The 56,224-nt window shown below is 51.5% G+C and overlaps 3 protein-coding genes and 1 pseudogene across 11 annotated transcripts; 2 read left to right on the top strand and 2 right to left on the bottom strand.

The window, feature by feature from the left end:
• Positions 1–1,972: 1,972 nt before the first annotated feature.
• On the bottom strand, positions 1,973–2,593 carry LOC105493929 (heat shock protein beta-1-like; annotated as a pseudogene).
• An 822-nt stretch (positions 2,594–3,415) lies between these two features.
• LOC105493931 (coiled-coil domain containing 22) lies at positions 3,416–18,480 on the top strand. The gene is made up of 17 exons (XM_011761959.3): positions 3,416–3,788; positions 5,158–5,335; positions 10,066–10,198; positions 10,936–11,042; positions 11,168–11,234; positions 11,334–11,512; positions 14,691–14,885; positions 15,440–15,502; positions 15,593–15,712; positions 16,134–16,253; positions 16,350–16,466; positions 16,576–16,677; positions 16,760–16,867; positions 17,111–17,206; positions 17,453–17,512; positions 17,595–17,669; positions 18,102–18,480. Exons 1-17 carry the CDS (start codon positions 3,739–3,741, stop codon positions 18,213–18,215), a joined length of 1,884 nt encoding a protein of 627 aa, XP_011760261.1. The 5' UTR covers positions 3,416–3,738; the 3' UTR covers positions 18,216–18,480.
• Positions 18,481–19,162: 682 nt separating this feature from the next.
• LOC105493930 (forkhead box P3) lies at positions 19,163–37,243 on the bottom strand. Of its 7 annotated transcripts, XM_011761950.3 has the most exons (13): positions 37,068–37,220; positions 32,458–34,105; positions 26,068–26,299; positions 25,436–25,540; positions 25,199–25,337; positions 24,697–24,784; positions 24,523–24,627; positions 23,534–23,621; positions 23,248–23,328; positions 21,871–22,021; positions 21,080–21,156; positions 19,617–19,718; positions 19,163–19,436 (listed from the first exon to the last, which is right to left on the bottom strand). In XM_011761950.3, exons 2-13 carry the CDS (start codon positions 32,757–32,759, stop codon positions 19,287–19,289), a joined length of 1,620 nt encoding a protein of 539 aa, XP_011760252.1. In that variant the 5' UTR covers positions 32,760–34,105; positions 37,068–37,220; the 3' UTR covers positions 19,163–19,286. The 7 variants fall into 7 exon arrangements, 6 of the variants coding, with proteins under 6 accessions (XP_011760252.1, XP_070944748.1, XP_011760254.1 ...); XM_071088647.1 differs by lacking the exon at positions 24,523–24,627 and having other exon boundaries at positions 37,068–37,243; XM_011761952.3 differs by lacking the exon at positions 25,436–25,540 and having other exon boundaries at positions 37,068–37,214.
• Positions 37,244–37,578: 335 nt separating this feature from the next.
• On the top strand, positions 37,579–55,943 carry LOC105493932 (protein phosphatase 1 regulatory subunit 3F). Of its 3 annotated transcripts, none has more exons than XM_024796599.2 (4): positions 37,579–38,713; positions 49,249–49,304; positions 49,829–49,908; positions 53,665–55,943. In XM_024796599.2, exons 1-4 carry the CDS (start codon positions 37,713–37,715, stop codon positions 54,919–54,921), a joined length of 2,394 nt encoding a protein of 797 aa, XP_024652367.1. In that variant the 5' UTR covers positions 37,579–37,712; the 3' UTR covers positions 54,922–55,943. The 3 variants fall into 3 exon arrangements, with proteins under 3 accessions (XP_024652367.1, XP_011760262.1, XP_070944747.1); XM_011761960.3 differs by having other exon boundaries at positions 49,826–49,908; XM_071088646.1 differs by lacking the exon at positions 37,579–38,713 and adding an exon at positions 38,722–46,759.
• Positions 55,944–56,224: the final 281 nt, after the last annotated feature.

The raw sequence follows: 56,224 nt of genomic DNA, 5'->3' as shown, positions 1-56,224 counted from the left end.
GCTCTGGGGTGGTGTCTATATGGAGAAACTGTGTCAGGGAGGGACAGGGTATTGGGGCAATTGTGGCTGCTTCCTACCTGATCCTGTCCTTCTGTTTGAAGGAAGGAGAGAAGAGCATGGAAAATTAGGGAGAGCTGGGAGTAGCTGGGTTAAGGACTGGGAAGTAAGAGTGTTCGAATTAAGATTAAGGCTAGAGTGAGAGTTTATAGGGGGAGTGAAGGTGAGATTACATTTCCAAATGCAGTAGGGTTTGGTGTTTGAGTTGGGGGTAAAGTTTAAATTGCCATGCGGTGGGCAAATTTAAGGTTAAATTTGAGTAGTGGATTTTGGGTTAGGGTGGAGATGGGTTTAAATATAGGTAGGAGTGGAGCTTTGACTAAGGGTTAGGACTGGGTATTTGAATGAATTGGAATTAGAATTAGGATACAGGTTAGGGTCAAAGGTGAGTTTTGAGTGGGACTTGAAGTTTGCATTGGGGTTTTCAGCTAAGACCACTCCCAGTTCCCATGGTCTCGTTTCAGCCTCAGAGCGGCAGTAGATTGGCCTGGTTAAGATTCTCAGCTTTGGAGGAAACAGGCTGCCTGAGTTTAAATCCTGACTCTACCACTTGGTAGCTATGTGTTGCCTTGGGCAAATTATGTAATCTCTTTGAGCCTCAGTTTCCTTATCTGTATAAAAAGGATGATAATAAGACTACCTACAATATATTGGTGTTGTGAGGATTAAATGAGTTCAGAATCAAAAGAATGCCTGGCACATAGTGTTATTCCCATTTTGCGGATGAGAAAATTGAGAAGAAAAGGTTAAGCGACTTGCTGAAGTGCCTGAATGGGGAGTCACACCCAGTCTAACTCTAGAGCCCTCATGGCTTACTACCATCATCAAGTATGTGTTCTCTCTCTTTTTTGTTTTTGTTTTTTTAAAAGGGTCTGTGTACTTTCTGGAAAGTCAGAGACTGCACTCACTAACAGTATTGACATCCCGGGGTTGAGGTTGAGGTTAGGTGACTTTAGGTCTGTATCTGGGGTGGGGTTTGGACTCTAACAGGGGTTTGCCTTCTGGTTGGTAGACTTTGTGTTAGGTTTCAGGTGGGCGTTCGGATAGGGGTCAGAGCCAGGATTGAGGTTGGGTTTCCTTTGGCAACTAAGGCTGTGGATGAGGCTGAGAGGCCATGGGGGGCAGTGTCTGGGTCAGGCTGAGCATTAGGGCTCTGGTGGCAGAGAGGCTGTTTGGGGCTGGCTGGGATGGGGAACAGGGTGATGTGGTTCTGGTCACCTAGAGGCTCTCTGGGGGTGAGGTCTGGGTGGGCAATGGGTGGGTCAGAGGGGCTGAGGGTGGAGCTCCACCTTGCTCCAAGGGTCTGCAGGGATGGAAGGATTCTCTCACCTTTCCTGCCTTCAGATTCCGACATCTTCCTTTCGAGATTGAAGGGCCATCTGCACACAACCCCCCTCTCTTTCCCCAGCTTTGGAGGGATTAAGGCCACAGGGCGGGGCGATAACAATGTCGTATGGGAGGGTGGCGGTGGGGGTGCAAATGGGACGTTTGTGGGCCAGAGCCTGGCAACAGATGAAATGTTTACCAAATATACACCTGCAGCAAACAGTCAAACTAAAATAAGAAAAGGATGTCATTTTCCAATAGTATATGGAATTCGAAGTATGTAGGAAAAACCTAATATATGTGCAATATCTCTATGGAAAAAAGATCAAATATTATCAATTATTATTATTATTTTTAGAGACAGGGTCTTGCTCTGTCACCCAGGCAGGAGTGCAGTGGCTTGATCATAGCTCACAGTAGCGCTGAATTCCTGGGCGCAAGTGATCCTCAGGCCTCAGCCAGTTGTGCCTCACCATGCCCAACTAATTTTTTTTTTCTTTAAATTTTGGGTTGCTTCAAACTTTATTTGAGAAAAACAGAAGATAAACGTATCAAAAGAACACACAGGTGGGTGCGGGGGCATGGCTAGTGGTGGCAGCCAGGGTGGGCATCCGGGCTAAGGCTTTTACTTGACTGCAGACTGGTCGGATTTCGCAGCTTCTAGGCCCCCAAGCTGGGACCGCGACTCTAAGGGGATCTAGTTGGACTACGTGGCTAGCTTGGGCATGGGGGCCTCCACGGTCAGTGTGCCCTCAGGGGACAGGGAGGAGGAGACCTTGGTGGGGTCCACACCGTGGGGCAGCGTGTATTTCCGGATGAAGCAGCGGGAGATGTAGCCATGCTTGTCCTGCCGCCCTTGTGCTTGCCGGTGATCTCCACCACGCCACCCTTGGTCTTGACCGTCAGCTCGTCAGGGGCGAAGTGGTTGACGTCCAGGGATACTCGCCAGCGGTCCGCCGTGGGCCAGTTCTCCGAGACCCCGCTGCTGAGCTGCCGGCTGAGCGCGCGGCTGTAGGCGGGCGCGGCCACCGCGGGGCTCTCGACCGCGGTGGGGGGCAGGGGGCTCACGTAGCCTGGTCAGCTGCTGGTGCCAAACCACTGCGACCAGCCCGAAGGCCTGGTCGAAGAGGCGACTGTGCGGGTACCAGTTGCGGAAGGGGTCCCAGCTGGGGTCCGGCAGGAGCCATAAGAGGACGCGGCGCTCGGTCATGCTGCCAGGCTCTGCTTGGGACGTCTGCTTGGACAGGTGTCATTTTTTTTTTTTTTTTTAAGAGATGGTGTCTTGCTGTATTGCCCATGCCAGTCTCAAACTCCTGGCCTCAAGCCATCCTCCAGCCTTGGCCTCCAAAACTGATGGGATTGCAGGCGCGCCTCGGCTGTTCAAGAAATGGTTACATAGATTTCTTTTGCTTTATTTATTTATTTATTTATTTATTTAGAGACAGAGTCTCGCTCTGTTACCCAGGCTGGAGTGTAATGGCACAATCTCAGCTCACTGCCACCTTTGCCTCCCCAGTTCAAGTGATTCTTCTGCCTCAGCCTGCCGAGTAGCTGGGACTACAGGCATGCGCCGCCATGTCTGGCTAATTTTTCTCGTTTTAGTAGAGAGGGGGTTTCACCATGTTGGCCAGGCTGGTCTTGAACTCCTGACCTCAGGTGATCCACCCGACTCAGCCTCCCAAAGTGCTGGGATTACAGGCGTGAGCCACTGCACCTAGCCAGTTACATAGATATTTGCTGTGTAATTATTCTTTGGAGTGTACAAATGTGTATCATATTAAAGCATTTATTGAATGCATGAATACTAGTAACTATAACTTACATAGCGCTTTCTTATCTTATGTGTCAGGCACATAGTACAACATGCTTTATATAAATTAATTCTGTTTTAATCCTAAAAAGCAGGTACTGTCAATAGTCCCATTTTACAGATGAGGAGACTAAGACATAGGGAAGTAGTCGCTCTGTGTTAAAATTCTGCCCTTAATGTGTACACTTTCATAGCCTAGAAGATGAATGCCGCCTTAAACGAATGAGTTAAGAAGCCCCTTTCTGTCTGGCCCCTCCACTCCCCACCACACGGGTTGTTCCTTTTTCCCTTGGAAGAGCCCACTGGACTGCAGGTGGAAGAACTACAACTCCCAGCAGCTATTGCAAGCTCAACCTCCGTGCACACTCACCCCAGGCCTCACATCCGGCATGCGCCGTCCTCGCTCACAGAACTACACTTCCCAACTCTCCCCACACGGCCCGTGACATTCTGGACCGCGAGCACGGAGCAGGGTTTCTACAGCTGCTCCCCACTTTCTCGGACCCGGCCCTGGACCCAGCCCCCGACTCCGACACGGCTCCACCATGGAGGAGGCGGACCGAATCCTCATCCATTCCCTGCGCCAGGCCGGCACGTAAGGACAGCGCCCCCGCCCACCCTCGAAGCCCACATCCGGGACTCTAAAGCCCAGGACCCCATTTCCCGGGAACCTTAAAACCCGGGACCCTGACATTCAGGGCTCCAACTCAAGGATCCTAAGACCCTTACCCCCTTAACACACACACACACACCCCGCCCTCCCTGACACCGACATCAGGGGCCTCCCAAATCCTTTGACCATGATATTTAGTACACCCAAAGTTCTGGGACCCAGACACTTTGAGACGTTACAACCTTGAAACCTCAAGACCCGGGACCCTGTAATCTGGGGATCTTAACATCAACACCCTGAGACCCTGTTATGTGGAGACCCTAAGACCCCTGTGCCCTAAGAACCAGGGAGCATAAAACCCCAGGACCCTGGCACTCGGGGACTCCAAAAAAATCCCTGGACCAGATACTTGGGATCCTTCAAACTCCAGTTCCCCAAACACCTGGGGCTTAAAAAACACCCAGGATTCTTTTTTTTTTCTTTTCCGAGATGGAGTCTCGCTCTGTCTCCTAGGCTGTAGTGCAGTGGTGTGATCTCAGCTCACAGCAGCCTCCGCCTCCCGGGTTCAAGTGATTCTCCTGCCTCAGCCTCCCAAGTAGCTGGTATTACAGGCGTGTGCCACCATACCCGGCTAATTTTTGTATTTTTAGCAGAGACAGGGTTTCACCATGTTGGTCAGGCTGGTCTCCAACTCCTGACCTCAAGTGATCTGCCTGCCTCCACCTCCCAAAATGCTGGGATTACAGGTGTGTGAGCCACCGCGCCCAGCCAAAAAACCCCAGGATTCTAAAATCTGACATCAGCATTTGGTCACCCTGATGCACGAAGACTCCTCCGTTCAGGGACCCTAAAAACCCAGGATGCCAACATCTAGGGAGTCTGATTTTTGTATTGCTTGAAACTAGGTGGTCTTGATATTCAGGGATCTTTATACCCAGGGATCCTGACATTTGGAACTTCTGAAAACAGCAGCCTCCTAAAATCTAGTCTTCTCAAAACTCTAGCAGCTCAATATGTATGCAGAGAACATACTATCTGGGAACCGAGAAACCCAGAGATTGTGCCACCTGGACCCTTTAACCTTTCCAGACCCCCAAATTTTGATATTTTTCTAAACTTAGTTCTCTTCTATCCACCGTTCTCCTACTCCAAGATCTTAGGACCTGAGGATTTCCCTAGTTCCTGGTTTTCCAAATGGAAGTCACAGTCACCAACATCCAGGATCTATCTGAACTGTAGGCATCCTCCCTGCCTCTACCCTGGTACTAGTGTTTCCAAAAGGCTGCAGGGCTCAGCCTGATCCCTCTTGCCTAACTGTTCCCCTGATCAAGCCGGTCCCCTTCTTCTTCAGGGCAGTTCCTCCAGATGTGCAGACCTTGCGCGCCTTCACCACTGAGCTGGTTGTAGAGGCTGTGGTCCGCTGCCTGCGTGTGATCAACCCTGCTGTGGGCTCTGGCCTCAGCCCCCTGCTGCCTCTTGCCATGTCTGCCCGGTTCCGCCTGGCCATGAGCCTGGCTCAGGCCTGCATGGTGAGTGGCCCTCCTCCCAATGCACACATCCTCTTCCTTCCTCTTTTACAAAGTAACCAAGCTCTTCTGCAACACTTGCCTTTCCTCTGCAACACTTGCCTTTCCTCTGCAACACTTACCTTTCCTCTGTCACTTTTCCAGCGGCTTAGCTTTCATTAGTGGTTAAGGCTGCTGACTGTAGGGTCAAACTGCCTGAGTAGTTTAGATCCTAGTCCCACCACTTTGTAACTGTGTGACCGTAACCCTCTGGGCCCCAGTTTTCCTGTTTGTGAAATGGAGATGGTAAATATAGGGCTGTTATGAGGAGCAAATGAGTTTATCCAGTTTGCACCTGGGCTGCTCCTGGCTTCTATGTTTTAAATTTAGCTGCAAAACACCACCCCCACCCCATAGTATTCATTTCCTAGTTCCAGAAAACACCCTGTCTGGGTCATATACTCCTAAACTAATCACTCTCTCCTCTGGCCCAGTCTGGATGACATGGTCATTCCTTTTTTTCTTTTTTTTTTTTTTTGAGACGGAGTCTCACTTTGTCGCCCAAGCTGGAGTGCAGTGGTGTGATCTTGGCTCACTGCAACCTCCACCTCCCGGGTTCAAGTGATTCTCCCTGCCTCAGCCTCCTGAGTATCTGGGACTATAGGCATGCGCCACCACACCCAGCTAATTTTTGTGTTCTTAGTAGAGACGGGGTTTCACCATGTTGGCCAGGATGGTTTTAATCTCTCGACCTCATGATCCACCCGCCTTGGCCTCCCAAAGTGCTGGGATTACAGGAGTGAGCCACTGTGCCCAGCCTTTTTTTTTTTTTTTTTTTGATATGAGGTATCTCTCTGTCACCCAAGCTGGAGTGCAGTGACGTGATCTCCGCTCACTGCAACCTCCATCTCCTGGGTTCAAGCGATTCTCCTGCCTTAGCCTCCCGAGTAGCTGGGACTACAGGCATGCACCACCATGCCCAGCTAATTTTTGTATTTTTAGTAGAGACGGGGTTTCATTATGTTGGCTAGGCTGGTCTCGAACTCCTGACCTTGTGATCTGCCTGCCTTGGCCTCCCAAAGTGCTGGGATTACAGGTGTGAGCCACCGCGCCTGGCCGACACGGTCATTCCTGTAGGACACTGTGATTAGCCGCTCCTTCAGGATCCCATGGAGTTGGGATAAGGATGATTACCCAAAGGAAGTCATGCTGGTTACCTAAAAGAGTGTCTCTGCTACCTTACCTCTGTGGGAACCACACATCTGCCTCTGCTGACAGTAATTCCAAAAATGTCTCTGTGATAGAATAAATAAAGTACTTTTCTTTTTAAAAATATTTTAATTTTTTTAGAGGTAAGGGTCTTGCTATATTGCCCAGGCTGGTCTTGAACTCCTGGCCTCAAGAGATTCTCGTGCCTCTGCCTCACGAGTAGATAGGACTATAGGCACATGTCACCCTGCCCGATAATTTTTAAATTTTTCATAGAGATGGGGTCTTGCTTTTGCAGAGATGTTGCCCAGGCTGGTCTCAAGCTCCTGGCCTCAAGCAATCTTCCTGCCTTGGCCTCCTGAGTAGTTGGGACTACAGGCATGCACCACTGTGCCTGGTAAAGAGCCATTCTGATGAAGCACTCACGCATCCCCAGTATCTAGCTGAGTCCAGTGCCTGGATTCAAGAGCTCCAAGTAATGCTACCCTCCCGGCTCACTCACTCTGTGACTTTGGGCCAGTCTCAACTTTTTTTTTTGAGGCGGAGTCTCGCACTGTTGCCCGGCCTGGAGTGCGTGGCGCGATCTCAGCTCGCTGCAACCTCCTCCGCCTCCCGGGTTCAAGCGATTCTCCTGCCTCAGCCTCCCGAGTGGCTGGGATTACAGGCATCTGCCACCATGCCCGGCTAAGATTTTTGTATTTTTAGTAGAGATGGAGTTTCACCATCTTGGCCAGGCTGGTCTCGAACTCCTGACGTTGTGATCCACCCACCTCAGCCTCCCAAAGTGTTGGGATTACAGGTGTGAGCCACCGCACCTGGCTCTCTTAACCTTTTTGAGGCTAAGTTTCTACATGTGTAAAATGGGTATAAGAATTGTAGCTACCGTATAGCGTTGCTGTGAGGATTAAACATGAGTTAATGTGTGAAAAGCTGGTTATAATAAGCTTTGCATACATGGGATTACTATTATTGGACAGGTCTGATCTGGAACCTGTGGCTACATAGTGAATGGAAACACTTTGAACTGACCCGGGAAGTACATGGTGGTGGAGGGACGATAGAGTAACTACCGTGAAAACTTTCATTTAGATGTAGGGGACTGGGTGGCTAGAGCTGTTAAATTTGGGCCTTGCTCGTGCGGTCTCTGTCTCTTAGCAACAGGTCTCAGAGCTCCCTCCATCCCTTGGCTCTCAGGTTCACCCAGCTCTCAGGAGTTGTCACGTTCTTCTCTCTGGGGCTCTTGGTGGCCTTATGAGGCAGGCAGTCTGTCCCCTGGCCCAGGACTGTATGTATTCTTGAGGTTAGCACTTAATAGGGGGGAAGTTTTGTCTTCTGTTTGCAGAGGAGAGTACATAGGCTCAGGCTTCCCACAGTTCTCTGCTCTTCTCTCAGTGCTGTCTCTCTTGGATTTTGTTTACCTGCTTTTGCTTACACTGATATTAGTGGGGGTTAGTAACTATGGCTTTTCCAGTGGCCAGGAAGTACATATGGGCTGGGCATGGTGTCTCTTGCATGTAATCCCAGAATTTTGGGAGTCCGAGGTGGGAGGATCAGTTGAGCCCAGGAGCTCGAGATCAGCCTGGGCAACATAGTGAGACCCCCATCTCTACAAAAAATAAAATAAAAACATAGCGGGGCATGGTGGCACACGCCTGTGGTCCCAGCTATGTGGGAGGCTGAGGTAGGAGGATTGCTTGAGGCTGGGAGGTCCAGGCTGCAGTGGGCTGTGATTGTGCCACTGCACTCTAGCCTGGGAGACAGAGTGAAACCCCATCTCAAAAAAAAAAAAAAAAAAAAAAAAAAAAAAAGACTGAGGATGGTGGCTCATGCCTGTAATTCCAGCACTTTGGGAGGTGGAGGCGGGCAGATCACCAGAAGTCAGGAGTTTGAGACCAGCCTGGCCAACATGGCGAAACCTCATCTCTACTAAAAATACAAAAATTAGCCAGGTGTGCTGGCACGTGCCTGTAATCCCAGCTACTCAGGAGGCTGAGGCAGGAGAATCACCTGAACCCAGGAGGTGGAGTTTCCAGTGAGTCAAGATTGCACCACTGCACTCCAACCTGGGCGACAGAGCAAGACTCTTGTTTCCAAAAAAATAAAAAACAGGTATGTATGGTTGTCTGGCCCCCAGCAGCCTTGGTTTACCTGCAGCAGGCAAAAGGGGTTCTCTTAATCCAGCTGTGTGCTGTCCCTATAGCCCCCCTCTTCATCTCAGCACTGCCACGTTCTGGCATCTTCATTTTCATATGCCCTGCTCCTGGCAACAGTTTCTGCACCTTAGCCACGTCCATATTTTGGCACCTTTCCCACTCCTGGAATGAGTTTCTGTATCAGTCACAGCTCTTTGATTGCATATGTTAGAAAAAATCCAAAGTAAAATACCTTAAAAGCCAGTGGTTTTCATACTTATTTGACCTTGAGCCTCCAAAATAAATATATCTTGCATTGTGACCCACTATACTCCTAAGTATAGAATAATGATGGCTTCTAAGTGTACCCTGTGCCAGGCCCTGTGGTAAATAACATGGCGTTAACTCATTTAATTCTCAGGACAACCTTCTGCTGTATATACTGTTGGTATACCCTCTTTCAGATGAAGAAAGTGAAGCACAGAGGGGTTAAGTGATCTGCCTGAGGCCATATAGTTGGTAAGAGGCAAAGCTTGGGTTTGAATCCAGGAAGTCTGCTTTCAGAGGCTATGCAGTTCTAAAGCAGTGGCAACTCTGGAAGAAAAAGGCTTTCGTAGGCTGGGTGTGGTGATTCCTACCTGTAATCCCAGCACTGTGGGAGGCCGAGGTGGGCAGATTGCTTGAGCCCAGGAGTTTGAGACCAGCCTGGCCAATATGCAAAACCCTGTCTGTACTAAAAATACAAAAATTAGCCGGGTGTGGTAGTGTGCACCCGTAATTCCAGCTACTCGGGAGGCTGTATGGGAAGATCACTTGAGCCCAGGAGGCAGAGGTTCCAGTGAGCCAAAATCACGCTATTGCACTCCAGCCTGAGCAACAGAGCAAGACCCTGTCTCAAAAAAAAAAAAAAAAAAAAAAAAAGGGAAAAGGCTTTCTTTCTCTCCTGGCCTGCTTCCTCGGTCCCCATCCAGAACCCTCATGAGTCCTTTTGTTCTGAGCTATTGTGCATCTGGTCTTTTTGGCCTGTTTATTTTTAGGCACTCTTTCTATAATAGGTAGATTTGCTCTTTACCTATGATATGGGCTCCAAATATTTTTTTTTGACTTTGCTTATTATATTTTTCTTTAAATATTTTCTTTCTTTTCATGCATTCAAAAGTACCCATCTTTTCTTTTATGGCCTCTGGATTTTGAGTCATAGAAAGGCCAGAGCTTTAATCTTGTTTCTTGTTCTCTGTAGCGTTGACTGTCTTCACTCTGTGGCTCCCCACAGGGCCCAGAGGCCTTGGGGAGCCGGGGGAGATTGGGAGGGTGGTGGTTAGTGAGAGAGTGGGAGTGTTTTCAGCCCAGGCCCAAGTCTCCCAGGGCAGGAGGACCCTGCCTGCTTCCTGATGGCCCCCCACCAACCCTCAGGACCTGGGCTATCCCTTGGAGCTTGGCTATCAGAACTTCCTCTACCCCAGTGAACCTGACCTCCGAGACCTGCTTCTCTTCTTGGCTGAGCGTCTGCCCACTGATGCCTCTGAGGATGCAGACCAGCCTGCAGGTACTGGGTGTCTGGGGTGTGGGTTGGGGTGGTGAGGGGAGAGGAGGGCCTTCTGGGGGCTGTAGGGCTGAGAGAGGTAGAGGTAGTGAAAAGGTTGATGAGTAGGGATGGCGGTATGTGCCTTCAGGAGAGCTAGGCAGGAGGATTAGGCATCAGAGAGGGGCTACAGGGCAGGGGGCAGGGGGCTGAGGTTGAGCTGACCCCGGTGGTGCATTGGTGCTGGGAGGGGCCTCCCTGACTCAACCCCTGTGCCCTCCCTCTCTCTCACTCTGCTTTAACCACTTGGGCCTCCTGGGTCCTTCTCAAACACACCTCAGTACACTCCCGCCTCTGCACCTTTGTATCATGGGTTACCCTTCCCCTAGGTATCCTCATGGTTCACTCCCTTACCTCTTTGAGGTTAGCCTCCTCTCCAAAGCCCTCTCCTGATCCCCGCCTGGCTGCAGTCTGGATGGTACTCAGAATCCTATTCATGATCTCTTTCCTCTGCTAGCTTGCCGGCTCCCTGAAGGCAGGGACCTTTATCCAGTTTGTTCCACGAAGTAGCCCTAGTGTCTAGAACAGCGACCTGTACAGAGTAGGTGCTCAGTGTTTGTTGAATGACTGAACGTGAGAACGCAAGCTGGATAGATGTGTATCTCTGGATGGGGGTCAGGAGTGGAGGCTGGTCTCCTAGGGTATGCCCTTTTGGATTTGCAGCATTGTCACCTGATTCACTTCCTTCCCATCCCCCATAGGTGACTCAGCTATTCTCCTCCGGGCCATCGGGAGCCAAATTCGGGACCAGCTGGCACTGCCTTGGGTCCCGCCCCTCCTTCGCACTCCCAAGCTGCAGCACCTCCAGGTGGGACCCCCGATTCCCGTGGATCTTCTCTTGTCCCTGTCCGGGTGCCCAGGGTTTTGGCCCCCTACCCCTGGCGACCCTCATCCCACTTCATCCTGGAGGTTCTGAGCCTGCTCTCCCACCAGGGCTCAGCCCTCCAGAAGCCTTTCCGTGCCAGCAGGCTGGTCGTGCCCGAATTGAGTTCCAGAGGCGGTGAGCATGAGGCTGTGGGGAGGGGTGAGGAGGAAGGTGGGGGGGACCCTCATAGCGTTGCCATGCGGTAGGGCCAGCTGACTCTGTTCCTGCCTCCAGAGCCACGGGAGTTCCAGGCAAGTCCCCTGCTGCTTCCAGTCCCTACTCAGGTGCCTCAGCCTGTTGGAAGGGTGGCCTCACTCCTCGAACACCATGCCCTGCAGCTCTGCCAGCAGACGGGCCGGGACCGGCCAGGGGATGAGGACTGGGTCCCCCGGACATCCCGCCTCCCACCCCAGGTACAGCCGGATGCCTGGCTCCCTGCTGTCCGGGCTGCTGCTCACTGATGCTCCCGCTGGTCCTGTGCTCCTCTCCTTCCCTACTTTGTCCCTCCCTTCCGTTGTTTCCCCTCTGTGCGCACTTACCCAGCTCCCCACCTGAAAGAACACTGGAGTCAGAAAAAAGGAGAACCTGGAACAAGTCAGTATCCCTCCTCAGAGCCTTGGTTTCCTATGCTAAAAAATCGGATAGTAATAGTGCTTTCCTCTCAGGGTAGTAGTTAGACTGAATAATGTGCATGAGATTCCTGGCAACCAGAGCAATCCGGATGCCTGCCTTCATTCATTCATTCATTCATTCATTCATTCATTCATTCATTCATTCATTTGGAGTCTTGCTCTGTCACCCAGGCTGGAGTGCAGTGGCATGATCTTGGCTCACTGCAACCTCCATCTCCCGGGTTCAAGCGATTCTCCTGCTTCAGCCTCCCAAGTAGTTGGGATTACAGGTTTGCACCACCACACCTGGCTAATTTTTATATTTTTGGTAGAGGCAGGGTTTTGCCATGTTGGCCAGGCTGGTCTCGAACTCCTGACCTCAGGTGATCTGCCCACCTTGGCCTCCCAAAATGTTGGGATTACAGGCATGAGCCACCGTGCCTGGCCCTACTCTTTCTCTGTTTCTGCACTTGTCACTGATGTTCATTTTTCCGGTTTCTAGGTTTTTGCACTATTTCTGCCTGTCCCCATTATTCTAGTTCTGTGTTTTTGCTGCTTCTCTTTCTTACCTGTCTCCTCATTTCTGTACTGAATTTCTCTCTCGCTCTGTTTACCTATCTGTTTTCCCTTCTCTGTCCACTTTATCTGTTCCCTCTTCTTCTCTGGGCACCTTTGTATCTGTGTCCCCTTCTGCTCTGTCCACCTCTGTATCTGTCCCCTTCCTTGCTGTCCACCTATATATCTGTCACCCCTCTGCCTCTGTTTACTTCTTCATCTCTCTCCTCTTCCTCTCTGTCCATCTCTGTATCTGTTGCCCATTCCCTCTGTCCACTTCTTTATCTGTCCCTTCTTCCTCTCTGTCCACCTCTGTATTTGTCCCTCCTTCCCTTCTGTCCATCTCTTTATCTGTCCCCTCTTCTTCTGTCTTTTTTTTTGAGATGGGGTCTCGCTCTGTCACCCAGGCTGGACTATAGTGGCATGATCAGGGCTCAAGGCAGCCTCGAATTCCCAGGTTCAAGCAATCCTCCCACCTCAGGCATCTGAGTAGCTGGGACTACAGGTGCATGCGCCCAGCTAATTTTTGTATTTTTTTTAGAGATGGGGTTTTGCCATGTTGACCAGGCTGGTCTCAAACTCCTGACCTGAAGCGATCCGCCCACCTTGGCCTCCCAAAGTGCTGGGATTACAGGCATGAGCCACCGTGCCCGGCCGCCTCTTCTCTATCTACCTCTTTGTCCCCTCTTCTTCTCTATCCATCTCTGTATCTGTCCCCTCTTCCCCTCTGTCCACCTCTGTATCTGTCCCCTCCTTCTCTCTGTCCACCTCTCTGTCACCCCTCTCCCTCTGTCCATTTCTTTATCTGTCCCCTTTTCCTCCTGTCCACTTCTCTTTCTCCCTCCCTGCATTCTGCTCTATTTCTGTCCCCTCTTCCTCTTTGTTCACCTGGGTATCAGTACCCCTCCCCTTCTGTCCACCTTTATATCTGTCCCCTCTTCCTCTCTGTCCACCTCTGTATTTGACCCCCCTCTCCTTCTGTCTGCCTCTTTATCTGTCCCGTCTTCCTCTGTGTCTACATCTCTGTCTGTCCCTCTTTTTCTCCACCTCTGTGTCGGCCCCCTCCTGGTCTGTCCACTTTCTTATTTGTCCTTTCTTTCTCTGTCTTCACTTCTGTGTCTTTTTTATTTATTTATTTTTATTTTTATTTTTTTTTGAGATGGAGTCTCCCTCTGTCGCCCAGGCTGGAGTGCATTGGCGCGATCTTGGCCCACTGCAACCCCTGCCTCCCAGGTTCAAGTGATTCTCCTGCCTCAGCCTCCCAAGTAGCTAGGACTACAGGTGTGCACCACCATGCCCAGCTAATTTTTGTATTTTTAGTAGAGACGGGGTTTCACCACGTTGGCCAGGATGGTTTCGATCTCTTGACCTCGTGATCCATCTGCCTCAGCCTCCCCAAGTGTTGTGGTTACAGGTGTGAGCCACCGCACCCGGCCATCTGTCACTGTTTTTATAATCTATAGTAATTTTCAAACATAAATGTGGAGAGAATATTCTAGTGAATCCTATGTGCCATTTTGCCAACTTTTCTTCATCTGTTCTCTCCCAAATTTTTCTTTGTTGCTGTATTATTTTAAAGCAAATCCCAGACATCATGTCATTTCAACTCTAAATACTTAGGATTACATCTCTTAACTCATGAGGACATTCAGTTTTCAAGGTAACCACTGGACCATTTTCATGGCTAATGAAGTTAACAATGATATCTTGTGGGTTTTGTTCTTTTTTTTTTTTTGAGACGGAGTCTTACTCTGTTGCCCAGGCTGGAGTGCAATGGTGTGATCTCACTTCAGTGCAACCTCCACCTCCTGGAGGTGGAGTGCACTAAGTTTTGTATTTTTAGTAGAGTTGGGGTTTCACCATGTTGGCCAGGCTGGTCTTGAACTCCTGACCTCAGGTGATCTGCCTACCTTGGCCTTTCAAAGGGCTAGGATTACAGGCATGAGCCACTGCACCCAGCCAACAATGATATCTTAATACCATCCAACACTGAGTTCATAATCAGATTTTCCCAGTTATCTTGAAACTCTCTGTTCTTGTCCCTCTCTTGCCTCTCTCTCTCTGCCTCCTTCTGTACCTGGTACCTTTGATTCCCTGTCTCTGCTCTGTCCCCTGATAACCTGTCTATGATTCTCTTGGATTTGGGGGCTCTAGGCTCACCCCGCTCTCTTCCCACATTCTTCTCCAGCATGGGGATTTAGTGGGTGGAGAGAAGTATGTCTGTGAGCAAGAGAAGACCCCTTTCCTCAAGGAGATCCCGGGCTGGTGGAGCAGTAGAGCAGAGCAGGGCCTGCCTTAGTGGGAAGGCTGGAGGGTGGGGATGACTTGTTTGTATACTCTTGTCAGGGGGTCCTTGGAGGAGGCAGGGCCTTGGGTGCTAGGTGGGCCCCTACATCCTTCTGCGTCCCCTGCCTTTTCTCCCAAGGAGGACACACGGGCTCAGCGGCAGCGGCTGCAGAAGCAACTGACTGAGCATCTGCGCCAAAGCTGGGGCCTGCTTGGGGCCCCCATACAAGCCCGAGACCTGGGAGAGCTGCTGCAGGCCTGGGGTGCTGGGGCCAAGACTGGTGCTCCTAAGGGCTCCCGCTTCACGCACTCAGAGAAGTTCACCTTCCATCTGGTGGGTGCACCTGAGGACATGGGATGTGTGGCTGGATGTGGCAGGCTTGGAGGGTGGCTTTTTGTGTCAGCACCACACCTTTATCCACACACAGGTTCTTGTGTTCCCACTGGACAGGCCCTTGCCCACTGGGGGTGGGTACCCAGAGGTCCCCTAGCTTCTTAGGGACTTGACTGGAGAAAATGTGAATAGGTGGGAACCATGCAAGGGTGTGGGGGTGTTCTTGGGGCAACACCCCCTTTCCTCAGGCAGTTTCCTTTGAGCATATCTTCTGTCCTAAGATGTTCACTCTGAGGGCCCCCCCATCCTTCTCATGGGCATTCGAGGCTTGAGAGATGGGCAGGTGGGTAGGATCAGGGAGCTTTCTCCATGAGCAAGCACTCTGGCCTGAGGTTGCAGATGGTGCCTTTACCCACATAGTCACAGTCTAGCCGCCATCAGTGCTTGAGTGGGCACGCATGCTGCACTGGGGGCAGTTCTCAGGGGAGGCTGAGGCTGGGCCACGTGAGGAAGGGCCTTCCCCGACAACCAGGATGCCCCCGTCACTCCCCTAGGAGCCCCAGACCCAGGCCACTCAGGTGTCAGATGTGCCGGCCACCTCCCGGCGGCCTGAACAGGTGAGCAGAGTGGGTTGGAGGGGGGTGTCCCAGGCCCTTGCTTGTCTACTGGGCCTGACACCCCGACCCTGACTGGCCTGGGCCTCCCAGGACACATGGGCAGCTCAGGAACAGGAGCTCGAGTCCCTTCGGGAGCAGCTGGAAGGAGTGAACCGCAGCATTGAGGAGGTTGAGGCCGACATGAAAACCCTGGGCGTCAGCTTTGTGCAGGTGAGGGGAGGGGGAGGGGCTGCACGTTGGGCTAGGTCAGAAGGAGGGCCTCAGGGTGTGAGGGACTAGACGGGACAAGAGGTGCTCTGTAGAGGTCTGCACATGGCAGAAGGGTTCCTGAGAGCTGTTGGGGATCCGTGGGTCTCTTGAGGGTGGCTGTGAGAATCAGGCCGGGGTGAGGGTCTGTGGGCATCTATGGGGCACCGTGGGTCTGCATGGGCAGGGGATTGAGGGGTCCTCAGAGGGTCTGTGGGCATCTGTGGGGCACCACGGGTCTGCATGGACAGGGGATTAGGGGGTCCTCGGGGTCCTTGGCACCAGCGTGGAGCTGTCAGAGAGGCCTGTGGGGGCCACGGGGGTAAACAGTCATCTGTGGAGCTCCATGGGGGCTGTGGCATGTGACTGGGTGTCCGCGGGCCAGGCAGAGTCTGAGTGCCGGCAGAGCGAGCTCAGCACAGCGGAGCGTGAGCAGGCCCTGCGCCTGAAGAGCCGCACGGTGGAGCTGCTGCCTGACGGGGCTGCCAACCTTGCCAAGCTGCAGGTGGGGTTGGGGATGTGGCTGGGTGGGGAGAGGCAGGGCGTGGCTGGGCGGGGTTGGAGGGCCCAGCCTGTGTGACACATACCCACCCCCCACCAGCTTGTGGTGGAGAATAGTGCCCAGCGGGTCATCCACTTGGCGGGTCAGTGGGAGAAGCACCGGGTCCCACTCCTGGCTGAGTACCGCCACCTCCGAAAGCTGCAGGATTGCAGAGAGGTAAGCAGTGGGGCACTGGGCTGTGGGCAGGCCAGGGTAGACTCGTTCCCTCTCTAGGGGGCCATCCCTGTGCTCTGCTCACTGTCTTCTGCCTGTGGGCTCCTGGCAGCTGGAATCTTCTCGACGGCTGGCAGAGATCCAAGAACTGCACCAGAGTGTCCGGGCAGCTGCTGAAGAGGCCCGCAGGAAGGAGGAGGTCTATAAACAGCTGGTAAGGCCTGTGTGAGGGACCTGGGTAGCTTAGGAGGGTGGGGGGCAGGTCCTGGGGCAGTGCCTGCTATGTCCCTGCCTAGGTGTCAGAGCTGGAGACTCTGCCCAGAGATGTGTCCCGGCTGGCCTACACCCAGCGCATCCTGGAGATCGTGGGCAACATCCGGAAGCAGAAGGAAGAGATCACCAAGGTACGCCGCCAGGGCCACGGAGGGTGGGTCATGTGGGCTGTCAGGCATAGTGTGGCTGCACACAGGGACCTCACACCCTCAGGCGGAGCTGTCCAGTCGCACTCTAACACAGAATAGTCACACACAATCCATCCCAGTCACCCCTGACACAGTGACACAGTCCCTGTCTGGTGCACATGAGGACCCTCCACTGCAGCCAGCCTGCCCCAGGCAGGGGCTCATGGCCACCATGGTGTCTGCCAGATCTTGTCTGACACGAAGGAGCTTCAGAAGGAAATCAACTCCCTATCTGGGAAGCTGGACCGGACGTTTGCGGTGACTGATGAGCTTGTGTTCAAGGTGTGGGGCAGGTTGGGTGGGGGTGAGTGGGGTGAGGCTGGGCTGCTGCCTTGTGCATCTGCTAACGGGCTGGCTGGGGTCCAGACCCAGGCCCTGTGCGAGGCTGGAGGTGCACTGATGCCCAGGGCTGGCTTTGTTTCATGGAGGATGAAGCTAGTGGGGTGGTGGGAGAGGGTGGCCTTCTTAGGGCATGGAGATGGTCAAGGGCAGCCCACTGATACCTTTGAGGTCCCTGTGTCTGGTCAGGATGCCAAGAAGGACGATGCTGTTCGGAAGGCCTATAAGTATCTAGCTGCCCTGCACGAGGTGAGGGGAGACACGTGCCTGGGGTGGGGCTGCTGGGGGTGGGTGGGGCTGGATGCAAGCCTTCTGCTCCTGTTGTCCCCAGAACTGCAGCCAGCTCATCCAGACCATTGAGGACACAGGCACCATCATGCGGGAGGTTCGAGACCTCGAGGAGCAGGTAAGGCCTGGGGGCAGGATGGGGAGCCAAGGCAGGCGGGGGGACAGTTGCTCAGGTTATGCTGAGAGAGGCCGTGGAGCCAGACACAGCCTATGGCTGGACACCCAGCCCTGCCCCTTAGTGCCTGTGCCTGTGACCTGGGACAGGCAAGTGGCCTACTGTGAGCCCCAGCTTCCACCCCAAGGGCCCTCCTTCCTGCCTCCCAGGGCCATGGGCAAAGGCTTCAGTTTAAAGATGTAGGGGGAATCCTGCCACATGGCAAAGGATGCTTTGGGTAGAGGGAACACCACGTGAGTCCTGGCCATGGGACAGAGCAGGCTGTTGTTGAAGGTGGTGGGAGGGGCCCAGAGTAGCTGTGATGGGGGCTGGCGAGCAGGAGCTGGGAAAGGGGCTGTGTGTGCGCTGAGGGGGCATGTGTTCACGTTGCCTCAGATCGAGACAGAGCTGGGCAAGAAGACCCTCAGCAACCTGGAGAAGATCCGGGAGGACTACCGAGCCCTCCGCCAGGAGAACGCTGGCCTCCTGGGCCGGGTCCGGGAGGCCTGAGGAGCTGCCGGCAGAGGTCTCTCCCCAGCCTCAGGCAGGGATTTGGGGTGCTAGAGGCAGTGGCCAAGCACATGCCCTAGCTACTTCCTCCACTGCCCAGTTCCTTCTGCTGCAGCCTTGGACCCAGACCCCTGCCCACTGACCGCAGCCCTTATATGGGGTGATAGTCCAGCATGTGGGGAGCTCGGCTGCAGTTTATTGGGGATGGTACTGTGGGTTGGGGGCCTTGAATCCCAAATAAATGAGTAGTTCCTCTGCAGTCTAAGCTGAGGCATGGATCAGGGCTCAGAGAATGGGAGTGAGGTGAGTGGCAGGGGAGACAACGGGATATTTTTGGCAAGTCAGTGTGTGTGGCTGTGTGTGTCTGCATGGGACTCAAGAGACCCATTGTGGGGCTGTGCGTGTGCACATGCGTGAGGTAACGCAGGTGAATTCTAACAGGCCGTGTGTGTGAGTGAGCATGTGTTGGGACCTCAGATCCTGAGAGTACTGACGCTGCTTCTGTGTAGGCCTCTGGGCACACCCGTGTGACAGTGCCCCTATGGGTCCTGAGGCTGGCTGTGGGTGTGCGCCTTGGGGGATGTGGGTTGTCAGGGCTGTGCTTGTGTGTGATTGTGTGACGATGCAGCTTTGAGGTTGTTTGAGTGTACTGAGGCAGGCTCTCTGTGTTTTGGGGTTTATGTTGAGTGAGGGACAGGATTGTGACATTTTGTGTGTCTATGTGACTTTTCCAGCCCTGAAGTCATCTGTGCGAGCAGCTGAGGCAGGCTGTGTGTGGCTGGTTGTGAAGGCTCTTGTTTGGCTGCAGGGCTCGACTGGGGGGTGTGTCTGGGGCAGAGGTCGGGGCTGGGGCCAGGAATGGGGCCCCTCTGAGCAGCCTTGGGGCAAAGGATATGATGGGGGAGGGATGGCTGCCAATGGGGGAACAGGGGCCCTGGCAGGCAAGACAGGGGAAATCTCACTTCTTGTTCCCTGTGGGCACATCCAGGGCCTGTCATCTCTGACCCCACCACCTCTGCCTCCCACCAGTTTGGCCCCTGTTCGTCCGTCCTCCTTTCCTTGATCTTGAGGTCAGGGGCCAGGTGTAGGGTTGGAACACCTGCTTGGCCTCTGGCTCCGTTTCTTGCGGAACTCCAACTCATCCACGGTCCACACAGCCCCCTTCTCGCTCTCCACCCGCACAAAGCACTTGTGCAGGCTCAGGTTGTGGCGGATGGCGTTCTGTGGAAGGCCGGGGACGGGGAGCAGGTGGGCGTCAACCTCTGAGGCCAGCAGCCACCACCAGCAACCCACATCCCGTTCCTCCCCAATGTGCCTATGAGCCCAGCCCCAGGCCTGCCCACTTCGAGCTGCGGTGGCACTTGAGGCCATCCCAGCCACCGCCACCTCAGAGGAGCTCACCTTCCAGGTGGCAGGATGGTTTCTGAAGAAGGCAAACATGCGTGTGAACCAGTGGTAGATCTCATTGAGTGTCCGCTGCTTCTCTGGAGCCTCCAGGATGGCCTGGAAGTTGGGGGGTGGGATAAGGGGCACGTTCCCCAAAGTTGGGGTTTAGAGGGGCTGTGACCTACCCTGAGCCATCTGACATGGGGGTGGAATTGTGGGGGCAGATAATCAGGGACAGGACTAGATGTGGGGTGAAGCATGGGGTCAAAGATGGAGTTAGAAAAGGGGTGAAGTGTCGGGTCGGGCAGGGTTAGATGTGGGGTGTGGGTATGGTTGTTCTGGGATTAGGTAACGGATCAGGACTGAGGTTGGGAGTGGGGTCTTGTTCAGGGCTAGGGCTGAAGTGAGGTGAAAGGTCTGGGATGGAGTTGGAGTTGGGGTTCTCTGTGGAGGTGACATTTCAGGGTTGGGGAAGGTGAAGGGTCAGAAGTGGGGTCAAGGATTTGGAAGGGGTAAAGGGCGAGGCCAACTTAAGGGTCAGAGAAGGGGTGGGTTAAGAGTCAGGCTGGGGGTGAACTCAGGTGGGTCTAGGGGTGAGGGATGGGATGACGTGGCTTTAAGTCAGGAGCCAGAGATGGGTTGAATTATTGAGTATCTTACATGTCAGGGACGTGGTTAGGTGATTAGGCTCGGGGCAAGGATGAGGTTAGTTGTGGGGTTCGGTGTGGAGTGAGGCTGAGGGTCAGGGAATTTGATCAGTTTGAATTCAGGAATGGGATTACAGAGTCAGCGATGATGATTGCAGTGAGGTTATCAGTCAGGATGGGACTAGGTCAGGGCTTCAGTTCAGAGATAGTTGGGGAATGTCTGGTATCATGTAGGGGTGAGGTTCAGATTTGGGGTTAGGTGTGGGGCTAGGATGAAGGTTCTGAGAAGGCATTGGGGACGCTGAGATGAAGGAGTTGGGATGGGGTGATGAAGTTAAGGGTCAGATGAGTGTTACAAGGAAAGGCTGGGAATGGTGCCCAGCTGGGGGTGTATTGACATACTGGAGTACGTTGGGGCCAGGGAAGGAGATGGGGTTGGGTTGGCATAAAGGCTGGGGAAGGAGTTAGAGTAAGAGCTGGGGTATGTTTAGGGCAAGGTGCAGAGATGGGGTTAGCTTTGGGCTATTTTATAGGTCCAGGAGAGGGTTAGGTATGGGGCTGAGGTGGACATCTGGAAGGGGATAGGTTTAGGGTCAGAATTTGGCATGCTCTGGCCTGGATAGTGGTTTAGGTTTGGATTCGTGGACAGGTTTGGGGTGAAGCTAGCATGAGGGGTCACATGTGAGGCGTGGCTTGGGGCTCCTTGGGGCTGGGGCTTGGGAATGGAGGAACCCACTCTGAGGGCGCTCAGGGGGAGACAGGAGTTTGGGAGGCAGGTCCCCCACCCCATCTTTGTCTTCCTCCTCCTTGGGGCCGAGCTGCCCTGCTTACCCAGCGGATGAGCGTGGCATAGGTGAAAGGGGGTCGCATATTGTGGAACTTGAAGTAGTCCATGTTGTGAAGGAACTCTGTCAGAGGGTGGGGATGAATCAAGCCCCATGCAGGACCTCCTAGCTAGCTCCCTGTCCCCTCTCCCTACAAGGTGAGTCTACAGGCCTGAGATCTCACCGTCAACACCTGTGTCCACGGGCACAGGTACTGTTTGCTGAGCACCTGACATAAGTTGTATCATTTATTCTTAGCACCACTTCTGCCAAAATAGTTCTCCCCGAGGTTGCAAAGAAGCGGAGTAACTTGCATACCAAAGGATGCAAGAGGTTAAATGGCAGAGCCAGGATGACAGTCAAGGTCTCTGATCCCTGCTAAGCCTACAGGCCAGGCCTGGTGGACAGCAGTGGATAGGTGAGCTCGGGCGAATCCACCCCGATTTTCCTTGGTCAGGGGAGGAAAGGAGGTGCTCCTGGAATTACTTAGCAGGGTCCCTCCCTTCTGATGGCCGAATGTAGTAGCTGGAGTCCAGAGTGGGTGAGGCATGGCCCCAATCCCCAGGGGAGTCAGAGCTAGGGGCCAGATACTCGAGACCATATGGGGGACTTTCAGGCCACGAACATTCTGAAAGGAAGCTTTTGTGAGCGGATGCATTTTCCCAAAGGCTGAGTGGTGGCAGCTGCGGCGGTGGTGGTGGTGGGAAGGGGCAGCATGGAGCTCCTTTGCACCCTCCTCCCAGAGCCTGTCAGGATTAGGAGCTTGGGAGCACTGTGTAGTGCAAGGACCATTCTTACCTGGGAATGTGCTGTTTCCATGGCTACCCCACAGGTGCCTCCGCACAGCAAACAGGCTGTCAGGGGCCTCCCGGGGGCCAGACCAGGCTGGGACGGCACTGCCTTGGCTGCCAGCAGCTACAATGCAGCAGGAGCCCTTGTCAGATGATGCCTGGGGGAGGGGTAGAGGCTGGTGACCCAGAGGCTTAAACTTCCCACTTTTTACTTTTTATTTTTTTTGAGACTGAGTCTTGCTCTGTCGCCCAGGCTGGAGTGCAGTGGTGCGATCTCGGCTCACTGCTATCCCCCGACTTTCCGGGTTCAAGCAATTCTTCCTTTTTTTTTCTTTTTTTTTTTGAGTTGGAGTCTCACTCTGTCACCCAGGCTGGAGTGCAGTGGCGCGATCTCAGCTCACTGCAAGTTCCGCCTCCCGGGTTCATGACATTCTCCTGCCTCAGCCTCCCAGTAGCTGGGACTATAGGCACCCGCCACCACGCCCGGCTAATTTTTTAGGTTCAAGCAGCCTCAGCCTCCCGAATAGCTGGGACTACAGGTGCCCGCCACTATGCCCCGCTAATTTTTGTATTTTTGGTAGAGACGGGGTTTCACCATGTTGGCCAGGCTGGTCTCGAACTCCTGACCTCATGTGATCCACCTGCCTCGGCCTCCCAAAGTGCTAGGATTACAAGCGTGAGCCACACTGCACCCGGCCCCACTTTATTTTTAAATCAGTGTTTTCCAAAGCAAAGACACCCTCTTCTAAATTCCAGTCTGAAGTGGAATCCCACAAAACAGCATGAGCCATATTTATTAGAGCGCAGGTGTGGATGTCGTATGTGGCCACTGATGCTGAGACCATGAGCTGGGGTTGAATAGGGCTCTTTACCACTCAATCGTGACCTTGGGAAAGTCACCTAAACCTCCCTGGCCTCAATTTTCCTCATCTGTACATTGGCATCATGAGAAATAAACTACCACCAGCAAAGCACTCAAAAACAGTGCCTGGCCTCCAGGGCTGGGTTCATGGGTGTGTGACCTGTGCGGTTATGTGGCACCCTGTGCTTTGTTTAATGCTCTGTGGTCGCCATCTTGAAATCTGAACAAGGGGCCCTGCAGGTTACATAGCTGGTCCTGCTGGCGCACAGCCTGCGTCTGGAAAGTCTTTGGCTATTTGCATTTGCTTTGACAACTCAGGATCACAGTGTTTGGGGATCTTGGGGTCAGAGGGTTTGTAAGTGGAGGGGGACAGATTTCTAGGTCTGGGCATGTTTGGAGCTGGGGACAGGGGACCCTAGCTCTCAGGACCTGCATGTGAGGTTAGGTTCCCTGCACCCTGCAGACCTCCTCCCTGCCCCCCAGCGGTCTGAGTCTGCCACCACCAGTCCTGGGGTCGCTCACCACAGATGAAGCCTTGGTCAGTGCCATTTTCCCAGCCAGGTGGGCCTGCATAGCACTCAGCTTCTCCTTCTCCAGCACCAGCTGTGAAATGGCACAAACATGAGGCCTCAGCCTGGCCCTTCTCTGCCACATCTTTGCCCAGGCTACGGTATTCCCTGGGAGTGCCCACTCCTCTTCCTTCCTTTATATCAGCCCTCGTCCCAGGTGAACTTGGTTTCTGGCACATGGTGGACAGAAGGTTTTGTGTACTATCCCTGTCCCCTACCCCCCACTGCCCTGGCATTACCTGCTGCTCCAGAGACTGTACCATCTCTCTCTGGAGGAGACATTGTGCCCTGCCCTTCTCATCCAGAAGATGGTCTGCTTGGCAGTGCCTAAGTAGGGAGAAGATTCCATGCAGGTGACCAGGACAGGCCTGGCCTGGCTCAGTGCTCTGAATGGGGAGGGCCCAAACCCTCTGGGAGGTCTCTCGTTTGAGCCCCAGCTCCTCTCCCCTCTCTATCTCAGTCTCTGTCTCATACTCCTCATTCCCTTAACACATGCCACTCGGCACCTACTGCATGTCAGGCCTGAGCTCACCACTTGAGCCTGGCCAGGGTGCTGGAGATAATATTGGAAGTGTGGTGAGCTGAGAATGGGCCAGGGAGGTGAGAGTGGGCAAGGCATTCCGGGTGGAGGGGACGGCCTGTGCAAAGGCCTGGCTGCAAGGAAGACAGGACATGCGGGGTTGCTGCTAAGGGTTGTGTGCAGTGTGTGTGTGTGAGAGAGAGAGAGAGAGGAGAGAGAGAGAGAGAGAGGCATGGGGGGACTGAGGGGAGGCAGCAGCAGCCATCTAGAGGAGCTAGAACTTTGGGGACAGTAGAATAAGGCTGGCATGTTGGCATGAGGAGTAGCAGGGCAAAGCAGTTAGGAGTGCAGAATCTGGAGCCTGGCTGCATGGGTTCAAATCCCAGATCTGTCACTCAGGAACTGGGAGATTTTGATCAAGGCACTTAACCTCTTTGGCCTCAGTCTCCTTGTCTGTAAAATGGGGGTAAATAACAGAACAAATGTTTCTTATTATACATATGAGGAAACTGAGGTCCAGAGAAGCTAAGTAATTTGTCCAAGGTCACACAGCTAGTCAGGGATGGAGCTGGGATTTGAACCCACAGTCTCAGAGTTTAGCTCTTTCATCTTACTACTTATTGGGATTAAGCCTGGGCTGAGATCTGTACCCCAGACCTCTCCCCACAAGCCAGGGCCAGTGGACTGGCACAGGCCTGGGCCACTCACTTGAGGAAGTCCTCTGGCTCTTCGAAGACTTTCTCACATCCGGGCCACTTGCAGACACCATTTGCCAGCAGTGGGTAGGAGCTCTGGGGCATGGCCGAAAGGGTGCTGGGGGGATAGAGGGTGTCAGGGGAGGGGATAGGAGGGTGAGGATCCTTCCCAGCCCTGTCCACTGACCTGTCCTTCCTGGGTGCACCAGGATTTGGGAAGGTGCAGAGCAGTGCTGGCTCCCTGGACACCCATTCCAGGCTGGCCACGTTGATCCCTGTGGGTGGGGACAGGGCATCTCTGGAGGCTGTGGGCTGGGCTCTGGAGCTTGACCCACAAGGCCTCTCATTTTGAGCTTCCCACCCTCCTGAGCCTCAAAAACCCTGACTCCCAGGGGGTTCTGCTGTCCCCAAAGTCCCAGGCTTCTGGCAGAGAAGCTTAAAGACGGCCATTCGCAGGTGCTGACATTTTGACTAGCTTTGTAAAGCTCTGTGGTTTCGTGATTTTGACATTCTGCATCTTTAAGGTTCTGCACCTGACATTTTTTGGAGGTTGGAGTTTCCAAGCCTCTGAGACCTGACACCTTTGACCCTCAGAGGACTGCAATTCAGAATAGCCTACACTGCTCACGGCCAAGGATCTGGGGACCCAGGGGTTCTGTGAAGCCATGGGGTATGGGCTGAGGTGTTACCAGGTGGGAGGCCAGGCCGGGCCTTGAGGGAGAAGACCCCAGTGGCAGTGGTGGGTGGCGGGAGGCTGATCATGGCTGGGCTCTCCAGGGGGTGCACCTGCAGCACAGGGGTCCGGGCGTGGGCATCCACCGTTGAGAGCTGGGGGGCACATGTGGGCTGTGGTTCAGCCTGGCTTGGGGTCCCTCCCCACAGTTCTCCCACCTGCTCCCTCCTCCCTGCCCATTCACCGTCCATACCTGGTGCATGAAATGTGGCCTGTCCTGGAGGAGTGCCTGTAAGTGGGGCAAGGGGCCCAGCCGTGCCCCGGAGGGTGCCACCATGACTAGGGGCAGTGTGGGCAGCTGGGCAGAAAGGCAGGTGGGTGAGAGGCCATCCTGATCCTCAGTGTTCTGTGTCTAATTCATATACTCTGCACTGCAAGCCCACATGGTAGATGCTATGATCGTCCCCCTTTTATACGTGTGGAAACTGAGGCTTATGGAGATCGAGTAACTTTTTAAAGATCAAACAGCTAATAAGTCGCAGAGCTGGCCTCAACCCTATCACCTCACCTCCTTGGCCCCAGTCCTCTCCTCTTGTCACATGGGGATGGGGACACATAGCTATGCCCATGGGACTATAATATGGCCTCCTCTTCTCCTGAGACAGTGATTGGGAGGTTGGGGAGAGCCTCCAATCTCTGAGGCCTGGCAGGTGGGGACTTTCTTGGCCCCGCAACATCTGCATAAGTCACAGACTTGCCTGGGACCCAGAAACCACTTCCTGTGCCCCAGCCAGCCCCCCTCCCGCCCGGTGCCACAGTAAAGGTCGGCACCTGTAGGTCCAGGTACCCCACCCTGCCTGCCCCATCCTGGGCCCAGGGCCTCACCTGCAGCTGCGATGGTGGCATAGGGTTCAAGGAGGAAGAGGAGGCATGAGCCCCGCCTCGAAGATCTCGGCCCTGGAAGATTCCCCCAGGGCCCCGGGCCCCCAGCAGGTCTGAGGCTTTGGGCGCAGCCCTCCAGCTGGGCGAGGCTCCTGGGGATGGGCCAAGGGCCAAGGAAGGGGCCGAGGGCTTGCCTGGCCTGGGGTTGGGCATCGGGTCCTTGTCCAAGGGCAGGCTGTGTAGACAATAGGGGAAAGGAGTCACACATGTGCTAGGGCGGTATAAGATACTCAACCACCTGAACCACGTGGACACCCCTCTGGTCAGAGCAGGCATTGGCTGGGACATGTCCCGAGGGGTCCCACAGCTGCACCCCAGCTCTGGACACACACACATACACACACACACACACACACACCCCCAAGAACACAGGCACACATGCATACCCACACACGCCCCACGTGCAGAGGTCTAGCACCTGGCTTGCCTGCCCACACTAGCACAGCCCTGGTGTGGATGTGTCCTCTATGAGGGCAATGGTTGTTTCTCCCTCCACTTGAGAGCTGTTTCAAGCCTCAGGCCTCCGGCCCTCCCGCACCCTGCACAGGCTGTGTTTGCTCATGTTGCCGGAGCTGGTCTTGGACTTTCTCCTGGGAGTCCTATTTTGCCCCAGTGACTAGGCACGGACTCAAAAGATTCATCTGGCTGCTGTGAGTGGAGCTAGTGAGAAGGCTATTGCAATAGTCCTGGCAAATGATGATGCTGGCACAGAATGGGCTGGTGGCAGTGGAGAAGGTGAGAAGTGGGTAGATTCTGAGACTTAATCTGCAGCTGGATCAGGAGCAGTGCTGGCAGCTTGGATGTAGTGGGTAAGAGGGAGGGTCAAAGTAACATGGGTTTTAGCTTGAGCAGCTGGAAGGACCGAGCTGACATTACCTGAGATGGGGGACATGGCGGGGAGTTGGATTGGGGGCAAAAGTGCAGGTGTGGATAGACATGAAGAGTCTGGCATTAGATGTGTGAGTGGAGGAGCTGAGGGGGCAGCTGAATACGGGGGTCTGGATCTCAGGGCAAGGAGGCGAGTCCAGGAGTGTGATCATGCACGGATCCAGCATGGCAAGTGACAGAGAGGAAGAGAGACAGGGTCTCTTGAGCTGGGGCCTGTAGAAGCTTCTCAACCCAATCCCCATCAGAGTTCACTCCAATTTCTGGCCCTCGAGCCTGGCTCATCCTACTCACCCTGCCTCAAATGCCCACTCCTTCTCCTCTTCCCCTGTCCAAGCCACGCAAGGCCTGCTCTTCTATTGTCCTCACCTTGAAAGCCCTCCACAATGGCTCCAGGCCCCTCTATTGAGCCCCAGAATCTTCCACTCCCCGAGGGAAGCACTGGCTTTTCAGGATCCTGTAATCCTGGTCTGAGAGGAAGCCAGAGCTGGAAGGGACTGCCCAGCCAACCCCATTATTACAGAAGGGGATGCTCAGATGCCGAGTTCCATAGTCCCATAGTGACTTGAGAACTCCACTTCTTTCTTTAGGAAGTGTTTCTGTGTGCACATTTTATAAACTCTCTGGTGTGTGTATGTGTGTGTCTGTGTGTCTCCGTCTCTCCATTCCACCTCACGGCACTGAGTTGGGCACACAGCTGCTGAGAGCAGCCCGGGGGAGTATGGAAGGGTTCTGGGGGAGCAGTTGCTCCTTCCTTTCTTTGCTGTCACCTCCTGGGGGTTGACAGAGCCGTGGTGCTGAGGGAGATGAGTGTGAGAATCCAGGTATTAAGTTCTTAGTCTCCTGGGGGCTTAGAACATTACTTCGTGAGAAACAGGAGTGTGGGTCTGTGGAGGCTCCAAACAAGGGCCTGGGAGAGCACTGGTGAGATGAGAAGGTGAGTGAATGAATGAAGCCAGAGATGGGGTGATGTTCCTTCAAGCCGAGGAATAACAAAGATTGCCAGCAACCACCAGAAGCTAGGGGAGAGGCCTAGAACAGCTTCTCCCTCATGGCCCCCAGAAGAAACCAACCCTGGCAACACCTTGATCTTGGACTCTAGCCTCCAGAACTGTGAGATGATCAATTTCTGTTGCTGAAGCCACTCAGTTGTGGTACTTTGTTATAGCAGCCAGAACAAACTAATACCGATTTTGGTGCAAATGGATGTTTTCCACCATTCTGGCCTGGTCCATGCGGCTGGCCTGTGGTCACTTCTGAAGCTGCCTGGACACTTGGCCAGAGCTAAGAATTCTCCCCAAACACATGTGGGATGGCCTGACTCAGTGAAGCATAGATACATTTTCAGACAGGGATGTGGAGATGATCTGTCTGGGGGTAGGGGACCTAGAGGGCCGGGCTGGGCAGCCGGCTTCCTGCACTGTCTGTTGGGACATCCCTTTCTGACTGGGTTTCTCAGAAGCTGCATGGGGGATGTTTCTGGGACGCAGATTATGTTTTCATATCGGGGTCTGCATCTGGGCCCTGTTGTCACAGCCCCCGACTTGCCCAGATTTTTCCGCCATTGACGTCATGGCGGCCGGATGCACCGGGCTTCATCGACACCACGGAGGAAGAGAAGAGGGCAGATACCCCACCCCACAGGTTTCGTTCCAAGAATTGGCTGCCCTGTCCTGCAGCAGGCTTGGCCCAGGTGGGGTGACGTGGGTGCTAGTGGATGTGGTGTCCATCTGGCCACCGTGACAAGCCTCTAGCTCTGTAGACCTGGCCCTTCTTGGGTTGTGGAGAGGACCCAGGTTTGAAGCTCTGAGAGTGCCAGGCAGGCTCCACAGATACTGGGACCCCTGGGGTCTTCAAATAGTATAACACCAGGACTTCAGAATTACAGAGCAGCATTTCTTAGATTTAAAGGATCCTAGAATCTCAAAACCACAGACTGTGGGGTCTATGGTCCCAATGTCTCAGTATGTGTAGGGCCAGTGTCCCTGGTATCCAAACTCCCTGGAACCACCTGAAAGTCAGGCAGCTTGCTGCTTTATAGGGCCTCTTGCCTACCAGACCTGGGACCACAGCTAGCCTCCCCAGGGCCTCAGTCTCCCTGTCCACTCTGGAACAACATTCCCAAATACATGGCCACTCCGCCAGAGATGGCAACGGGGAGGAGGTGGTTGAGGCTGGTGTGTCTTTGGCCTGGGCCTCATCGGGGGAGCTGGAAAAGTCTCAGCCTTCACCAATACAGAGCCCATCACCAGACTCTCTGGAGGGGCCCCACAACCAAGGTTTTCAGGGACCAGCACCAGCTCTGGGGACACACAGCCTGACTGACTGACATTCCTCCATCATCACCACGCTCTGGCCAACTAGGCCTCCTGACTCATGGAGCCCAGGGCCTCACCTAGCCCAGCTCTTGTGAGGCTGGGCCCCACACTGTGATCGTGGATCGTCCAACCTGTGAGAAGCTGGGGTCCAATGTGTGAGAAGGCAGAAGGGGGAATGGTAGCCCAGGTCCCCCTTCCCCCTTCTGGGTGCTGAGGGATAAACTGAGGCCTGTAGTTGAGGAGAGAGCCAGAGCCAGGGTCCTACCTAGAGTCCTGAGATCTAGGCTTGGATTGCAACTCTGCCGCTGCATTTTGGCGAGACCCTGGGATCTCTGGTCCTCAATTTGCCCTTCTACACTGAGCAGGGAGAGGCGTGGAGTCGACGAGGGCCAGGGCCCTTCTACACTGTGTCTGGTTAAGTCATTAGGTGTCTGCAGGGCTTCAAGTTGACAAGTGCCCCTCTATCCAGGGGACTGGCTGAGAGATAGGGATACATAGAGACAAAGAGACACACACAAAGAGCGAGCAAGAGAGAACAAGAGATAGAGACACTGAGAGAAATGGAGACATACATGGAGAGCCAGAGTGCATACGCGCGAGAGGATTGCCTCAAATAAGAACATTTGCTGGTCTCTGGCTGGTTCAACTGATGCTGCCTGAAATAATCAAGAATAAAGAAGGACAAGGTGCCAGGGACGCCCATGGCTGGGTATTGAATTGTATTGCAAAGCAACAATCAGCAAAACAATGTGGTCCTGGTATAAGAACAGATACTGGGGAAGAGAACAGAACAGAAAGCTTGGACATGGACCCACGTATGGAGAGAACTGAGTTTGTGATGAATGTGGCATTTCAAACTGGAGGACCATGGAGGATGGATTGTTTAACAAATGTGTCTGAGATAATTACAGAGAAGATAAAGTTATTGAATGAATAATCAGTCCATTATCCCAACAACCCCTCCCTGCCCAGTTTGAAATGTCACCACCATCATATACCCTAAAATACCCAGATCCATTCAAGATATAAGCTTTAATACCTAATGCTGATCTTGGGTTTATTGTGTGTCAGGCCTTGTGCTAAGTATTTACTGTGGTTAAAAATTTTAATCTAAACAAAGACTCCTGAGGAAGGTACTATTATAATCATTACAGTACATATGAGGAAATGGAGGTACGGAGAGGTTAAGTGCCTGGCTAAAAATCACACATATGGCTTGGGGTGACGCTGGGTTTGTCCCAGACAGTCTGGCTCCAGTACCCACACTCTTAACCTCTATAGTAAATGGAAAAAATGAAGCCATAAAAGAGACTAGAAGCCAACATAGGTGAACATTTATCTCATTTTCAAGTGGGAAAGGACTTTCTAAGCACAAAACCAGAGACAGAAGCCACAGAAAAAAATACTAACCTATTTGACTATATAAAACCATCATAAGCATCACAAAAAAACACCATAAACAAATAGAAAAAAACAAATGATGAATTGGGGAAAATATTTGCTATATATGTATGGCTGATGAAAGGTTAATAACCAGTCCAAATAAACAGCTGTGGCAAATCAATAAGAGAAAAATAAGATGAACACCCTATTAGGAGTAAGGACGTAAGGACGTGACCAGACAACCAAAAAAGAAAAAAAAAAAAAAAAAGAAAAAAGCACAAATGGCCAACAAACAGTAAAAGTAATCAAAAGATGCAAATTTCAACAATGTGATAATGTGTTTTTCTTACCTGTAATGTTGGGAAATAATTAAAACATAATAATACTCACCCAGGGTTAGGTTAGGTAGAGGGAGCATAAAATAGGACAATCTTTTGGAAGGAGAATTTGCAGAGAGGGTCATAAACTTTAAAAATGCATGTTCCCTTTGCCCCAGCAACTCCCTTTTCAGGAATCCAAGGAAGCAGTCAGGGAAGTTTATAGAAAAAAACAAGAAACAACTGGAATGTCCAACAACTGGCACTTGGTCAAATCAATCAAAGTTCATGCTGATGTGAGGACAGTCTTGTCCCTCAGGAAAGATCATGTATTCAAACAATTTCTAGTAAGCTTCAAAAACACTACTATTAATTGAATAAAGCAGGAACAAAACCAATATATAGCATGATTCTAATTTGGTTACAGAGATACTAATAGCTAACACTTCGTGAGCACTTATTGTGTGCCAAACGCTATGCTAAGCCTGCAGAATCGAGCTCATCCCAGCCCTGAACAACCTGCTCGCTTCCTGAACATGGACTCTGGTCACACACATGCAGTCCTGGGGTAGGTCCACACAGCTAAACCATGGTTGACAATGGCGTGAAGTGCTCCCTGCCCCCACCCCCACCCCAAGGGTCTCCTCTAAAGTGATACACGCAAAGTTCAGTTAAGTGCTCAGCTTGCCCAGGCACCTTGCAATCCTGCTACCAGGGTGAACAGAACTGATGCTCACTCTCATAAAATGTAAAGGTCCTCAGTGACATTACTATTATTAAGCGCCAGCTGTGCACAAAGCTCTAGGCTGGATGCTGGCTGGGATGGCGGGAGGGTGGGGGGAAGGCAAGAAAAGAGAGTGGGAGAGATGGAGGAAAGGAGATCGATGGAGTGTAGTCAAGATGGAGGAGACAGAGACAGGGGAGATGGTCAGAGGCCAGGAGAGATGCGGGGAAAGAGAGTCTGAGTGTAGCAACAGACAGATGGGAGAAAGAGAGGCAGAGAAACACGTAAAAGAGCGAGACAGGGTGAGCAGAGAGACAGAGAAGGATGAGAGGCATCAAGAGCTAAGAGACAAAGAGATGAGAGAGATGCAGTTGAAATTTTCAGTTGCACCTGGACAGCATTTCAAGTTGTTCAAAGCTCTGAAATCCATAAAGACTGGCAGCTGACATATTTTTAAAATCCTATCCATCTACGTATCAATTGATGAATTCATTTATCTTTGCCCCTGCCCACGCATTAAGTACTTCACCTTTAAGTCTTCTGCCATTTATTCTATTATTATTTTTTTAAAGACCTTACCTGGCTGGAATCACGGTAGCTGGGTACATCCCAATGTACCAGAGGGCCCCTGACCCCCCGGTGCCTACCTCCCTGCCATCTCCTCCAATGCGGCCCACACCTGGTAGGGGAGAGCGGGGACACTCACCTTGGTGAAGTGGACTGACAGAAAAGGATCAGCCTGGCTTGTGGGAAACTGTCACGTATCAAAAACAACTTTGCTTTTATACCGAGAAGAAAAACCACGCTGTACGGTGTGGAAGCCGCAGACCTCTCTCTTCTAATAATCCAAATTTTTTTTCGATGAGTGTGTACGCTGATAATCACGGGGTGGGGGGGGTTCTCATAGTTTTCTCTCTCTCTCTCTCTGTGTTTCTCCTTTTCTTGATTATGAGACTTAAACGGAAATTTTGAAATTTTGGGTTTTTTTCTTTGCCCTTTACGAGTCATCTGAAAATATGATTTCTTCCCCTCACCACAGAGGTGAGAGGTATCAATGAGATAATAGGGCTCATGAGAAACCACAGTTTTTAAAACAAGAGTGTGTAGAGTGTGAAAAAAAAAAAAAAAAAAAACAAGGGAAAAGAACTAAAATAAATCACAGGGCCAACCCGAGGCAGGCAGAGATACCATTCTGTGAGTGAGAAGATATTTGAGGGTCTCTGGGGAAAGAAAGAAAGAATCTGAAGCTCTATGTGTGGATGGGAAATGCCAGTGAAAGAGACAGAATAGGGCTGGGTTCCCAGAGGCCTTGCCGTGCTCCAGGCCTCAGTTTCCCCATAGATGAAATTGATATGGTCCCCACTGCTCAAACTACCCAGCGAGGGGAGTTCTGGACCCCCTGCAACACCCCTCCCACAGAGGGTGAGGGGCATGTAAGTTACTTCATGGAGAAGAAAGTGGAGAGTCCACCGTCATCCCCTACAATTCAGGGAATCGAAGAGTCGGAGAATCCCTGGCTCCCAGAATCTACTGATAGTTACTGAATGAAGAAAGAGAGAAAAGTCTTGCCTCATCACGTTTTAGGGCTTGAGTGCCCTGACCCAGCCACTGTCCCACTGCGAAGGTCCCTAGCAGGTCCCCAGTATTAATGCATCCATCCTCACGAAGAAGCCCAGAGGCCCACTGGGACCCTGACCCTCTTGTTTCAGGAACATCATGGCCTGATCCTTCTGAGGCCCTCAGCCTTTGGGATCTTTTGCTTTGAAAAGCCCCAGATTCCAAGGATTTAGGATTCCAAATATCCGCCATCATCTCAGTAGCTGATGTTTATCTTGAATTTTCCATGGGTCAGATACAGTGCTGAACATGTCTCACAAGTGATCATGTTCAAACCTCACCATGGCCCCTTGAGCTCCATCTCATTATTATTGTATTGCTGTTATACAGATGAGGAAAATGGAGGTATAAGTAGTCAAGCAACTTGCCCAAGATCACAGAGCTGGCGAGTGTGGGTCCCGCTTTCTTTGGTGCTGGGCTTTGAAATCCCCAAGTTTTCCTGAACTCGATGGTCTCAGGTTTTAAATTCTAGGATGTGATGACAGGGAGATCCTGGGATTTGGAGAGTCCTTGGAGACTTGAAGCTTGTGAGGTTTTTAGGTTGTCCGGGAATTGGCGGCTGCATTTCTTGACCTCAGCAGGCACTCTATCCAACCACTGGTCAGCATGGTAGACCAGCCCCCAGGGGCTTCTCCTGACAGGCCATGGTGGAGACTTCCAGCTGCCAGCACCCTGCAAAGCCCAGGGTTCTAGTTGTCCAACGTCCACTCCAGCCCTCTACAAGACTGGCTTCAGACCTGGGGAAGAGAAATTGGAAAGGGCTTTTTATTTACATGATACAAATCTGGTGGCCAAGACCCACCCCTTCACCCTTTTGCCCCCTTTCCTCCCCCAACCTTCTAAGCCCTCATAAAAAGGAGGGCCTCTTTCCTCAACTCAGACTCACCCTTCTGGAAAAGCCCAGAGTGGGCCTGATGGCCTGGCTTTGTGAAGACAAGAAAAAAAAAAAAAAGAAGAAGAAGAAAAAAAAAAGACCTTAAAAAAATCAGCCAACAACAATTAAAAAAAAAAAAAAAAAAAAAAAAAAGTACCCAACCCTCCCTACCATTAGTTCAAAACAAAACTTTCACTGGTTGAGACTTCTGAGTTGGTGGGACACATCTGAGACCCAAAAATGGCTTGGGTGTGTTGGACAGCCAGGGGAGGCACCAAGGTGGGAGGAGGTCCCCTGCTTGGAGGCCTGCAGGGACCCCGTGTACAGCAGTTGTTTAACAGATGTCACAGCATGTGGGAGGGAGCAAGGGAGGAGGTGAGGAACATGCATGTCAGGAAGAAGTCCTGGGGAGCTGATTCTAGTGATGGTCCCAAGGTTAATGACCCCTTGCAGTGATGGTCCCAAGGTTAATGATCCCTTGCAGTGATGTTCCCATGGTTAATGACCCCTTGCTCCCTGCAGACTTGGGTCGGAATGTTCCCTACGCCTCCTGTGTAATTATAAACCAGGCCAGTTCTATCAGTGGAGGCCTTGTTCCCCGCCCCAGCACCTGTCCCCTCCTGGAAATGGGGGCTAGTTTTCTCTCTCAAGATCAGAGGTGTGGGCTGCATTCTCCTTACACCTTCTCCAGACCATCTGTCCCTTACTGTCACTCACTCCATGAAAGAGAGTGGCCAGAGAGATAGGAGGCAAACAGAGTGAAGGTGGTGGCCGAGAATGTCAGCTGGCCCCTTGGGCAGGGCCCAGGGTGTGAGAGGGAAATGCTACGGCTGCTGAAAGCCAAGATCCTTGCAGAATGGGGGCTGGGGTCAGAAGGGCAGAGAGGGGTAGAGGTCGCTACCTCCCCTCTATACTGGACTATATCCTCTCTCATGGAGGGCTTCTCGGGAAGGAGACTGCGAGGGTTGGGAGTTGGGGGTGACTGGGCAAGATTAAACGGGTCAGGAAAAGTCCCCAGAGACAGGGGCCTCTGACAAAGACTTGAAGGAGATGAGGGAGGGAGCCAGCTAGATATCTGAGGAACTCCAAAGGAAACAGCCAGGGCAAAGGTCCTGAGGTGGGAGTATACCTGATTTGTTCAAGGTCTACAAAGAGGCTGGTGTGGTTAGTGTGGAGAGAGCAAGAAGAAGAGAAGTTGGAGGTGAGGTCAGAAAGGGGACTTGGAGGTTAGACCACACAGGACCTTGTAGGCCATGGTAAAGACTTTGGCTTCAACGCTGAGTGAGGACGAAGGCATGACAGGGTTGTGAGCAGAGGAAAAACATAAACTGTGTTAGGATTTAACAGGAAACCCCTGAATGCTGAGTGTACAATGGAGTCTAGGGACTGAATGTGAAAGCAGGGGACCAGCAAGGAGCTGGTTACTGCAGTAGTCTAGGTGACTGGTGATACTGCTGCTAGTGGAGGTGGTGAGAAGAGGGTGGATTTGGTAAATATTTTTAATAGACAGCCAAAAGGATTTGTTGAAGACTGAGGGTCTTGGAGCCAGATCAGGACAGACAATGCCCAAACCAGGTGGGCAGGAAGGAGTCCCTGGACTATTTGCCAGCTTGAACTTTTAGGTGAGAAAAAAATAAAGTTCTATCTTGCTTAAGCCCCCATTATTTTATGATTTTTCTGTTACTTGCAACTGAACATGTTTCTTTCTAACTCATGGACATCCTGGACATGGAGACCTGGGGAGAGGGGCTGCTGGAAGGATCACCTCCCTCCTAGGATGCTGTGAGGTTCTAATGAGGTAACAGCATGCTCAGAACCTGGCACTCAGTAGGTGTTCAGTAAATCTTCCCAGGATGGAGATGGAATGTATGAATGGATGTATTCAGCAGACAAAAGCTGCAGTTGAGTTCCCACAGAAGGTGAGACTGCAAAAGGAGAGTGAAAGGAGTTCACTAGATGGAAGCAGCAGAAGGAACAGCACTCTTGCGAGAGGGAACAGTAGCAGCAGAGATGGGCGGACAGAAAGAAGCGAGGTGAGGCCCCTGTGGGGTGTGGAGTATCAGGTTGGGCAAGAAGGACAGGGCTTTGATTGTGATTCCATTGGTCAGAAGCTACTCATATGCCCAATCGACTTCTGGTAGCGGACAGTCAGCCTCAGTGTTTGCTAAGCTGAAATTTTAAAAAGTGAATCCTTCAGAAAGTTAAATATCCTATTCGGCCATTCATTCAACAATACTACCAAGTCCTGGAGGGTGCTTGCGGTTGACAATCAGGGGCATTCTTGGCTTGTGGCACTGCTCAAGCAAAGGTTGGAGTTGGGCAGGGAGGACCCAGTAACTAACTGCAACAGGAGAGTCCTTTTCTCTTTCCTAGGTCACGCACCAGGGTGTGGTCTAGGCCTTCAGAGGCTCTGGGTATTCCTGGGACCATGGGGAGTCACGGAGGATTAGGGAGAGGGTAACTCCATCCCTGAGAGGCACATATTTCCTAATGGCTGCCTGCGTTCTTTGGTCCTGCTGTCCGGCCACCCAATAGCTCAGACTATGCCTACACAGCGTCCTCCCCTCCGGCCTCCTCATTGGCTACTCATGCCTCCCTTCACACCACCTACACCGCCCCCGTCGGCTCTGCTGTTTTCGCGTCTTGCCTCCAAGCCCTCCCTCCGTCCCCGAGGCACTTTCTAGCCACGGCATTGGTTCATCCCATACTGCTCTTTATGGTCTCGCCGCCTTCACCCTGGCTCCCTCATTGGCTATCCGCCATCTCTCGTCCTCGCTCCCGCCTTCAGCCTCCACCTCCATTGGCTCGACCCCCTATGGTCCCACCTCCGTGGCCGCTGACACACCCGCCTCTTGGTCTCCTTTTAGCCTTCCTATTGGCTAGCTCCGCCTTGGCACCGCCCTCAAAGCCGTAGTGCACGCTCACAAGCCTTCCCATTGGCTTGCTGCAGCTATATCGTCATCCCGCGCGCGGCTCTCCATTGGCTGATCTCTGTCTCTAGCTTCTGTTCCACCGCCTACGCAACCCGCGGGATCTCCCACTTTGTGGGCCTCTGCGTTCGTTCCCGGCTGCCCTCATCGCTTGTAGCCATTCCACTTTTCCCACCGCCCACATGTCGCTCTCGCTCAGACTTCCGCATTAGCTGTCTCCTTCTGCTTTCTTCATCCTGGATTCCGCACCACCCCCATTCCGGCCTCTCCATTGATTCCTCGATCATCCCGCCCCCCTACACCGCCCACTCCCGGGCATTCCCATTGGCTGTGTGCTTCTCCGGCTCTCAATTCGCTGCTACGTCATCCGCGTATGGCTGCCCATTGGCCCTCTGCTATACCTGTCTTCATCTCACCGCCTACGCCTCCGTGAGCCGTACCCCTCCGCGCTGGCCTTCCCATTGGCTGCCCGCCCCTTCAGGCCCTGCCCCCGCCGGTCCCGCCGCCGGTGCCGTCGGTGCCGCCGCCGCCGCCGCCGATATGGCGCGTACGGCCCCTGTGGAGCCCCCGCTGCGGCATTCCGCGCCCCCCTCGCCGGCCGCGGGTGAGCCCCGCACCTCGGTCGAGGCGGCGGTGGCCCCGCGAAGGGTGCTGTTCGCCGACGAGGCCCTGGGGCTGCCGCTGGCGCAGCTGCGCCGCTACCGGCCGTGGGGCGGGCCCGGGGCGGGCAAGATGGCGGCGGCGGCCGGGCAAGATGGCGGCGGCGGCGGGGCCGACGAGGACGACGATGGCGAGGATGGGGATGAAGGGGAGGAGGAAGAGGAGGCTGGCCCCGAGCCCTCGCCGCTGTGCCCTGTCCCCGCTGACGGGGGGTTTTACCTGGTCCCCACATTTTCGCTGCCGCCCGCGCCGGGCCGTCTGGAGCGCTTGGGGCGCGTCATGGTGGAGCTGGAGGCGCTGCTGCCGCCTCCCGGAGCGGTTCCCGGGGGTGCCGGGGTGTGGGTGCCGGGGGGCCGCCCGCCGGTGCTGCGCGGGTTGGTACGCGTGCTGAACCGCTCCTTCGAGAAGGCGGTGCACGTGCGGGCCTCACACGACGGCTGGGCTTCCTTCTGCGACCACCCAGCGCGCTACGTCCCGCGCAGCCCGCCGTGGGCAGGAGCGGGAGGAACAGGAGCAGGAGATCCCATCCTGGATCCGGGGCTCGGCCTGGGCCCCGGCCAGGTGTCCGCCTCCTCGCCCGACGACGGCGGCCGCACTGACCGCTTTGCCTTCCAGCTGCCCTTTGCTGAGGGCGCGGGCGATGGGGCGCGCCTCGACTTCGTGGTGCGCTATGAGACCCCCGAGGGCACTTTCTGGGCCAACAACCACGGCCGCAACTACACAGTCCTGCTCCGGATCGCACCTGCTCCCTCACCCGCTGATGCGGAAGGGCTGCCCCAGCAGCAGCAGCTGCAGCAGCTGGAGCCACAGCCCGAGTGCCAGGGTCCCGTGGAGGCTGAGGCCAGGCAGCTGAAGAGCTGCATGAAGCCGGTGAGGCGCAGGTAATGTCAGCCAGCGCCACCTCCGCCAACGCAGGGCTGTGTCTGGGATGGAGGACAAACATTCCGGCCCAGGAACCCCTCAGGCCTGCTCTCCAGAACAGGGAGGAGGGTGCATTGAGTCAGCTAGTCCAAGAGTGATGGAGGTCAAACATGTGCTAGGCACTGTTTTAACTGGGGTTTTATTCATTCATTTATTGAGTTCCACTGTAAAGCCCTGAACAAGACAGACATCTACCCTGCCCTCAAGGATTCATACAGGCTCCTATGGGAGACAGTTTGAAAAAACAAGGGAGGAAGCAGATAGGATAAATAGGGACAAAGCTGCTGAAGGGAGTAAGGGGATAGATTGGGAGGGAATGACTGTATTAGACATGCTGTTAAAGGGAGGGCCTGTGAGGAGGTGAGTCCCGAATGATGATAAAGAAGAGTTATGCAGATACGGTGGGGAGGTAGGGTAGAGTTTGTAGAAGAAGGAACAGGGAGGATTTTTCTGAGGACGTTTCATTTAAACTATCATTTAAACTAAGTCCTGAATGATGAAGAACAGTTATGTGCATATATGGAACAAGGGTGTTTTAGGTAGAGGAAACAGCAAGTGCAAAGGTCCTGGGGTGGAAATGAGGTTGGTGTGAACGATCAGCAGTGTGCTGGGAGTGGAGAGAACTGCAGTGACATAGTAGTGTGGACTGAGGGCTTTGCCAGTGGGGGATAGAGCAGATTCTCTTTCTGACAGAGCAGGAAACCAGGATTCCAGAGGTGGAGAAACTGGTTGAGGCAGTGGTGTCAACCTGGCTCTTCCAGTTCACCCATGTCTGACCTTGAAGCCTGTGCACTCTACTCTTATGCTGTAATCTACTTTGAGTCCTCCTGTGGAGGCGAGGAGCTGAGCCCGTGCTCTCACAAGAAAGCAGTGGCTTTGGCAGAGAGACAGAACCAGATGGGTACTGGACTTGAAGTTTTTGTCCCTTGTTTTTTTGCCACACTACCTGTGATCATTCAGGGACAGGGAGAAATGATCAGTTATACCCCAGGGGGCCCCGGTAGAAGATTTCCCTAGGTTTCTTCTATCAAGCTATGAGTTCTTTAAGGGCAGCAGCTGGGCCTGATTCTTTTTGCGGTCACCCTAAGTCTGGCCCAGGATCACTAGATTCTCCCTAAAATCCATACATTTCCCTGTTCCTGGGAGGACTGGAAATGGAAATGGGAAAATGCTTTTTAGACCTTGTATGTATATGCTCGGTCAGAAGCCCCTGGCTGCAGTGAGACATTTGTGGGTTCTGCTGGTTCTGGTAAGGCCTTAGGCTGTGAGTAGTTCAGAAAGGTCTAACTCCGGGCTGGTGGGCAGATGTTCCTGGGTAACTGAGCAGGCAGGCAAGCACCCACTCGCCCACCTGTGAGCCCCACCATAATCTGAGACTTAATTTAAAGGGGACAGGCAGCATGGTTTTTCTTACAGCATTAAGAATGTGGATTCTGGCATAGATTTCCTGGGTTCAAATCCTGGCGCTGCCACTTACTGGCCTTGTGACCTTGGCCAACACATTTAACTACACCGTTCCTCAGGAACCTTATCTGTAAAGCAGAATTATAGCACCTACTTTACGGGATATGAGTAAAGATGCTCAGAACTGAGTCTGGCTTAAAGTAGTATCATACAGATGTTAGCTGGTGTCAGTATTTAGGGAGCCACACCTACAGTTTCCTGGATTCCTCTCCTAAATTCGACTCCGCCCATCAGCTGTGTGGCCTTGCCTCAGTTTCCTCCTCTGCTAAGGGGAATGACAGTCACTTTGCATGGTTGGATTGGATGCAGCAAACAGGCAAGGTAACTGAAGCATGGTGGTAGCTGCAAAAGATAACTGGCCAGCATTTACTGATTTCTGTGCTATGAACATCAGATCCATTCTCTCCATGAGGCCTGCTGTGCATGCTGTGTTGTGTAGGTGCTATGATTATCCCCATTTAGTAGAGGGGAGACAGGTAGCTCAGAGAGGTGAGCCAGCTTGCTCAAAGCCTCTCATTTAGTGAGTGACAGGGCCAGGGAAGAAATGCTAGGGATGTATATTTACTTTTTTCTATCTTTTTTTTTTTTTTTTTTTTAAACTGATCCTCTAGAAAGCCTGGCATGATTCAGGGCAAATTCTGGATTTCACTCTTGGTGTTCCCAGCATGTCATGTTTTCCTTTTACCTTTTTTTGCTTTATTGAGGTATACCTACGTAAAGTATACTGATATTCCGTTGTATAGCCCAGCGGATTTGTACATATGTATGCACTTGTGTAACCACCACCCAGATGAAGATACTGAGCAGGTCCAGTGCCCCAGAGCCACCTTCATTTCTATCACTTTCCCAAGCTGTCATCCCCGCCGGCTGTCATGGGAACCCTGTCTGTAAGATGCGACAGTTTGGGTAAAGGAGTTTGGTCATTTTAAAGAGTGTGAAAGACAGAGAACAGAGAAATCAAAACCTTGCAGGGCCAAGGTGGGTGGAGAGGGTGTTTTTCTTTTAACATACATGGGTGGTTTTAAGGAGAAATTGAAGCAGCCTGTTCAGACAATTGTTTTGGTATCTGGCCCCAGGTCTGTGGTTCCTAACATGACTTGTGATATTATTTTAAGTGGGCAGATGGCTTTTTGATAGCTTCTTTATCTTTCGATCTCAGCTCTTGCAAAGGGGAGGTTGGTGCTCATTGCAAGATCAGCGATAAGGGTTTTTTTGTAGGTCGGTGGCTTTCTTGGCGAGTACATTTCAACATATTATTGTTTTAGAACCTGTGTGCTGCCAGTGACTTGCAGCGCTGCTGAAGACTAGCCACCCTTTGCGACCTAGCCCTCTTGGGAAATGGTGGAGGATCTCAGGGTATATCCCTTACCTGTGGGAGCCCTATCATAGAGGGCTTCCTGTTTAGGAAATGTTGGCTGCAGGCCCACTGTGCACTGAGCACAGCCACATCAGGTGAGGGCATGGGAGAAGTCCGTGGTAGCCATCAGGATATAGTTCAGAAACCCAAATGGCTGCTTTCTGTTTTCCCTGGGTTGCTGGACCAGGCATTTGATAACTCTAAAGCTTAGAGATGATTAATCAAGCATTTATTGAGGGCCTACTGTGTACTGGGCACAGTGCTAGGTTCCAGCAGGGAAAGAGATGCAGAGTGGTCCTAAGATGTCACAGGGCTTGTGGGATGCGGTACAGAGGATTTGTTGTATGAGACCTGGCTGAGCCCCTGCTCTTGGCCAGGCACTTCACTGAGTACTGTATTTTCATGCAAGGTCTGGTTTAATTCCGACAACATTCCCTGTGAAGTAGCGGTTTTAAATTTCTCTTTCCTGGATGAGCAAACTGAGGCTCCCAAAGTCCAAAGTCCTAGGGCCGGTGTGGGGAAAAGCCCTCCTGATCTTCCTTGGCACTTGACACTACCCTTTGGAAGTGTCCTATTCCTCTTAAAAGTAAAGAGCAAGAAAGTCTCACCATGGTCTTCAAGCACCCTCCCGTCCCATCCCCCAATCTGGCCTCCACTGGCTTCTAGTCTTACACCAGTGCTCTTTCTGAGCTCCTGTCACCGTGGTCTTTCTGTTACTCCAAAGGGCCTCGCTCCTTTCTGCTGCAGGGCCTTTGCCCCTGCTGTTTCCTTCACCAGGAACTTTTATTCCGTACCCCTTGCATTCTCCTCCAGTGTTGATCCCTCAGTTCTAAGAGGACTTCCCCAGGGGAGCTGTCTACCCCAGCATCCTTAGGCCCCCAGCTTTTTCGTAGCACTCATCAGCCCAGCAGGTGCTAAGCTTGGTTAGAGAATGTCCCGTGGCAGAGCAGATGAGCATCGCCACCAATAGAGGGTCATCGGCCACCCTGCCTAGCAGTTCTATATTTTTCTGATCCACTCTTGTTTCTCCTCTCAAGTGACTCTTTCAAATGTTCTTTGCCTTCAGACTTTCTCTCCTGCTTCAAAAAACAAAGCAGAAGCCATAAGAATGGAACTCCCTATAACTTGCGGCCCCCAAGTCTGCACGCTGATTTCACTCCCCTGTGTTACAGATGAGGAGGAGTCCCTTCTTGCTCAGGCCACTTCTCCCTCCTGTGCTCTGGGTCCCAGTTTCTGCCACTTGCTCTAGAATCTGACATCATCAGTCACCTTTTCTCTCCTGGCAGGTTTTCTGCTGCCCTCGCTTGATCCTCTATTGACTTTTACCGGTGCCAGCATCCCTTGTGTCTCCGCTGACCCCTCCTTCTCTCCCTCCTGCTTCTGGCCAACACCTCATCACCCTCCCCTTCACTGCCGACCCCTGCAAAGAGTTGCCTGTACTTGCCTTCTGCACTTGCTCACCCCATGTAAGGGTTAGCCCCCAGCATCTGCCAGATTCTGCAGGTGGTTTTTTGGTTTTCCTCTTGAAGTGGTTGACCACTCCTACTTGAAACACTTTGTCTTCCCTTGCCTTGAGACCACACTCTGCTGGTTTTCCTCTTAACTCTCTGGCCCTTCTCTTTCTCCTGGCTTTTCCCTTAGCTTCATGTATCCAAACTTGGCGTCTCCACTTGACTGATGGCCCAAATAATTCCTCAAACTCACCTTGTCGGGGACTGCATTCGTCACCTCTCCCACAGGGTTCCCAAGCAGTCTCTCACTCCCCTACCTCCCCACTTGCTCATTTTGCTTTTCAGCATCCTTAAGCCCTGCCTGACCCTGCAGTTTGGGCCAGGGACCCTTATTCTAGGGCATTCTTTCCTTTTCTAAAGGCACTGACCGCAGTTTGTAGTTAGACCTTTATTAGGGGGTTGCTGGATGACTCTCTCTGCCCTGCTAGACTGTAAGCTCCGTGAGGGGTAGGGACATGGTCTGCTTTCATTCAACACTGTATTCCTGCAGGCCTGCCACAGTGCCTGGCACTTAGCAGGTGCTCAATAAATATTTGTTGAAAGAATGAGTTTGAGTATTTTTTTTAATGCCTTCCTCCATACTGAATTGTAAGCTTCCTAGTTGGGTTTGCTCACCATGGTGTCTCCAGGGTCCGTCACCAGGGCTGACGCACAGGAAGGCCCACTGTCTTTCAGTGCACCTATAACTGAAGGGATGGGGATCCAACCTGGTATCCAAGTTGGCTGCCTCAGGGAAACCAGAATAACCGGAGTTGAACGGGACAAGTCAGGGGGCATCTTAGTTGTCTGTAGAGTGAGGAATTAATGTGAACGTGATCCTCTTTTATGCTACAGAAAACTTGGTAGGGCATTATGGTTAAGGACATAGGCCTGAGGCCACGTGCTAAGAAAGTGGCAGAGCTGTGATCCAAGCCTGTGTGGTCCTGCTCTAGTGCTCCAGCTCTTAGCTACTGTACCAGGTTGGGCGATGCATTTTACCAGCACGGCAACACTGGGCGAGTTGCTTTCCTTTCAGAGCTTCAGTTTCCCTCAATGGAAATTTGGAGGGGGTTACTGTTAAGCGCTTTATAGGTACTTTTCAAATATTTCTTTGATCTGCTGAACAACTTACTGATGTAGGTATTATCCCCTCCTTAGAGATGAGGTAACTGAGGCACAGAGAGGTTAAGTATCTTGCCCCGGGTCACACAACTGATAGGTGGCAGAGCTGGGATTGTTCAAAATTGCAGATCCTAACCCTTAGAGTTGTGAAGTCAATTTACTGGGTTTCAACAAGCATTAAAAAGAAGGAAATAGCATAAGAAATGCCAGTGTTTCATCACATGCAGTAAAGGTAAGTATTGTTTCACTCAAAGAACAACTGTTTTTCAGTTATTTATATGTCTCTTTACACATGTGTGGATGTGCTGGGTTATGATGTAGAATGGATTTCTTACTATGGGTCATGGCCGAAGTCATGGCTGTTGAAGAAGCTCATGGCACGAAAAACTGCTCTCCTCCCTCTACCCCACTGGATCGCCTGCAAGTCCCAGAGTTGAGGCTGACACACTTGTTGGGGAAGGCAAAGCAGTGCCCCACATAACTTGGTGGCTTTCACAGCCACCTTCAAGCCCTGTTCTTTTCAGAAAGCAGATGGCTCAGGGTAACTGCAATTCTGAGTATCGTGCGGCAGGTTTCTGAAGCCACTTGTCCCCCCGGAAAGTCAGCGTTATCTTCAGGTTGACTACATGGGAGCCGGGGTCTGCTGACTTTCCCTTTGGGTTTCAGCACCTGACCCACTTTGGGCTGGCAAAATTCTTTGAAAACATGAATGCTGGGGTTGCTCCAGAGGACTTGGGTGGTGGTGGCAATGGCAGTCTGTGACTGCTCTGAAAGTCTGCTTTGCTTTTCTCCACAGGGCTTGTCAGCCCTCACCTGCTTGCTCACTCTGTGACTGGCGATTCACCTTTCTGTTCTTTCTTGGCTGGCCTAGGCTGGGGCCAACACCATCTCTTTCCAAATGCTCACCCTCTGGTCTCCTTGGGGACTATCAGCTTGGCAGCCATTGTGTTTCCTGATGGCTGGAGGAATTCGTACGCCCAGGAGACTGGTGTGCAGGCCTGAAATGGCCCCTTTTAGGCGACACCAGCTTGACTAGTGCTCACTAGCACCCAAATGATGCATGTCCAGGATTTCCCAGATCTGTGTGCCCTGGCCCTTATGGCTCACTGCCCTTGAGGGGATGCCACGTGGTACTTGTGGGGCTGGTGCCAAAAGAACAGGTTTCCTTCTTGAAAACGAGCAGGCATACTGCAGGTACAGTTTTGTTCTTAATCTTCTCCCTCCCCATTTTTCTAAGAACCCCTCTTCTCTGTTACCAATCAGTGAGTCAGTATACATTTGTACTTGATTTCTCTTACTATCCTCATGTTGATTGAAGTCATAGCTGCCCTTGAGTTTTTACTGTGAAAGACGGTTCAAAGATACTTGTTTCTTTTTAAGCCCACAATATCAAACTCTCTTCAAAGTGGAGCCCTCCTGGGATGTTTGTTACCAGCGTGGTTATGTAGTCAGTGAGTGTAGAGGTGCAGTTCCTTGAGTTTTAGTTTTTGCATTTGTAAAAAGGAAGGGTATTGTTTTGAAGGATGGATGTGAAGGTTTTCAAATGCCTTGGTATGTCAGTGAGAGGGGCCCATGGTGGAGGAGGTGAACAATGCATGCTTGTGCTTTCTGCTTTCATATCTGACTTTGGAGAATGACTTGTTTGCTTCTGCCGATGTTGCGGATCTTGGGATTGGCTCAATGGCATGACCTGCTTTTTGGATGTTCTCGCCCTCAGCCATGGAATGGGTGCTCTGGGGGCTGAGGGATTGATTGTGTATTTGTTTTTCTTTCTCTTCTCCTTCCTCCAACTGAATTGTGGAGTCCTTTTCCTGCTGGCTGGCTGCTTCCTGAGTGTTCTCCTTTTTCTCTCTCACATCTATGACTCTGTAGTGGCTTTTAGAAGCCTGTTTGTAATATATGTCCAGACTAGGCCAGATGGAGGAGAAGGCTTGCTTGCTACTGCGCACAGGTGGGAGGGCTGGCTTTCTGTCTGTCTGTGGGCCTTCTTGAAGAGGCTTGGTTTAGAAGATCCTAAGGGGAGGATGTTTTCTGTCGTGAGGGACTATGGCAGCAAAAAGAAGTAAGTCAGTGCAGCCTGGCAGAAATCATGTTGAGACATAAGTCCAAAGACTTGGATTTTAGGACCACGGAGGGGATTGGTGTGGGACCAAGCTGGTTTGCTCTGAATCTCTCTTTCTCATATGTGATGTGTGGGGGGTGGCACCTGGGCTCCCAGAGTCACCCACCCTAGACCCTGTAGTATTCTGCTGATTCAAGTACCTCTGGTGGGATTTGTGAGTTCTAGACTCTAGATCCATATATATGGTTAAAGCGTCCTCCCTGAGGGTATTTATAGAAAGCAGTTCTTGCAGCCACTCTGTGTCTAGTGGCCTCCTAGCCACACACGTCCCAGGCCCATGGAGGTAGGGAAACGGGGAATGTGGGCAAAGGCAGGTCTGAAGAAAAGCCTGCATGAAGGAGGAGGGAGGGATCTTGTCTGGTATTGATGCCTCCCTCTGTCTACTTCTAGAAAGGATGGAGATGGGTTGGGTAAGACCCTCTCCCTCATCCAAGAAGCAGCATCTGACTGGGTAAGAGCCAGAAGGCTTGGGTTGTGATGTGAAGTGTATGACCTTGAGCCATTTACTCAGCCTCTGTTTTATCCTCTGTAAAATGGAGACAATAGTGCTGCCTGCTTCAGAGGATTACAAGTACCTGTCTCATAGGGTGGTTGTGAGGATTGAATTAACACATGTTGCCCAGGCGCCGTGGCTCATGCCTGTAGTCCTAGGACTTTGGGAGGCTGAGATGGGAGGATCGCTTGAGTTCAGGAGTTCAGGACCAGCCTGGTCAACATAGCAAGACCCCATCTCTATGAAAAAACAGAAAAACAAAAACAAAAACCAAGAAACCCCAAAAACTTATTTAAAAAAATGTGAAACACTTAAAACAGTGTGTAATGCCATAGTAGGTACTATGTAGGGGTCAGATGGTGATACTCTGTTTCTGTGAAGGTAATTGGTTATGGGTTTTCAAAAAGTTTCAACCAGGCCAGGCAGGGTGGCTCATGCCTGTAATCCCGGCACATTGGGAGGCCGAGGAGGGTGGATCACCTGAGGTCAGGAGTTTAAGACCAGCCTGGCCAACATGGTGAAACCCCGTCTCTATTAAAAATATAAAAATTAGCTGGCTGTGATGGTGGGTACCTGTAATCCCAGCTACTTGAGAGGCTGAGGTAGGAGAATCACTTGAACCTGGGAGGCGGAGGTTGCAGTGAGGTGAGATCACGCCATTGCACTCCAGCCTGGCGACAGAACGAGACTCCATCTCAAAAAAAAAAAAAAAAGTTTCATCCATTGCCAGAAGTATCAAGAACGTCACATTGCCTCTTAGGAAGAAAAAGGTGTAGGCAGTCGCCCCAGCTCCTCTCAGGTCTCTGAACATGTTTTAGTCAATGCTTCCCTCATTTGCCTTAATCTGTAGACACTTGATACTCATTTTCAGAATAAGAACAGTGACTTCTCCATGATGAGATCCCACCCCTGGGAGGACCCACCTGAAATTTACTTGGCTTATGCCACTCAGGGATCTGACTGGCCTGGCGAAGGAGGAAGAAGACCCATAAATATCTACAGTTGATTCAATCCCTGCTGTGTGTCAGGCCCTGATTTCTACCTGTCCGTCCTCATTCCTCTTGACTGCCTTGTGCTTAGTGCACATCCTGACTCCCCGCGGCTCTGTTTTATGTTTTATGAGTGAGGAGGTGAAGTGACCTGCCAGGCTGATATGGGGATGGGAGGGCTAGCATAGGGACCCAGGCCTCTGTGACCTCCCTCGCAGTCTCCATTTGCATTCCTCTGCCTCACAATCTTGTCCGCCTGCCCTTAGAAAAGGTTTTTATTTATTTATTTTTTATTTATTTATTTTTGTGAGATGATCTCTCACTCTGTTGTCCAGGCTGGAGTGCAGTGGTGCGATCTCAGTTCACTGCACTCTCCACCTCTCAGGTTCAAGCGATTCTCCTGCCTCAGCCTCCCAAGTAGTTGGAATTACAGGTGCCCACCACCACGCCCAGCTAATTTTTATATTTTTAGTAGAGACGGAGTTTCACCATGTTGGTCAGGCTGGTCTTGAACTCCTGACCTCAGGTGGTCCACCTGCCTCGGCCTCTCAAAGTGCTGGGATTACAGATGTGAGCCACTGCGCCTGGCCTTTTTTGTTTGTTTGATTTTTGAGACTGAGTTTCACTCTTGTCCCCCAGGCTGGAGTGCAATGGCGCGATCTTGGCTCGCTGAAACCTCTGCCTCCCAGGTTCAAACGATTCTCCTGCCTTGGCCTCCCAAGTAGTTGGGACTATGGGTGTGCACCGCCATGCGTGGCTAATTTTTTGTATTTTTGGTAGAGACAGGGTTTCATCATGTTGGCCAGGCTGGTCTTGAACTCCTTGAACTCCTAACCTCAAGTGATCTGCCTGCCTTGGCCTCCCAAAGTGCTGGAATTACAGGTGTAAGCCACCACGCCCAGCCAAAAAGATGGGTTCTTCTATCTTTTCTCTTTCCACAGCCAGGAATATATCCTAAAGAAATGATACAAGTGTCGATAAAACTATGCCCAATGCTGTTTGCTGGTTTGCTTTGCGACCTCTAAATGAAAGAACCTAGCTGCTCAGTAGGAAGGGGATGGTATGATATGAGTATTAAGCAGCCATTTGAAATGTTTGCAAAAGTATATAATGATGTTTCTTACTGTTAAATGGACAAAGCTAGCTGTGAAATTATATCTGTAGAATCTAAATGATTTCATAGAATATCTGGAAGGAAATTTTCCAGAGTGGTAACAGTAGTTGTCTCTGGCTGATGTGTGATTGTTTTTCTTGCTTCTTTAGACTTTTCTGTATTTTGTGAATTTTCTATAAGGAGGCTGTAGGACTTTTAGGATGAGGGGATAACCAAAGGCAGCAGAAGAGAAAACAGCAGCTATCAGGTGAAGGTGGGCTAGCACAGAGGCTCAGAAGGTGCCAGTGGGTGGCAGAAGTGACCTCTCAGGGTATTAGATCCATGTACTCTCTTCTGCCCCGCAGGCCTGCTGAGGAGGAACTGAAGACGAAGAACATGGATGATAACACCCCTGCCGTGGGTAAGCAATTGGCCAGCTTCGGAAGTTTTAGCTTGTATTTACCATGTCTTTCTTCCTACTGTTTTTCTTTCTATAAAAATGAAAAAGGCTGGGCTCAGTGGCTCATGCCTGTAATCTCAGCACTTTGGGAGGCTGAGGCAGGAGGATTGCTTGAGGCCAGGAGTTCAAGAGGAGCCTGGGCAACATAGTGAGACCTCATCTCTTAAAAAAAAAGAAAAAACAAGACGGGCATGCTGGAATGCACCCGTAGTCCCTGCTACTGGGGAGGCTGAGGTGGGAGGATCATTTGAGCCCAGGAGGTTGACGCTGCAGTGAGTCATGATTGTGCCACTGCACCCCAGCCTTGGTGACACAGCGAGACCCTATCTCAAAAAAAAATGAAGGGGCACCCTCTGCTTTAGATTGTCACAGAAAGCTTCAGAGGCAAAACTGCCAGTTGGCTAGGATGGCAGATTTTCTTAACAAAACCATACCTACTTATACGCCTGTCTTGCCCAATGCTGCCTTTCTCTTCCCTCTAGCAGAACATCCTGATGTCCAGGAGTCAGTGGGTCCACTGGTGGCCCCCACCCCTCTCCGTCCGTGGCCCCAGATGACACTTCAGGTAAGTGGGTCCTTGCAGCCTTGGAGTGGACAGCCCAATAGGAGGCTCACAGTGTAACTATTGCTGGGCTGGGTGGTGGGGCCCACTAGTTCTGGGTCCTCTCTGGGTTAGAGGGAGGGCACAAAACTCAGAACCCGATGGGGGAGGGGGAGAATGCAGTTACTCACCTGGGCTTGTAGAAATGTCATTTGTTAATTTAGCAAAAATTTATGGAGTGCTTGCTCTGTGCCAAGCACTGTTACAGACGTGAAAAATGCTCTTCGAGGGGGCTTATGTGTTAGTAGGGTGAGACATGATAAAATAATAGAATGTATGGTACTTTAGGTGATGATGAGTGATAAGGAAAAATATAAAGGAATAGGGAGTGGGTGAGAGACTGTGTGTGTGTGTTGTTGGGTCGGGGGGTTGCAACTTTAGATTGGGTGGCCTGGGAAGGCTTTAGTGATTAGTGAGATCTGAGCGAAGATCTGAGGAAGGTGAGAGAGTGAGCCACGTGGATAACTAAGGGAAGAACATCCCAGGCGAGTGTGAAGTTCCTGAGGTGAGGCCATGACTAACGTGTGTGAGGGACAGTGTAGAAGCCAGTGCAGCGGGGGCAGAACGAGGGAGGGGGAGAGTGGTGCGGGGTGAGGGCAGAGAGGTGGCTGAGGACAGATTGGGTGGCACCTCACAGGCCATGGTGAGGACTTTGGCTTTTACTCCGAGTGAGGGGGAGCTGCAAGAGCATTGTGGACGGAGGAGGGACGTGATCTGATTTAGGATTTAACAGCCTCCCTCTGGCTGCTGCTTGGAAAATAGACTGTCAGAGCGAGGGTGGAAACTGGCGACCTGTGAAGGGGAGGCCACTGCAGTGGTCCAGGCGAGTATGATGGTAGGTAGGGGAGGTAGAGACATTTTGGAGGGGTGTGTATGTGTGTGTGTGTGTGTGTGTGTGTGTGTGAACTTTTTAATTACAAAAAGTTTCAAACATATATAAAAGTAAAATAGTATAACGAACCTACATACACCATCCCTCAGCTTCAGTAAATATCAACACATGTCCATTCTTATTTTATCTATACCCCGTCTCCTCCCTCCCATTCCCTCTGGAATTATTTTGGAAAACATCCAGACATCATCCCATCCATAAATACTTCTTTTTGTATCTCAGAAAATTAAGAACTCTTTTTCTTTCTTTCTTTTTTTTGAGACAGAGTCTCACTCTGTCACCTAGGCTGGAGTGCAGTGGCGTGATCTCGGCTTACTGCAACCTCTGCCTTCTGGGTTCAAGCGAGCACATCCGGCTAATTTTTGTATTTTTAGTAGAGACAGGATCCATTGCCTTGACCTCCCAAAGTGCTGGGATTACAGGTGTGAGCCATCATGCCTGGCCAGAAAATTAAGAATTCTTAACCCCATAATACTATCATCACACCTCAGAAAATAGACGGTAATTCCTTAGTATCATCAAGTATTTGGTCAGTGTTCAAGTTTCCTTCTCTCATAAGTGTTTTAGGATCCAAACAAGGTTGACATGTTGCATTTGATTGATGTGTCTCTTTAGATTTTAAAAATCTCCCCCACTTTGTTTCTTTGCAATTTGTTGGTTGAAGAAACTTTGCTTGTCCTGTAGAATTTTCCAGTCTGGGTCTGGCTGATTACATCCAGGTGGAAATACGTTTCTTACTCCATTTTTATTAATTTATTAATTCTATTAATGTAATCTTATTAAATTTAATTTATCAAATTAATTGTATTAAATGAATGTATTTAATCTTTTATTATTAAATTAACTAGAATTAACTCTATTTAATTCTACTATTCCCACTTCCTTTATTAGCTAGAATTCTTCTTTAAAGAAAAACTGTCCCACACCAGCTATTTGGCTACTTTGAGATATAGTTTGTGCAGAAAAAGCAGTGTAAATATTTAATTTTTTCCATTTTATTTACCAGTTTTCAGAGAAGTACTACTCCAAAGGTGACGAATAAAAGGATTTTTGGTTTTGTGTCATTATGAACTCATGAATTCTAAACATATTTGATGAGTTTTAATCCATTGCACTTATTTGTGTGTTTTTTTGATGCTTAAAATGAACTACCCCTGGCTAGTAGGAGCTTATTGAGATGGGCTCCTCTGTCCTTTTGACACGTCCTCATCATTCTGTGAGCCTTTCTCACATCTTCCATGACAATATGTGCTAGGCTCATCCTGTACTCTCCCTGCCCCAAGCCTGGAAACAGCCATTTACTTCTTTCTTTTCTTTTCTTTTCTTTTCTTTTTTCTTTTCTTTTCTTTTCTTTTCTTTTCTTTTCTTTTCTTTCTTTTCTTTTTCTTTTTCTTTATTTTCTTGCCTTCCTTTCCTTTCTTTCTCTCTTTCTTTCTTTCTTGTACTTTCTTTTTCTTTCTTTTCTTTCTCTTTCTTTCTTTTTCTTTCTTTCTTTCTTTTTTTTTTTTTTTGAGTCAGAGTTTTTCTCTGTTTCCCAGGCTGGAGTGCAGTGGCACAATCTCAGCTCACTGCAACCTCTGCCTTCTGGGTTCAAGCTATTCTCCTGTCTCAGCCTCTTGAGTAGCTGGGATTACAGGCACATGCCACCACACCTGGCTGAATTTTGTATTTTTAGTAGAGACAGGGTTTCACCATGTTGGTCAGGCTGGTCTCGAACTCCTTACCTTCCTGGTGATCCACCCACCTTGACCTCCCAAAGTGCTAGGATTACAGGCGTGAGCTACCGCACCTGGCCAGAAGCAGCTATTTCTTTAAGGAGCACTGGTTCCTTTCAGTGGAGAGTGGCATTCAAAGGCCAAGATTTGGGGGCTCAGCATTCTTGCTGCTACTAGATTGGTCATTGTTTCTAGGCCTTTTCAAAAGATGGAGCTAGGAAATAATTTTTTTTAAAAGAGAAGATGATACATCATGGGTTCATATGGACATCCCGACTGTGTTTTGGGAATTTTTTTTGCATTTTAATTTTTAAAAATGTATAAATTTTTAATTTTCGAGGGGACATAGTGTATATGTTTATGGAGGTGTTTGGATACAGGTATGCAATGCGTAATAATCACATCATGGAGAAGGAGGTATGCATCTCCTCAAGCATTTATCCTTTGTGTTACAAACAATCCACTTACACTCTTTTTTTTTTTTTTTTTTTTGAGACAGAGTCTCTCTCTGTTGCCCGGGCTGGAGTGCAGTGGCACAGTCTTGGCTCACTGCAACCTCTGCCTTCTGGGTTCAAGTGATTCTCCTGCCTCAGCCTCTTGAGTAGCTGGGATTACAGGTGCGCAACACCATGCCCAGCTAAATTTTTATATTTTTGGTAGAGAGGGGGTTTCACCATATTGGCCAGGCTGGTCTCGAACTCCTAGCTTCATGTGATCTGCCCCCCTTGGCTTCCTAAAGTGCTTGGATTACAGATGAGAGCCACTGTGCCTGGCTACTTATACTTTTAGTTATTTTAACTGGCTCTGTTTTAAAGGTAAGCCAACAGTGTTTAGTGATTATCATTCACCAAATATTCACACCCACCGAATTCCTCAGCTTTATAATCTGCAAGAAGCCCCGTTTTACTGCATCTAATTGTGTTATTTTACCATAGATGACAGTCTTTGGAGTCTAGACAGTGACAGAGGGTGCTTTAAGGTGTTTTTATATAGAAACCCCTGTGGGGCTGGCTGTGGGCTGTCACACTTCTTACTGTCTTTGCTTGTTCCATCCCCTCCTCTGCTTCATTCCCTTGCTTTTTCTCTGCCCCCTCGCCCCGGCCATGGCTCCAGGTTTCTGATGTTCCGATGACTGGCAACCCCGCAGAAGAAGGTGACGTCCCCAGAAGCAGTCCTCCTGTGGCTTTTACAGAAGTCCTTCAGGCACCGGCCATCAGGATTCCCCCCTCCTCCCCTCTCTGTGGCCTGGGTGGCTCCCCCAGAGACCAGGCCTCAGGGCCCGATGCGAGCGAGGGGGCCACCGGGCCTTTCCTGGAGCCCAGCCAGCAGCAGGCAGAGGCCACATGGGGAGTATCGAGTGAGAGTGGAGGGGGGCTGGAGGCCATGAGTGGGTCAGAGGAGCTGCTCGGTGAGGACACCATTGACCAGGAGCTGGAGCAGCTCTACCTGTCTCATCTGAGCCGCCTACGGGCTGCTGTGGCTGCGGGTGGGGCAGGGGGTGGTGGGGAGGGTTCCACAGATGGAGGGATATCCCCCAGCCATCCCCTGGGCATACTGACGGACCGCGACCTGATCTTGAAGTGGCCTGGCCCTGAGCGGGCCCTAAACAGCGCCCTGGCTGAGGAGATCACACTGCACTATGCCCGGCTGGGGCGTGGCGTGGAGCTCATCAAGGACACTGAAGACCCTGATGATGAGGGGGAGGGTGAAGAGGGGCTCTCTGTCATACCCTCCAGCCCAGAAGGGGACAGCCCCAAGGAATCGCCTCCGGAAATCCTCTCCGGGGCCCGTTCTGTGGTAGCCACTATGGGAGATGTGTGGCTTCCATGGGCAGAGGGCTCAGGATGTGACGGCCCTGTGGTTCTGGGTACAGAGGGTCAGTTCACTGGGGATCCTGAGAAAGGGATGGGCAAGGACACTAGCTCTTTGCACATGAATAGGGTGATAGCTGGGGTGACCGAGTACCTGGGGGAGGCCGGGACAGAAGCCCAGATAGAGGTCACCAGTGAGCGGGCAGGCAGCTTTGATCCCATATCTGGCAAGGAGCCAGCCTCTCCTGTCCTTCTGCAGGGGCAAAATCCCACCCTCCTCAGTCCTATGGGGGCCGAAGTCTGTCTCTCTAGCATAGCCAGGCCTCATGTGAGCTCCCAGGATGAAAAGGATGCAGGCCCAAGCCTTGAACCCCCAAAGAGTTCTCCCAACCTAGCAGCCCCTGCAGAATGTGTGTGTGCACTGCCTCCTCAGCTCCGGGGTCCCTTGACCCAGACTCTGGGGGTCCTGGCTGGGCTAGTGGTGGTCCCTGTGGCTCTGAACAGTGGTGTGTCCCTCCTGGTGCTTGCGCTGTGCCTCTCTCTGGCTTGGTTCTCGTAGGCTCTGCTTGTGGGATCAGCAGAGGCTTGAGATGGGATACATGGCCTGTGCAGTGAGGGGACCTGGGTCCTTTGCTTCTGAGAATGCTCTACTGAAAGAGAGGCCTTCCCATCCCCAAGCTCTCCAGTTAACACAGGGCTCCCTGTGGTGACCCCAGTGGAGACGAGGGGATGGGTAGATGGTGTGAGTGAGGGAAACTTTTAGAGTGAAACTGGGCATGTCCTCCCCCTACCCCCTGAGCCTGTATTTATTTTTGTATAATTCTCTGGACGAGGGAGAGTGGTCGTGAGCTGGTCTTGGGGCACAATTACCCAGAGATATATTTATTAACAGCCAACCTGTGCAACATGCTGGAGCTTTATTTTTAATTTAATTTATATAGAGTACCTATTATTATATGCCACAATAGAGCTCTATGAGAAACAGTGTCTTGCGGTGTAGTGTTCTCCTGTTTGGGCATGAGTGTGCAGGGTGGTCACTTTCTGTGGGAGGATCACAGTGGGGAGTTGGGGGTGGGACGTGGTCGCCTGCTGCTGCTTCAACATGTCTGTCCTTGAAGATCTGTATCTCCTCACCTCGTGGTCCTAATCCATATGGTTCTTTGTCTTTTCCACATTCTGCCTGTGGGACCCTACAGGTGTGTATTTGGATGGTGGTGGTGGGAGCCAGGGAGGAAGAGTGGCGGCCACATGAGGGTTTGGTGTCAGTCACATGGTTGCAGTGGTACCTGTGGTCTCCTGTGGATGTGGGAACATCAGTTGTGAATCAGCCACAAGGTTTTGAGGTTACTGAAAAAACAGCCTTTGACACCAGCAGGGAGACCCCTTAGCCCCTGAGATAAGGAAGGCCTCAGAAACGAAAGAGGAATTAACGTACTGTAGTACTTTGTAGCACAGTTGTTGTCCACAGACATCACATTTCTGCTAAAAACAGGAAGCCCAGAAGGTTTGAAAGAAAGATATATATTTATTGCATGCAAATAAAAAACTGCTCAACAAAATAAAACACCACATATTTATTTACTTCCCTTTACAGCAAAACTTATTGAAAGAAATATTTATACAAGCTTTCTTCAGTTCTTCTATGATGCCTTTCTGAAATAGCCCCAGTCAGATCTTTTTTGCCCAACCATTTCGGCAAAACTGCTGAAGATACATTGTTATAGCCACGGTTAAGTCTCAGACGTCATCTTATTTGGGATATTGGTAGCATTTGACATAGTTGATCATCTCTACCTTGCAACCCTTTCTTCACTTGGTTTCCCAAGACACCACACTCTCCTCATTTCCCTTCTTCATTGGCC

This window comes from Macaca nemestrina, chromosome X (genome assembly GCF_043159975.1).
Source record: "Macaca nemestrina isolate mMacNem1 chromosome X, mMacNem.hap1, whole genome shotgun sequence".
Classification (NCBI taxonomy): Eukaryota; Metazoa; Chordata; class Mammalia; order Primates; family Cercopithecidae; genus Macaca; species Macaca nemestrina.
This window is presented reverse-complemented; position numbering and strand designations above follow the sequence as displayed.

What these genes read in the sequence shown, in the direction of transcription:
- LOC105493932 (XM_011761960.3), top strand. Translation starts at nt 37,713, where the DNA reads ATGGCGCGTACGGCCCCTGTGGAGCCCCCGCTGCGGCATTCCGCGCCC. An exon ending in ATGAAGCCGGTGAGGCGCAG is followed by an intron (nt 38,714 to 49,248) that starts GTAATGTCAGCC and finishes TCTGCCCCGCAG; the next exon opens with GCCTGCTGAGGAGGAACTGA. An exon ending in TGATAACACCCCTGCCGTGG is followed by an intron (nt 49,305 to 49,825) that starts GTAAGCAATTGG and finishes TCTTCCCTCTAG; the next exon opens with CAGAACATCCTGATGTCCAG.
- LOC105493931 (XM_011761959.3), top strand. Translation starts at nt 3,739, where the DNA reads ATGGAGGAGGCGGACCGAATCCTCATCCATTCCCTGCGCCAGGCCGGC. An exon ending in GGATGCAGACCAGCCTGCAG is followed by an intron (nt 10,199 to 10,935) that starts GTACTGGGTGTC and finishes CATCCCCCATAG; the next exon opens with GTGACTCAGCTATTCTCCTC. An exon ending in CCAAGCTGCAGCACCTCCAG is followed by an intron (nt 11,043 to 11,167) that starts GTGGGACCCCCG and finishes CTCTCCCACCAG; the next exon opens with GGCTCAGCCCTCCAGAAGCC.
- LOC105493930 (XM_011761943.3), bottom strand. Translation starts at nt 32,759, where the DNA reads ATGACTCGTAAAGGGCAAAGAAAAAAACCCAAAATTTCAAAATTTCCG. An exon ending in TGCCACCATCGCAGCTGCAG is followed by an intron (nt 25,338 to 26,067) that starts GTGAGGCCCTGG and finishes TGTGCCCCCCAG; the next exon opens with CTCTCAACGGTGGATGCCCA. An exon ending in TGACCAAGGCTTCATCTGTG is followed by an intron (nt 22,022 to 23,247) that starts GTGAGCGACCCC and finishes CCCCTCCCCCAG; the next exon opens with GCATCATCTGACAAGGGCTC.